The sequence below is a fragment of the Lactuca virosa genome, chromosome 4 (genome assembly GCF_052849685.1).
Source record: "Lactuca virosa cultivar CGN04683 chromosome 4, Lactuca_virosa_CGN04683_v6, whole genome shotgun sequence".
Classification (NCBI taxonomy): Eukaryota; Viridiplantae; Streptophyta; class Magnoliopsida; order Asterales; family Asteraceae; genus Lactuca; species Lactuca virosa.
This window is the reverse complement of record NC_136429.1, coordinates 358,645,035-358,717,123: the sequence shown is the minus strand read 5'-3', so window position 1 is coordinate 358,717,123 and position 72,089 is coordinate 358,645,035.

Here is a 72,089-nt window from a genome sequence, read left to right as displayed (position 1 = left end):
AGATGAAGGCGAACGGCCTTCTCGCGACACAAAATTTCGGCATGATGGGGGCTCAACCAGTCCATGCCGATAATCACATCAAAACTCCTAATAGTTACAGGCATCAAGTTTATTTGAAAGGTATGCTGATTTAAAGTTAGGGTACATCCTACATAGATTTCCCCGGCTGATTCTGTTTTCCCATTAGCCATTTCCACCGTAAAGTTTTCATTAAGCTTTTGGGGTTGTTGTTTTAGCAAGTGTTTGAATTTGTTACTCACAAAGCTTCGCTCTGCCCCGGTATAAAAAAGGAATCATGCATATGAGTGGTTAAGGAGAAACGTACCGGTGACGACAGCGGGATCCTGAACCGCTTCTCCTTGCCCCATAGTCAGCACTCTTCCTGCTGCTCCTGACGCCTGGGTGTTCGCATTGGGACAATTTCGTCTGAAATGTCCAGTTTTCCCGCACCCATAACATGTATAACTGGCTCCGTCCTTGGTGTTGTTGTTGTTGTTGTTGTGCATCTGGTTTTGTGGAAACTGGGTCCTACAATATTTTGCTGTATGGCCCTTCCGTTTGCATCTTGTGCACATCATCTCTCTGCATTCCCCGAGGTGATGGTAGTTACATTTGTTACACTTGGGAAGATTCCCCGTGTACTGCTTCGGAGTATTTGGCGTGGATGAGGCTGGAGCATGTGGTGCTGGGGTAGCTTGGGTTGCTGCGTGGACACTCACTGTCTGTTGCTTCTTAGATGATTCTGAGTTCTGTTTACCTCTTCTCTTGTTACTCTTTCCTTTCTTATTCTCTTCTTCCTTCTTAACATCCGCTTCCACGATCTTAACACTCTTCTTGTTGCCATGATCATAAAGTTTCTTGGCCAATCTTTTGGAGCTATCAAATGTCTCAGGGTTTGCCGCAATGACATTCCCTTGGATAGGTGCAGTGAATCCCCAGATGAACCTCTCAATATTTTTCCCTTCTAAGGAGATCATACCCGGACACATAAGGGATAGCTCGCTAAACCTGGATATGTATGCTTCGATGTTGGAGTTCTGAACTGTCAAGTTCCATAATTCTTGTTCCATCTTTTGTATCTCGCCTCTAGGGCAGTACTCTGCCAACATCATTTCCTTCAGGTCTTCCCAGGGCATCGCGTTTGCCACTGGAAGGGTCATGGCTTCAATGTGACCATTCCACCATGAAAGAGCTTGATCGACAAAGGTACATGCTGCGAACTTGACCTTGCACCCATCTGGAAACCCACAAATTTCAAAGACGGATTCGATTTTCTCAATCCACCTCTTTTGGGCTATGACGCCTCCCGTTCCATTAAAGGTTCGTGGCTTGGAGTTGGTGAAGTCTTTGTAAGAGCATGTTTTGGTAGGTCCTTGATTTATACTGTTGTTTGAACTTCCAGCTCCCTGCCCGTTTCCTCCGCCATTGTTCCCTTGGTGGATTTGCGCCATGGCTGCTGTGACCGCAGCAGATACAGCAGCTTGAAACGCGGCTGAGTTGACTTCCGGTGGTGTCGGTGGTTGGTTATTTCCGCGGTTTGGTCTCTGAGGCATCTTGCTGTTACGGGACAGAAAGATGTTGAGTATGCATTGTTTTTAAGTTGAGAATTTCGTGAATCGATTTTTGTATCTAATTGTTCCCATAAATTCACACCAAACAATAATAGTATAAAACACATAGCAGGTCACAACATCACCATAAAACACATAATATTTTTCACTAATAATATCCGGACTTTGATACATGAAAATTTGCTCGAAAGAGCATACATAGAGGTACAAAGTTCGACAGCATAACGACTCTATGAGTAGTGTAATCACTTAAACATGGAGTCGGTAGTACATAATAAGAAAACATAGAGAACATAGCACTAGTAGGGAAGTCTGGCCCTCCGTCGTTTTGTGGGGCTGATGATGTGGATGCGCCCTAAAGACGCGCGACCTGTCGTTTTGTGGCTCGTAGTCGATCTTCCCAAATCGCTTGTCGTACATGAAAGTTATGGATTACTTCTTGAGTTTCTCGTTCCGCTCTGGCCACTGCGGCTCGCATCTGATTCAGTTGCTCAGCCGTGTCCTGGGCTAGGTTGCCAGTGTTCCGTAACCGCCTCACCATGACAGGGAGTGCCCGGTCGGCTGGCCCTCCGTCTCTCAGATTATAAAATTCCCTGGCCATCACATATGGGGGTCGCTGCCCCTGCTGCCTACTCCATCTCCAAATATCCACGCCCCATGGAGGCGTGGGGCCATTCGGGCCCATCCGATGAGCGGGCACCCTAATCGGGTAATGAGGGTTGATGACTTCGGACTCTGCATCCGAATCACCATCGTCGTCATCACCGGGTTCTTCCTCGGGCTCCCCTTCGGGGTCTTCTTCGGCTTCTTCTTCTTCTAAGCCTACCACTGGCTCAGCAGGTCCGCCCTCGTCTTCTGCTTCAGGTTCCTCTTCAGACTCCTCTTCAGGGTCTTCTTCAGGTTCCTCTTCCAGCCATCCGTTATTTCCCTGATTGGGGAGATACGGATCTCCATGGAGATGGAACCCAGCCATACTGTCTGCAAGGGGGGGGGGGGTATATTAATAAACTATTATTAATCCTAAAATATTTTTAGTTGTTATAAAAATTAGGTTAATGCATTCTTCTTGATTAACAATAGGGTATGCCTTGGGTTTACTGACCATCGCGATCGTTCCAGGGCATGTGATAGTTGTATTACGAAGAAATGTAGTTGATCAGGCTACATTCATCCCTAATACAACTGTGAACAGTCCTGGCTTAACCGGGATGTCAGGTTCTCCCAATCGTTTTATTCGATTTGTTATTGTGTTCATTTTTCTAAGTCGCACAAATAAGAGTGTTTATTAGTATATTTTATTTGTTTTGTTCAGAGTTATTTAGTCCCTCTATGGGTTTATAGTTGCATATCAATGTGTGGTTAGATATGCTAGTTCACTATAAATAGAGCTCTGATACCAACCTGTCACACCCCTGAACCAGACGGCGGAAACGTCCGGGGGCTGGCGTGACTTAAATTGAAATATCATCACAATGAATATATATGAAACATAACACATGCATCACCAACCATTACATAGTACAACTGGCATTGTTTACATCAAGTACAAGGTTTACATTACATGATTCCAAAATACAAAGTGTTTGGTGATTAGCAACTACAAAAGAAACTTTCAACACACTGGATACTTCTTTGTCTAACGATTACCTGAGAATACCAGTTATTTTGAAAAAGGTCAACATATATAATGTTGGTGAGTTCATAAGTGTGTTTGATGTAAAGTAGTTTATGTCATTCGAAAAACCCAGAAAATCCGATATTTTCTGTATTAAAACTTTTCTTGAAAATGTTGTGATGATCCTGTAAGTATATGCGTGAATGATTTCAACATGATTATAAACGAGTAGTTTTGCATTATAGTTTTTGAAAGTACAAATGAGCAAATTGATTTCCCCGGAAAACCCGATGTTTCCCGATAAAAGTTACGATTGTCTTACATTATTGTATCGTTACATCGAATGAATATGATTTCCCTTGATTAATGATGTCAGATTTCTATGTGAGTCGTTATAACCATGCATGATAATGACTAGTTCGTCTGTCTTGGTATTCTAATGAACACCGAAATTTGATCTTAAGACTTTGTCACCCTAGACTGGCCGAGTCTAACTGTAGCAAACAACTTAGGTGTGAGGGAGTCACCCCCGTATAGATCTATACACAAACTCTCGCTCTCCCTCCAGGAGACTTTGATTACAACTACAGACTACGACCGACACCTATTGGTGTCACCCGTTATTACTCACTCAATCCACATGAATTTGATTAACCTTGATTAATGATCTGATTTTAGTTTACTTGAAGAGAAGGTAAGCCTAACAGACGAGGAGAAGAGGACTACTAGGCCCTACTAATTTCGTATGTTATTTAAGGCTGTCGAGTATACGAAAAGCGCGTTGGCCCATTTCGCATATGATTTATTTGGACCTTACTAGTAATGCTAATGGGCCACTGAGGCCCAATAGCATGTAAAAACCATTGAGGGTCCCTTAAGCATGAAATTGGGTCACAGGAGGCCCAATAACATGTATTATTTATGTTGTGCCCAAAAGCATGTTAATGAGTCACGAAGGCCCATTAAACATGATTAGAATCTCTCAAGCCCAACCATTTGAACGTTTACTTGTTTTGGATAGTATTAATGTTGCGTGTTGTTTAATCGATATGTCGTATAAATCACGAATTTGTTTTTATAACGATTTATAGATTTATAAAATAGTTATTTTTCTATTTACAACCCATAAGTTATAAAGTTTTGCATATTTTGACCCAATTATTATTATTATCAACATAATTGACCAAAAACATTAGTTTGACCTATTCAGCCCCTTATTTTGTAAAGTTGGCAAATTTTGCCCTTTTTATAAAAAAAATGACATTTTAGGTCCTTGAACCATTTTTCTTGACATCTTTGACCCAAACACTTACTTAAATAATGGTTTAAGCCCAAAAGTAAATTTTTGAAAGTTTCAACCCCTTAGTTAAAAGATTTGCATTTTAGTTCACCTTTTTCACAATTTTTACACTTTTTACCGAAAATCCAAAATATTTACATTTTCAATTCTTTTTAACAAATATGATCATTTTTAACCCCGGAAATAGATTTGTTTACCTTTCTACCCACTGTTTTGAGAAATTTACCATTTCAGCCCCTTAACTCCATATTTTTCGCAACTTTGGCCCTATGGGCCGAAAAGCCCAAAATTTAGCCTAATAAGCCACAAATTTCATTTTTGGTCCTTTGAAAAACATAATGTTCATAGAAATTTCCATTTTAACTGTTTTGGCATTTTGAACCTTGTAAAAACCATAAATGACAACTTTTTCCCAAACTTTTGTTTATTTGACAAAAATAATCCAATAATGAGTTTTATGTTGTAGTGTGTTATTTTAAAGCTTGTATATTAGTTTATCTTGACATGTTAAGTGAAATATGAACTAGGTCACATATTTTTCCTTCTTGAACTATAGATCTTGAAATATCTTTCATTTTTAGCACATATATATCACAAAAACACAAGAAATCACACATATCATACAAATACACATAGATCTTCACATTTTACTTGTATTCTCCCCCATAAAACATATGAAAACCGAAAATAGAGGGGTATGAACTCACCTTAGGTTTGTGGGTTCGGTTTTGAAGAAGGAAATGGAAGGGTTTGGTCCTAGCAACTTCCTTGAGTAGATCTCGAACTCAAGAAGATTTCTAAGAGTATAAACACCAAAAACTTTGTGTAAAGGAATGATCTAACAAGAGAGTGAAGTTATGAAGCTTGGATGTGTAAAGAATTACCAAAGATTAACAACACTTGATGAAGACTCTTGAATCCAAGCCAATTTTTCGAGAATTCCTTGAAGGAAGGAAGGAGATGACCTTAGAGAGAAATGGAGATAATTTTTGTGTAGTGTGTGTGTGTTGTGTGTCTTCGGCCGAAACAAGAAGAGGGGAGAGGGGAGAGAGTGAGATGAGTTGACATGCATGGGAACATGAGAATGATGCATGGATACCCCATGGATAATTATGAGGTGACACCATTAAAAGTCAACTCTCATTTATCCATTCTTTCATTTTTTTTGTTTTACTTGGGCCGAAATGGGCTAAGGAAGAAGGAAGAAATCACTTTGGCCCATTCTTGCCTTGGCTCGAGTTTATGAGGCCCATAAGGAAAACTTACGACCCATTGGGCCCTTAGGAGTGGATTACGTCCCAATCGTGCATGAAAGAATGGATTTGTGGCTTTTTAGGGCTTATTGGATTGTTATGGCCCAATAAGGCCCATTAAAGGTAAACTAGTCCATTTTAGACTTATAAAGCCCAAAAAGGTTAAGTCTTATGAGAGTGGGTCCAATTAGAGCCCATTTAAGAGTTCTAAGCCCAAAATAGTCACATTGGAGGTGTATTGGCCCATTAGGCCCAATAAAGAAATCCTAGTCCATAATGGACTTAAACCGGGATTTCTAGGGTTTCCCACCTTTTGTTGACTATTTGGGTGTTTTGAATAGAGTGTTTGATGGAATTTTGTTGTCATTGAATAAGCATCATACATTGCTTTCAAGTTTTAGTTATAATGTCAATGAATATTAAGCTTGAGGGTTGGCCTTGCCGCCACGCCACGCCTCACGCCTTTTAGAACATTACCTAGAACACATAACATTTAAAAACAAACATCGGGCAACATTGTCTAGTAAGTTATCTAGATAAAACATATAAATAATTCACATTATCATAAGCACGTCATATTAACCTTTTAGCTATATGCCAATTAATTCTTCATTAAACATTTACACTTTCTATCCAATTCATTTCATATGCTTATTTATTTATAAATATATAAGTATAATCAAAATCAAATAAACCTTCTGGGCTTTCCCGTATTATATAGATATGAACTATACATGAACCTAAGTTACATACTAATTAATCCTTAAGGTTCATCATAGAATTGAGAACCTATCAAGCCTTACCAAATGAGAAGGAAATTCAATTCATTTAAAGTGTTCTTCAAATTCTACATCACAAAGGATATATAGTCTTGATAGATTCGTTCTTTATCACTCCTTGGAATATCACTAATTCCTTGCCCCCTTGTGAGATATTACAATTTCTCCTATTGTAACAATGTTACACTCATGAGAACCTTTATCAATATTCTCGAAAGAATCACATATCAATATTCCTTTAGGAATCTCATACCAATACTCCCATAGGAATCTCATATCAATATTTTGTAACATCTACGTTCAGGTATTGCTCTTGGAATTTATTTATTTAAAATCCTAAATTTTAGGGCTTTAGGCTGACCCTGGTTATGAAAGTCACCACGAAACGACCACGTCATTTAATGAGACATGTGTTTGTTCCCACCATGGCCTGATCATGTACTGGCCACCGCATGGTGGTGGCTAGGTGCAAAATCCTAGGTCTCGGGCCATGGACCCTATTTAAGAAAGATTATGATTAAGGTTTGCTCTCAACTCCAACCTCCATCCCTTTGAGAGAAACCCTAGTGTGTGTGTTCTTGGTGTGGTAGTGAGTGTCTTGTATTTTCAAGGTTATTTGAAGAGGATGAAGGTAATCCAAGATAGTTAGGGGTGTCTTTGTTGTTGAGGGGTTGCTTTTACTTGCTTCTTAGACTCAAGAAGGTATAAAGTTCATATTATGAGTTGTTTTTGATGTTTTTAAGTCCATTTTTGGTTAAGGAAAGTGAATCTTTGGAGCTTGAAGAAACTCCATGGTCTTAGATGAGAATCATGCTAGTTTTTGGACCTTGGGATCCCATAAAGTTGCAATCTTGCTAAAAAAATCAGCCATGCATATATCTCTTATGTCATTTGGGTCCCTTTTGAGTTAAGGTTTGAGATCTAGGCTCTTAGAGGTTTGGAAACAGATAAAGTTATCCATTCATGGTCTAAATCGATCTAGATATGAGCTTTAGGGCTATAGAAATAAGGGTTAAGAGCTCAATGAGTTAAGCTGCAAAGGACGTTACAACGATGCGGCAATGGCCTTGCCACGACGCAGTAGATAATGAACCTCGTGACTGTTTTTTCCGATAATTTCCATGACGCGGTCGGGGAGGACAACGTCGCGGTGACTAGACAAGTTGAAATTGACCGCTGACTTTTTGACTAAGTTTTACTTTAGGTCAAACTTTAGAGTTTAAATCGTAGATGGATGATTGACCCTTATAAAATGTCTAGGTGGTTGTTGTACCGGTTTCTTTGTGTGTAACGAGCTGTAGGGATATCTGCTTCTATCTATGAGGTAAGTTTTATCACTATACTTTGTAGTACAATATGAATCCTTTGTATGATAGGATGTTGGTATGTTGTAGGGTTCTATTAGGCAGGTAGATTTGTTATAGTTGCTTGTGCTTGTTTGTTTGGTAGTTTGTTGTTATATGAATATGTCAACATATTGGAGATGGGTTGAGGTGGTCCAGTTCTATGTTGAAGGCCAGGATACCCGGGCAGTCCAACTTTATGCTGTAGTCCCAAGGAGAGTGGCCCAATTTTATGTTGTAGGCCCAAGGGGGCGGTCCAGTGTTATGCTGAAGGCCCAGGTGGCAGCCCAGCCATGTGTTGTAGGTCTTGTGTGCATGCATTATATGTGTATTTTTGTGTTTGGTATTTTGGGAAACTCACTAAGATTAGGCTTATAGTTATGGATTTAAATGTTTTAGGTACTTCATAGGATCGGGGCAAAGCAAAGGCATGACTATACACACTATCTCACGATTTCATGATTTTGAGTGATGTTATGTTATTATACCCTAATTGATTTTGTTTTGTGAAACAATTGTTTTTATGGTGTTTTTATTTTGCTAAATGACTTCTATTCCTCTTTTAAAAATTGAAAACTTTTACCATGGTTTTTGGGACGTTACATATTTTAAAGGAATTTCGTAAAAAATTTCTCGTAGGAATCACATATCATTATTTCCATGAGAATCACATATTATTATTACCATAGGAATCACATAACAATATTCCCTTAGGAATCACATATCATTATTCTCTTCGGAATCACATATCATTATTCTACTAGGAATCACATAATGTAACGCCCGCAGATTCGGGCTAGTCAATTTATAGATAATAAGAGTTAAAATTGACTTTTTGATATACGATTATTTAGGATATAGTCTCATACAAAGTTATAGTATATGTCACAAAGATTTTGTACATATAAAGAACGTTGAAACCCGACTTCGAACAAAGAAGTTATGACCCGTCGAAGCTTCACGACTAAACCGACACGACGCCGCTTATCGTAAAAAGTGAATTTTTGATAAACTAATTTTTAGCCTTAAATATCTAAATGAAAGTTGTAGTATACGCAAAACCGAGAGCGTGCATATAGAGAACATCCAAATCTGACTTCGTTTGAGGAAGTTATGATTTTTCTAAGATTTTGCATAGCAGTATACAGCCCGGAAATCGAATTTTAGATCGATCGATTATTAGCCGACACAACCGAAACGATAATTAAGGATCTCGTTAATAGGAGCTCAACGATATAAAGACAGACAAAAACGGACATCGGACGAAAAAGTTATGAATTTTAACGGACTTTAACTGTCTAAGCCTGTTAAAATATAACTTGTAAAAAAAAGTCAAAGTTAGCCGACGGAGTCTAAATGAAAGTTGTAAATCTTGTCAATACCTACGTGTGGATATAAAAAAACAACAAAAACGGAGTTCTTATGCGAAATTTATGATTTTTTTTAAGAATGGTTATTTTATCTACGTCCTATGCCACGTGTCAGCACCAGGCGAAGCCGTGGTGCCAACGCAAGGTCACTACATGAGTGTAAAGTTCACTACGTGAATCACTCCTGGACAACCTATAAATAGAGGCACAAATCTCTCATTTTCTTCACACCTTTCTTAATCTTTCTCTCCAATACCCCCAAACCCTCTATTCCTTTCCCTAGCACTTCCCAAGTGTTAGAGCGAAGCCCGGAGCGCCAGAAGGCTCCGAGAAGAAGAGCTTTCGGCTCAGAAGTTCTTCCCCTGTAGAGCCCGACTCCTAGCTAAACCCCCTTGTAAGTGAGTGATGCTTACCCTACTTTAACTATATCTTATGTTTAAGCTCATGATCGTTATTATGAACCTATAAACAATATATGTGCTAAGTATTATAAATTATACAAAGTGTTCTTATAATACCTTTTAACTGCTCGCGATACGGGGAATCGGGTTTGAAGGGCCGCATAGGGTTGTTGGATTTTAGAACAGCTTAAATGCCAAAATGGTCCTGCCCTCCGGTGTTTCATGTCTGGCCCCTGTTTGTACATAGTAGTTGAAAAGTATTGTTTAACACTTATAAAACAATATAGCTCGTAAATCTAGACTAAAAATTAGTTGCAATAAATATTAGAGTAAAACTTAGCAATAATAATGTTAGGTTTCGTCGAAGGAAAAGACGATTGTTAGAAGCGAAGCGCTACCCGAATTTCGAGTCATCACTGTAACAAGTGAGTGCATAGTCCCTTTCATGAACATGATTTTAATACAAATATTAATTAAAGTATTAAATATATGTTTATGTGTGAAATATTTGATATTGCCTGAAATATGTGTTAAGAGCATATATGATAATATATGATGATTTAGGATACAGAATAAACCTAAATTAATTAAGAAGAATATCAGGTGATATATTCTTATGAGTATGGGTGAGATATACACGGAGGGTAGAACTTTAAAATTTGCCATCAATCCGAGGGCATGGATTAGACATAGTCATTCGTCCCTAGTCCAAGAGTATGGAGTGGGCATAGTCATTTGTCATTGATCCGAGAGCATGGATTAGACATAGTCATTCCGAGCGTATGGAGTGGGCATAGTAATTTGTCATTGATCTGAGAGTATGGATTAGACATACCTGATCCGGGAGTATGGATTAGGTAAAGTTGTTAACTTTAGATCCGAGAGTATGGATCGTGTCGTTGTGAGGATCGACGAGATGGGTTAAAATTGCTTATATGAGGTGAATTGTATATATTATGAGTTCTAAAATATATATATGATATAACATTGTGGGATTGAAAACCCTATGTACTCACCAGGTTTCCCAACCTGACCCACTCAGTTTATTTGAATCACAGATATCGATGCGAAGATACATTACACTGAGAGATTAAAGGATATGTAAATCATTAGTGTAAATGAATGTAAGGTCTGTTTATGCTTATGTTTCTGTATTGATGATGACATCCCGATGTTTTAAATAAAAATATATTTCTTCGGAAATGCTTTGATAACATCATTATCATGTTTTCTGGGAACAAATTCCGCAATACTACTTTTCAAAAAGGATATTCTGATTTTTAAATAAACATAAATAAAATTTTTAAAATGACCGTGAATTTAGGGATGTCACACATAACAATATAATTCATGTAGGAATCACATAATGATATTCCTGTAAGAATCACATAACGATATTCCCCTAACAATCACATAACGATATTACAGTAGGAATCACATAACAATATTCCCGTAGGAATCACATAACAATATTTCAGTAGGAATCACATATCATTATTATCGTAGGAATAACATATCATTACTCCCTTAGGAATAACATATTATTACAGTTCATAATCATTAAGTAACATATCAGAAAGTACATAAGCCATCAATTTATCAAGTAATCACTTAATTTATTAAGTATTACCCATGTATTCCACTATAACAAGCATACCCAACTCATTTCTATCATTTGATTATAGTTCTACTCTTTACTAGAGTTCATATAACTAACCTGAGATATTCTCCCCTTTCATAATCCAGGATCCATTAAGGATTGAATTACACATAAAATATTATGCTTTATAATGAAAGCATAATAAACCATTGAGCAACACTATATAACATCATACTTTTATTATTCAAACAGTCATGTGAGCATAACTAATACTTACTATTAAAAGAGTACTTTAAAGCATTATTTTTAATACATTAAACCACGTATTCATACTTAAAGGTTCGATATGACTCACCTTTCTAGTCGGTGAATACTAAATACCACTTTGGCCTTTAAATATCTAATTGATTCACTTGATCAATATCTTGCCAAAAACCTATTCACATAACATACCAGGCTCCTTAGAACCTGTCTTAAGCCATTAAGAAATTAATTACGATCCTTATTCAAAATGATCACTTAATTGATCATTAACTTAACATGTTAACTTTTTGTGTCAAAACCGCACACTTCACATATTAAGCTTCCACATGGATTAATTCATTAAGCCCTTCACTCGTTTTCAATTTCATGATTTTCATAATTTAGGGTTTGTAATTCCTAATAACCAAATTCATGAATTTCAACATGGAAATATCATATAAAGCATATATTTAGCTTATAAACATTTTCAATAATATCATAATCGAGACATAAGTCAATTAATTTAAGCTTCTAAATAAACTCAAGATTTCACAATTGAATCTCAAAGCTCCATTAAAGAGGAAAATAATACACTTGAGAGCTTCCAAAGAATAAGAATTTCATACTTTGATTCCTAAATCATCAAGATGTTGCAAACCTTTTAATTTCTCCCCAGTAGAGCTCTAAATCGAAGTTGGAAGGGTAAAAGATCGATTATTCTGTTTATACATATTAAAACCCATATGAAGTTGGCATGGTCGAGTTGCGACCATCTATACATCACATTGTATGATAAATATGGACTGAGTATTAACCTGACTTTGACCTTGTTGTGAGGCGTCGCTAATGTACTCGCGCCGTGTCTCTTGTGTTTCAACAAACTACATTGCTGACTCCATTCCAACTTTGCTCATTTTTATTCCAACTTCAAAGATGCATAACTTCCTGATCTTAATTCCCTTTCCATGGTTTTTATATGCACACGAAGGTGGGAATGAGATTTACAACTCTATTAAGTCACTTCTGACTAAGTGCCTATAGATCTTAGTCCATTTGGCCACAAAGTTGGCACCAAAATCATAAAAATTCTCATTTTATCCTTATGGTCCAATTGCACTGTTTTGTGACTTTATTCACTTGAAACAACTTTATACCATATCATACAAATGTCTTAAACTAATACATGAAACTACATCTTTATAATTTTTTTATATTCATAAAAATAACCAAATTGCCCCTTTTGGTAAACTATTTACCTATAGTTAATTCTTTCTAATGTTAGGGATGTCACACGATATTTCAAAAATATGAATTAGTGTCTTTGATATTTTGAACAAGGACATACAATAAATGCCCAAGCTACTCAACACATATTTAATCATAATCAACCTTTCACCCACATACATTATATTCATTTTCCGATTCGCCATGCATTTCTTAAACTTATGAATGATAGTATTCCAGTCTGCAATACAACTCATATTCAACACTGGTAATCCATGGTATGAAAAATGAATACTAGCTGCCAAACAGCCAATAATCACAACCATACATGTTGGGTTATGAGGGACCTAAAAGGCCACAAAGATGCACAACAGAAGCAACAAAAACAATAACATCATAAACCATATATAGATCCATGTTCAACCAATCAATTGCAACTTAAAATTAAAGAGAAGGAAACTAGAATACATACCTTTGTAGTCATTTCAAACCTTCATTGATCTTGATCGAATGATGAGTGCTAAGAGCCCAACGAAGAGCTTATCTTTCATAGTCGCACCCAAGGAATAAACCAACAACATTTGACTTCACCCTACGGAAGAACTGTTAGAAAGAGTGTCCAAGGTCATTAAATATTGGTAATATTTCTAATAATATTATGTTCCTCTTGGGTTACCCTCAAGACTCAAATTAAGTAGAATAAATAAAAGAGAAATTAGTTTATTAATTATTATGGTTTAATAATTAATTAGAAACTAATTGGAAAATAGTTTGAGAATTAATTAAATAGTTTAATTAATTAAAAATATTGAATATTAATTAATCAATAGTTGGTGGATTGGAATATTCCAGAACCCTTATAGAATTATGGTTTGGACGAAATCACCTCATCCCACATGGGATGAGGAGTGAATTTCAAAAATGCCTGCTATCCCACATGGGATGGAGGAAAAATACAAGGAAGGGCTTTAAGGATATAAATTAGGCCTTAGGGATCCCATCATTCCTTGCAACTTGGCTTGACAAATTCAATATCCTTCTTCCTCCCTCTATAGTGGACAAATTCCTTACGAGTTTGACCATTCTCCTAGTTGTTTTTATTCTGCTCTTTTGAGTTAATTGAGTGTGAAATAAGAGAGGGATTTTTGTTTGGATCCTTACATCTCAACATGGTGGCATAGATAATATCTCAAGCTCGAAGGTTACTAGCTACAAGAGAGGTATGTAGTTCTTTATTCTTTATGCTTTTACAGGGTAGTAGTAATAGCATGCAACTTAGAACCTTAGGTTGCATAAACACATATGATTTTGTTTTGCTTCCGCTGCCATGATCATGTGTTTAGATGCTTCGAAAACCCAACACAAACATCTTGAAAGCCACAAACCAGAAACCCAATCTAACGCGAACGCAACGTGTATGTTACACTTTGATTCATGGTATGTTATTTATTGGCCTTTTATTTTGAAAATGTTGCATTTTTAACCCTTGGAGTAGTACACGGGGGGTACCACATAGTACGCTTAGCATACTAGCTGAAAAGCTAGTACGCGGGGCATACCACATTGTATGCTTAGCGTACTAAGTGAGTGGGTAGACGGGATTGCGAGGCCTCGTACGTTGGGCGTACGAGGGTTACGCTTAGCGTACTCGGTAATTATGAAACCCTAATTTTAGGATGTTGTACCCTATTTAAGGACCTTAAGTCCCTAGGGTTGGCCTCTTTCCCAGCCCCCAAACCTCCTAAAACCCTAAATCGACCCTTAAGCCTTCTTTGTGGTATTCTTGAGCTCTTAAGAGGATTTTAGTGCTTATTTTGCCCTTTGTGAAGGAAGTCAAGAATATTGAAGGTGCTTTGCTTGGTGAGGAGTCTTTAGATCTAAAATCATCACCCTTTTTGCATGAATTTGGAGGTATCAAGTTCATACCTTGGCTTGTAAATGCCTAGATCTCTTTATGGCTTGATTTGTTATGATTTTGGTTCCTTTTTGGGGTAGTGGATGAGTTAAGTTGTTTGAAAGACTTATTCTTTTAACTATGATCTTATTAAGAGTCCCTTAGGCATAAAGGTGCCAACTTCATGGGGTATTGGGTCTTATGCATGCATTAAGTCATCTATTAAGTCCTTCTTAAGCTTAAGAGCTTCATTTAGCCATGCATGAACGTAAAGTTAGCAACTTTACGTGATAATCCAGCTCAGGGAAGTCCAATCTACGTTTTGGAAGCAATGTCTTAATGAATTATGGGTCAAAATCGAGTTTTGGCTGAATGGGTGAGTACGTGCTGAGTACGTCCCGCGTACTCAGTCTGATGGGCTTCAAATTTTGGGCTTTGGATTTGGGCCCTTCTTTTAGGCCTTGATGCTTGGGATTTTGTTGGGCCATCTGAGTGCAAGCGTTTTGGGCTAGGAAAATTTTTTGGTCCTTGGGTAAGGCCCATGTAAGGGTTTGGGCCCAATTTTCCATGTATGGCCTTGGATGATTAATTAGTTTTGGGCCTTTTAGATTGTAGGTTTGGGCCTTAGTCTTGGACTAAACTAGGTAAGGGGTAAAATGGTATTTTTACCCTATGTATGGATTGATAGTTATAGATTGGAATCCAATTGTTAATTGGATGTTATTTGATATTGATAGCTCGAGGATTTGTCGGATCAACAGCGAGGGATTATTAGTGTGATTCAACATTGCAAGGTGAGTTTCCTCACTGTGTTCAGCGGGTCGAAGGCACCAATATTGACCCATGATCTGTTATGATAGAATATTCGTTGTCTGTCTGACACTGGTATGTGTATGTGCTTGTATGCTTACTGGGCGGGGCCCGATGGTTAGTCTGTATGCTATTAACTGTTATGCTTATATAAACTGTATGTAGGTGGGGGCCGTGTAACACCCGTGAGTTAGGGCTATATTAATAATAAATATTTTAAAAAAATCCTTGAATATGTTAATTGTTCTTCGTACACGTTACAGACTATATATTGTATGCCCGTATTATGAGTATATAATATATGTAGAAAAACTGGTTATTAATTTATCGTTGAGCAATAAAATAACGTTAGAAATAAAAAGATTATTTAGGATAAATAATTTTAACGAAAGTTATAATAAACCTAAAATCTCAAATTATATGTTATAAGATATATTTGGTCTAAATACATCTAAGGGTGAACCCAAATAGTAAAAATGTAATGTTTTTGTGTTACACCTGTTTTTCGATGATAGTTACCAATTATATTTTACAACGTTACTTATCGATTGTTAAATTTTGATAATCATAAAATAATAATAATAATAATAATAATAATAATAATAATAATAAAATCATTATATACTAATAAAACTAGTCAAATATATTGAAATTTATTTGATATTGTTTTCTTTTGAGAAAAGAAAAAGATACCTACATTAAAATATATGAGTTTTATAATCCTTACCTATGCATGGATACGAATTAAGGATTTAGTCAAAAGAAGAAACAACAAATAGATATCTATATGTTTTTAAGGGACTATATATGTAAATTATTTGGATAAGAATACAATTTGGAGACGTGTTGATCATACAAGAGAAGTTTCCTACAATTTAAATTGGTGTCAAAACTTAGAGTTAACATGTTAGCCTGTAAGGAAACTTCAAGAGATAACGATTAAATTTTGTTGTGCAGAAAATTTAATTGAAACCTTTAGTTCAAGTATAAATAGACGATGTAAGCTGAAAAAACTTTTGTATCTAACATCAATTACATAAGAAGATTCAAATTATTTTGTATTCGTGGGCACGTCGACGCGTATCACAGTTAAAACGAGATAAGGTTTCGGCAAGATAATAAGGTGGCAAGCAGTGTTAAGGTTGGAGCCATGAAAATAGTTAGTCTTCACTAACTAGCCAAGTGAGTGCATAGTTACTTTCAGCTTACACATAGATACAAGTATTTAACTGTTTAAATGTTATATGTGTTTATTACTTGTATTTACAATACTTGCATTCTACTTGGTTTTTTTTGGCTGAATCCGGTTTTTGATAAAATATTAAATTATTTATTTTATCATATCTTAAACATATTGGATAGTGTTGGGTTATAAAAGATGAAATAATAAAATAGTAAGGGCGTTTAGGTACTATCGTACCAATGGTGAATTGTCATCTAGCTGAGTATAGATGACGACCACATACTATTCTAGACAGTCCAGTGGGAACACTAGCAGGTTCACAACCTGTAGGTGTTAATGAACGGTATGTTCATTCGGTGTACTCTATCCCCCCATGGTTGCCTTATTGACATATATTACTAAGGAATCCCCGAGGCAAACAATGTCTATCGTTGCTCACAGGTGGTCTCGTAAGATCATAATTATAGAACAGGAGAGTAAGAGTAACGGGAATGGGTAACTATGTTATTTGTTTATGGTGAAATGTATAATTAAAACAAATTAATTATATTATTGTGGGTTGAAAATCCTATGTGCTCACCAGGCTTTCCCAAGCCTAACCCACTTAGTTTCTTTGTATCACAGATAGCGGCGTAAGAGCACATGTGTGATGAGTTTAAATCTGGAGTGAGATTTAAAGAAGAATAGGCCATTAGAATAATAAACTACTGTAAGGCCTGTAATATTACGTTTATGCTTATGTTGTTGTATTAACCATGACATCCCAAGGATTTTAAATATAAATGAAATACATTTCCTCGGAAATGCTTTTATAATAATATTGTCATGTTTTTGGGAACAAATTCCGCCTTATTACTCTTTTAAAAAGGATACTCTGATTTAAATAAGCATAAACAAATCGGTCTTTTCTGGCCGTGAAATTTGGGATGTCACAGCCTGTTATGAGAGTTAGGGTGGGGCCCGTTATACTCATTGGGAGGGGTCCATTATAGGAGTTAGGGTGGGGCCCGTTATACTCATTTGGCAGGGTCCGTTATGCGAGTTAGGACGAGGCCCGTTGTATACATTGGGTGAGGCCCGTTATGTGTTATATATATGTATGGTATGTGGTAGTTTGGGGAACTCACTAAGCTTTGTGCTTACTGTTTTCAGTTTTTGTTTCAGGTAAACATAACGATATTCCACTAACAATCACATAACGATATTACAGTAGGAACCACATAACAATATTCCCGTAGGAATCACATAACAATATTTCAGTAGGAATCACATATCATTATTCTCGTAGGAATCACATATCATTATTCCCTTAGGAATCACATATTATTACACTTCATACTCGTTAAGTAACATATCATATAAGTACATAAGCCATCAATTTATCAAGTAAGCACTTAATTTATTAAGTATTACCCATGTATTCCACTATAATAATATGTGATTCATAAGGGAATAATGATATTTGATTCCTACGAGAATAATGATATGTGATTCCTATAGAAATATTGTTATGTGATTCCTACGGGAATATTGTTATGTGATTCCTACTGTAATATCGTTATGTGATTGTTAGGGGAATATCGTTATGTCATTCTTAGAGGAATATCATTATGTGATTCCTACATGAATTATATTTTTATATGTGACATCCCCAATATCGTTATGGAAGGTTTATGGGGGCAATAACCCTCTACACCCGACGTACTCAGGATTACACCCAGCGTAATCACATGAGTTCCAAACTTTAAACTAAGATCGTAATGCTTTAAGACTTACCGTCCAAACATCAGATCTAAGCCTAATAAACGTCTAAATTCATAAAGTCGTAACCTTTATACCTTTGCATGGCTAAGGTAAGCTCAAAACCAAAACCCTTACTTATATCACCAACTAAAACTCCATAACTCTTGCATGGAAGAAAACTAAGGAGCAAGCTATCATTTTTATGACATTAAACACTCTAAAATACTTGAAAGGACAACTCAAATGACGTGGAATGAACAATACTCAAGATACCAAGGTTTTTGGGATAAAAAGGTCATAACTTGCATCCTAACAAAATCTAGCATGGAAAGCACCAAGGTTTGAAATTTATACCTCCTGAAGATGCACAAAGATGAGATGAATATGGATCTAAGAGCTTGAGAACAACACCACAAATTCCAAGGTCTTCCTTCACCACCAAGAACACCAAAATGTCACTCAAATAGCTTCGAAACTCACAAACAAGAACTAAGGTTTCGATATAGGGGATGAGAGGAGTGGAGGTTGGTTTTAAGAAGCTCCAAGGGGAGTTAATGACCTTAAATAGGGGTCACACCTCAAATTTTAGGGCTTGGGACAACCTGTACGCCCGACGCACACCACACATACGCCCAGCGTACGGACCAGATTTGCAAGAAAAAATGGATTTTGGGGGTTGAAAATGAAAATACCTGGAAACGGGTATTACATAACCTCGATCACCTCTAAAGTGACGTTGATAATACCCTAGCTTCCTTTCAAGTGTTTGAGCTCATTTTTGGTGTCGTTGTGATCTTGGAAGGAAGAAGACAGAGTTTCTAGTCAAATAATCCAACAAGCAAATCATATCCATTCTTGGTGCATCTTCTAGACTCTTTCTAAGTCCCCAAGTTTCCATCTTTTATATTCATTCCTTGTAGATTTAAGTTATGTAGCTTATTCTGGTCCATGGTTGAAGTTTGGATGAATGGTTGAGATAAAGTTAGCAACTTTACGGTTCATCAAGCCCCCCTGAGTGTTATACCTTCTGGATCTAGGAGTTTTAGTGTTTTGAATGCCATGCATGATATTTAGGCTAATTTCTTCCTTTTTGACCTAATTTTAGTGGAGGACAAGAATGGGCCATGCATGTCCATAAAGGTTGGATTATTATGGACCTTTAGGGTCCCAAATATGGTTAGATGTTCCAGATCTAAAGTGTTATAATGATTTGAGTCCATTATGGGATTGTGACCTTATTTCTCCCATTTTGACCTTGATGAATGAATGACATGCATTAGACATGCACGTCCACAAAGCAAGGATTTTTTTGGTGTTTTTTCCATTATAGGAAATGATGGCTAGGGTTTCCTACACCCCCAGCCTCCATCACCTCTAAAGTAAATTTGATAAAACCATAGCCTCCTTGTAAGCTTTTGAGCTCATTTTTGGTGTCATTGTGATATTGGAAGGAAGAAGGAGTTTCTAGTGAAAGAATCCATCAAGCAAATCATCTCCATTATTGGTGCATCTTCTGGACTTTTTGTAGGTCCTCAAGTTTCTTTCTTTTGGATTCCTTCGTTGTAGATCTAAGTTATGTAACTTATTTTGGTGCATCTTCTGAACTTTTTGTAAGTCGTCGAGCTGTAGTCTATTCGACTTTGAGTGTGAGGTGAGTCTTCTTACTATACTATGTAGGATGATAGTCGCCTTTGTGACTCTGACATATATGTTGGGCGGGGCCTGTTATGTAAAATGGGGTGGGGGCCTATTATGTATGATGGACGGGGCCCGATATGTCAGTTGGACGGAGCCCATTATGCCAATTGGGCGGGGCCTGTATGGTTATGTGGTATTTTGGAGAGCTCACTAAGTTTTATGCTTATCATTTCAGGTATTTCTGGTTCCAAAGGGAAGAGTCCGACATGATCACACTGCATCCCCTGGAGTTTTATTTTCACATTATTGATTTATGATTTGACTATGATATTTGAGAATACATTACACTTTGATTGTCTTTTGAACAAATGAATGGATGGTTTTAGTTGTTGGAAAATAAATTTTTTACTTAGTATTTTTGGGATGTTACACTAATTCTATTTCCTGACACATAGCTAAAATTATTTTCTTTGTCTCAAAGTCTTTCTATATGTCATGTTTAATATCATAAATAAGTTGGCATATATGTTGGATTCTTCATGTCATGGCTTGCTTTTAACGAAAGCAAGGTTATTTCAATGGATTTTTGTATAAATATCGTTCTTTATATTCACTTAGTTTGTTTATAAAGAGAATCATAAAAACCCTATTATTTCAATGACACCAAAAAGTCCTTTTGATGGCCAAAAGATTTTTTGGTGGTATCTTTGTTAATGAGAGGAGTTAAGCATAACTTAGGGGAGAAGGGTAGTACTAATATGTATTAAAATGTTATAAATATGTTTATATTCACTTATACTAGTATATATATATATATATATATATATATATATATATATATATATATATATATAATTGTTAAAATAATAACTTACAAATTCCCTACATTTTGATCTCTTTTTCATCGTGTAGGTGAACCTTCAACATGAATAAGCCCAATATAACCTTGAAGAGTACACCACACAGATTGTGATGTATTCTACGAGGGGATTTCAAAATTTAATCAAATAAAATCATATTTTAATTATGAAAAGGCTTTAATTAGTGCAAATCAAGAAGCAAGTGTCAAACAGTTACAAGCTTTGCAGCAGGCTCCGATGAGCGGGTGCAATAAAGAAATTGGTAATGATTTATATTGTAAAAGAAAATAAGGGAGAGAATGATGTGAATACCACCATTTATGATGTATTTTTAAGGTTTGAAAAAAGTCTCATGAGTCTTATATTGCAAACCATAAACCATCATGAATTTATGTTATTGAGTACTTTAGTTTTGGTTGTATTGGTGTTTGTTTTTAGATTGTTGGTTTGGAAAACTTTTGATGACAACTTTAGTTTGAATGTTATGTATTCCATGAAAATGTACTTTATGAAATGATAATGTATTTTGTTTATTATTTTTAAATAGTAATCTACTTTATCGTTAATGATGTTATGTTTATTATGTCTGAAATGGTAATGTACTTTGTTTGTAGTCGATGTTATGGTAATGTAACTTTTTTTTATAATGTATGAAACGGTAATGTGAGAAAATATTTTTTAAAAGTATAAAATATATTTATATATCTTTAAACATGTTTTTGTACCTTTAAATTGTAGTTGATGTCATGGTAATGTACTTTGTGTAAAATACGTTTGTATTCCTTTAAGCATATACGTTTTTAAATATGCATTTTCTCATTTCTCATATACATATATATAATACATAAAAATATGTAATATTTGTTATATATATATATATATATATATATATATATATATATATATATATATATATATATATATATATATATATATATATATATATATAGTAGGTGTATGCCAGCGCAATGCGGCGGGTGACAAATAGTCTTATTTCGGCAAATATTTCTTCCAAATGAATAATTCTTTCACCGATTAGTTTTGATCCCTATTGTATTATAATGATTGATGTGTAAGCCTCGTCATCATTATAATTTTGTGAAATGATTTCTTTAAACTTTATTAGTTATAATAACAATGCTTAATCATATAGGAAACTGTTTTTCCCTCATTTTACATATTCTTTTTTGAAAATATCTTTCAACCTAGCAATCTATTTTCAACTATGGAATTTCTTTGCATTGCAAAATTGGTTTTTGATGATCCGCATAAAGCAAAAAATGTAAAACTTTCTATCAATTTTGCGTTGCAAAATAGTAATCTGATATTATTAAATTGATAAATACTCATAAGAAAATCCTTTTTCTTTTGAGTTTATTGTGGGTGGAACCAATAAAACAAAATGAAACTTTGTAATCGTCTATAAGATGAGAATCTAGTATCATTATGATGAAAATTAGTGTATATGTATAAACTTCGAAACGGGTGATTGTATATTTACATAAAGAAATGTAACATAAGACTATAAGTTGTGTCTTTATTGACTTCTTACCATAAAGAGGCGTATTTGCAACTCTTCACTTCAATTAAATAAATAGAAATTACAACTATTACATTATATATTTGAAGGGTCGAGAAATATATCCAATTTAACAGACATGTTTCAAATAAAAATAGTTTCCAACAAACCATATAAAAATGAAATAAAAAAATATGGGAAAGTAATGCAACTGGTATTGAAATATCTCATTAAAATTCAATGAAAACATGATCTAAAACCCAACTTCCAACTAAATATTCCCAACAACTAATACCTGGTATCAAAAATATGATCCTTAACCCAAACATGTATTCTTCAGATGCATTACATCACCAAGGTACAATGATGAACCGATGAAGTTCGAACCATTAAAAGCGTAAAATAATGATCAAAATGTGTGCAGACCATAAAAAAACATAAAATAATGATCAAAGTGGAAAACCTTTGGACACCAAAGATTTTTTGCACCTATATAGAAATCTTTCAAAGTCTTCGGACACCATCAACACCAGCTTTTAACTTGTTGCTTTAGGATTTCCTTCAAGAATCTAATAGAAAAACCAATTCCACCCGATGTTCAGTTACCAAGGAAACTATTTCTTACATACAAATTCTATGGTGTATGTTTAACTTGAAAAGTCAAAATGATTATTAAAATTAAGCAGAAGATTTCAAATTCATAAACATGAACTTCCAATTCTTATTAGAAGGCAGTGCTAGAAAAACATAGCAAGCTCCCTGTAATTTCATTAACATGCAAAAAACATGTAAGATATCAATCAAAAATACAGAAAAAATTACATCAAATTAAGCAATTTCGAAAAAAAAACATTGTAAAAGAAATACAAGAACAGGGCCATTGACCATTGCTAAATCTTTCATATCCACAATTTGAAGCGAGATAAATTATAATTACAAGGAAACAAATAAATCAATCAATTTAATAATGAAAATAAGACACCGGTTAGAACCAATAGTGTTTAGTGAGTATGATCGCAATCTAGAGCTATAAATTCATTGGCGTTAGTCTTGATAAGTTGCTTTCAATACAAACATGAATAAACTTCATATATTCTACTTCTTCAGACTTGTAACTTGAACCCTCACTCCACCTAAATTGATTACAAATAATAAAGGGGTTTTAAGAGCACAAGATTTCCCGAATTACCCGGTCATAATCCTTCCGAATCACCAATCAACTCAAGGCTAAAGCTTTTTTATATGGTATGCTCCAACACCAAGGTTAAGTTTTAGTTTATGCCATATACAACATAAGATGACTTTAATATAATGTAGTTTTATAACATACCAAATTCAACAAGAAGGGCATTATACATATAGATTGTTGCAATAAACAGGCCACCTGTAGTCAAATCAAAATTTGTCCTTGTGTAATACTATAAAAAAAGTTTTGTATGATATTATCGTAATTGACAAAATATCCATAACTTAGAATAAATTTAGCTGATCTAGAAGAAACTATGCCTCCAAATTTAGTGAACCTACATTTTGTTTAAAATAAATCAGATAACAAAATAGCAAAAGAAGAACAAAATAATATCCTTTAGATGATGAAGCTACTTCTTATAACTGAAATTGACATAGGGAGATGGATGTTGGGACATACCACTTATAGTAAGGTAGATATAGACCATCATATCCTTGAGTATCATCTTCCCCTTTTGCAAGTCCACAATCTGTTCCTTTATCGTATAGCTTGGATCTTATCTGAAAGTCCAGTTAACAAAAATTTCGAAAGAAAAATATATTAGAAAAACTGAAATGAATGTAAGAACACCATATAAGCACTAAGATAAATTGTATACTCGGTTAGGGTTTGACCAAGATTTTTCCTGAGTATTCTTCTTCACTTGATGTTTCCTATTTCATGGTCATCTGGATTAAGGCATTAAAAAAAGTGGTGGTGAAGCAACAATCGTGTGGGTGGTTGAAGGCAGAAGGAGGCGGGCTGAGTATGGTTTGGGAAAAGGGTGGACATGGATAACTTAACATCAATTAGTGGTGGAGAAGGCAGAAAAAGGTTGTGACTATGTAGAGATGAAACTTTTTGAATATTTTGGTTAACAAAGTGGAAGGTAAATGTTATGGGAGAATGAGCCATCATAAACTATAAAATAAAAGTTGAAAAAAGCTAATAATGTAAATTTAACATGCGAAATGGTTAAGCCAGAAGAAAAACATACCTTGTAGCTCTTGACCAAAGAGAAATTAAGAGATAAAGACATGAAGCTGATGAACAAAATCTTTATACCGTGAAAACCAAAAACAAAAAAACAAGCACACGTAGATCAGTAAAACCTAAATCGGTCAAACAAGGGCCCTAAATGTTGGATAAGGTGTCTAAGTCCATAACTATATTTGAGATGTACTTGACCCGACCCGACATAGTCCATTTGGGTTGCACTTCACCCGAACAATTTATATGGATAATCTTTTGAGAATAGTATAAGTTATGATTTGTTAATATATTATAAGTTCTAATATATTAATATGAAATCATATTATTTAATTAGTATTGATCTAAAATTAATTTAGAATTAATTTGGTGATCAAAAGTGTGACTAATTAAATATGGACTCTTGTATTTATATAGTGTGGGTTAATGCTTATTTAGAATGGGATAGGCTTGCATGGTAAGTCCATGGATAGTCCATGGAGCTTTAACCCATGGATCTCATGGAAATGAAAAGTCATGGGTATTAGGGTTTACATGGATGTAACCCTAATCCACCACACTACATAAAGGAGTCATTGGCACTTGATTTTGCACTAGTTGTGTGTGGGAACTAAGAGTGGCAATTTCTAGAAGTGTTCTAATATTCTCTCAAGTATCCAAGGTTTGTGGTGATTTGTGACTTCCATTTGAGGCATCCACATTATTGGTGCTAGGCTCTCAAACTCCAAGTAATCAACCACTACTAAAAGGTATGTAACTCTACTAGCTTATTATGTTTTAAAGTTCCCCATGCCATGCTAGTTAGGTTAAGAACCTTGGAAACACAAATTTGCATGTATCTTAGAAAAACATAGATCCAAGGTTTCTAGGGTTGCATGTACACCATAGGAGTGTTAGAATGCTCAAAACTCATCAGTGGTATCAAAGACTAGGCTTGTTTTCTTGATACTTGATGCAAATTGTTGAAAAAAGTCGAAAAATATGCAATCTGCTAAAGGAAATCGCCGAGTCCATGGGGGGACTCGACGAGTCCATGCCTAAAATCATCCTACTCGTTGAGTAGGTTCATGCACTCGACGAGTAGAATGCCCAGATTGCAGTTTTTCGAGTTTTGCTGCTGGAAATGGACTAGAAACATTACCATAAACTGTTTTGGTCTTATAAAACTTGTTTTAGATGGTGTAATGGTTATACTAATCCATTTTCAATGGCTTGTATCAAAATTTCAAGTCTTATATGTGTTTTTTTATGATTCTTGAAATTGTTGATATGAACATTCATACACTTATGAATTTAGAAGATCATAGGAATTATTTGCAACTTGCTTGGTAGTTTAATTCTTGATCATTATGTGTTTTAATGGAATCCATAATTTGTCCTCAAGTTATGGATTACAAAAAGTCACTCTTTTAAAGTCCATTAATAAACACATAGGTTATATAAAATGAAAAGTCTCTCATTTTAATAAACCATTAACTCATAAATTATGAAAGATGAAAAGTTTTGAAAGTTACAAAACTTGCCCTCAAGTTTTGGAACATGTAAAGTCTCACACATTTTAGTAAACTTTAGTTCCAACCCCTAGAATTTTAAAATTTAAAATTCAACCCTTATACTTTATACTATTATAAGTCAATAATATATATATATATACATATATATATATATATAAGAACAAGTCATTTTACTGTTAGTAGGCCTCATTCACGAAGCCGGTCTATAAGGGGGGTATAAGGTTGTTGCCTATAAAATGGCAGCTTAATGGGTGTCCACTCTCACCCACCGCTTCCTTGACTGGTGGAGGGTCGTTAGCCGAACGGGTAGGACAATGACTTTAATCCTCATTAAAAGTATGATGATTATAAAGTAACTAAATGTTTTATAAATTCCCAATCTTAGTTACTTTAGGAAAATGTGAATAAGGTGCTAACCCATGAAATTACACTTTTCACTTTGATTAAGTCGTTAGTGGAGTGTCTGTGGTTAACCGACACACTAAGCTGGAGTTAACAAGGTAGGCAAAAGGTGGCTTAAGGTTTATCATAGGTCGGTGGAGTGCGTGTGGTTAACCGGCACATCGATTGAGTGATAAACATTAAGAGTACCAAGTAATTTGCATGATTACTTTACACCTTGTTTTGTGATCCTAGGCATCCCAGTCACAAAACTTGAAGGGCACACTCAAGATTTAAACATGCCATTGAAAAGTTCAATGAATCTAAAAGAATCTAGGATTTTCAAAACCAATTAAAACCTAATAATTTATTTCGTTTTTCATGGTGGAAATTGGTGAATCGTCATTCACCTACCTTCAAATATTTATAGCTTGGATTACGGCATCCCTCTTCTAAGTTATAAAATATTGTGTTGGGTCCTAGCCTTAATATTACATTTGGGTGTCTTATTAGGGACTATCTTTATATCTAATCTAAACTTGTCTTTCTTCTTTTCAGATGTCTTCCAACAATGCTGCTTCTGGCTCAAACCCTACCGGCTCATTCTATCTCATGAACCTTTGTGGGAGAGTCTGTTGGATTAATGTCTAAGTCCATAACTATATTTGGTATGTACTTGACCCGACCCGGCATGGTCCATTTGGGTTGCACTTCACCGGCACAATTTATATGGATAGTCTTTTGAGAATAGTATATTTATGATTTATATTAATATATTATAAGTTCTAATATATTAATATGGAATCATATTATTTAATTAGTATTGATGAAGAATTAATTTAGAATTAATTAAGTGATCAAAAAGAACTAATTAAATATGGACTCTTATATATATGGAATGCGCCAAGTTCATTTAGGCTGGGCTAAGCTTTCATGGATGGTCCATGGAGCTTTTAACCCATGGATCCTATGTAAATGAAAGGTCATGGGTATTAGGGTTTACATGGATGTAACCCTAATCCTCCATAATATATAAAGGGGTCCTTGGCTCACAAAATTGGCACAAGTGTGTGAAAATAAGAGTGGGCCGATTTTAGTGTGCATACATATTCTCTCAAGTTCTTCCAAGGTGTTTTGGTGATTTGTGATTCCATCTGAGGCTTCCACACTATTGGGGCTAAGCTCTTAAAGCTTGAAGACATCAAGCTACATCAAAAGGTATGTCATCTAACTAGAACTTTGTAGTATAGGTGCTTCATAATATGCTAGTTAGGATGAAACCTTGGAATAGTTAATATTTGCATGTATAATAGAGAAAACATAGATCCAAGGTTTATAAGGTTGCATGTACACCATAGGAGTGTTAGAATGCTCAAAACCCAACAGTGGTATCAGAGCCATGTGTTGTTTTCTGTTATATTGATGCAAATGTTTTATTTTCAAGTTGAAAAAAAAGAAAAAAAACATGACGTTTGTCAAATTTTAAGATAATTACTTGTTTTGTGAAAAACGAATTATTTGTAAAATTTGAATCATTTGTTATATGAGTTGAATTAGGTCAAATTTAGTAAAAGATAAAATGATATGATTATTTTATTAGTTTTAAAAGTTTGATCTAAATGTTTTAACGAGTTACATATTTTGTCATAAAATTTTGGAGCTCAAAAGTTTTTTTTAAAGTTGTGATCTTAAGGGTTTTTGAAACTTCCATAAGTTATGGATATGAAAGGTTTTAAAAAAAAAAAAATTTGATTTAAAGTTTTTATGGAGTTACAAAATTTGGTGTTAATGTTTTAAAGAATTCCATAACTTGTTCTTAAGTTATGGAACATGGAAAGTTTCATCATAAAACACCATTAATTCCATAAGTTATGGAATCCAAAGGTTTTCAAGAATTACAAAACTTTCCCTCAAGTTTTGGAATTTGAGAAAAGTTTTTTATGAAAAAAAAAAGAATTGAATTCTAAAACTCTTGGGTTCATAACTTAAACAATTAATTAAATGGTTTTAATTTTGAGTTTAATAATTGGAATTATGATGTTTTGTTGAATAGTTCAAATTAACTCTTATGGACTTTATTAATAGTTAATTAAAGCGTTTAATTAAAAGAGTATTATTAAATCCATAAATATATGGTTTGAGTTTAATTAAATTAAAAGTCTAGTTTAATTAATAGATTAAACCATCAAGAATTTTAAATGTCTAAAATACACCCTTATACTATTATAATATTAAAAGTTTAATATATTATATGTATAAGAGCAAGTCGTCTTACCATTAGTAGGCTTCATTCACGAAGCCGGTCTATAAGGGGGTATAAGGTCGTTGCCTATAAAATGGCAGCTTAATGGGTGTCCACTCTCACCCACCGCTTCCTTGACTGGTGGAGGGTCGTTAGCTGAACAGGTAGGACAAGGACTATAATTCTCCCTTCATTAAAAGTATTAATGATAAATACTAAGTAACTAAACCTTTTATTAATTCCCAATCTTAGTTACTTAGGAAAATGTGAATAAGGTGCTAATCCATGAAATTACACTTTGCACTTTGTTTAAACCGTTAGTGGAGCGTGTGTGGTTAACCGCCACACTAACCTGGATTTAACAAAGTAGGCAAAGGGTAACTTAATATTTATCATAGTATCGGTGGAGCTCGTGTGGTTAACCGGCACATCGATTGAGGGGTAAATATTAAGGGTACCAAGTATATTTGCATGGTTACTTCACACCTTGTTTTGTGATCCTTGGCATCTCAGTCACAAAACCTGAAGGGCACACTCGAGATTGAAACATGCCATTGAAAAGTTCAATGAATCTCAAAAGAATCTAGGAGTTTCAAAACCAATTAAAACCTAATAATACATTTCGTTTATCTTGGTGGAAATTGGTGAATCGTCATTCACCTACCTTCAAATATTTTATAGCTTGGATTACGGTATCCCTCTTCCAAGTTATAAAATAGTTTGTTGGGTCCTAGCCTTAATATATCATATTGGGTGTTATATTAAGGACTTAAATCAACTTTACGTGAATTTCTCCCATTGTTGATGTCTGGTTTAGACAACAATGATCTTCCCAAACCAAGCTTTCCTAATGAATATGACTTCCCGAGTTTGGCTCATGGAAGTCATACTTCTCTTCCTCCACCTCCTCCAATTATTCTCCCTAACCCACAAGTTCAAGGTCACTCAAGCCCTAATGGCAAGCAAGGTCTATGTGTGATCACATCTTAGAGATGAAGTCACATATTGACAAGCCGGGAGAGTTGGGTGTCAAAGTCTTGAGAAAGTTGGATGTTCAATCACTTTCTAAGTCACATAGTGAGTTCCTTTGGGACTACTATGAAACAGACTATGACATGAACCTTAATGATCATATCTATTTGCTTGGTGCTGCTGAATTAGCAATGATTTGGAAAGATAGTAAAGCAAATTTGATTAGAAGATCAACTTCCCAAAAACTTTATGGACAGTGACAATGGTGACACTGGAAATCCAGAAAAAGCATTCTCTTCCCAATGGAAAGGGATTGGCCATAGTTAACCCGGTTGACCAAATGGTAAAGAGAAAGGCTAAGTCTGAGATAGTCCCATTACCAAAGGGTCCATATGTTTATTTTGCCAAAGGAAGGGGCGTTGATTGCAAAGCTGCCAAATTTACCTAAGGATGTTAAAGTCAATAAGTTTGACTCTACATCAGGTAGAGCCCATTATCTAACCCTGTTAAGTTCTATTCTGAGATCCTCATTACATGATGTGACTGGGTCACATGTTGATGTTTTAAGAATCAAAGAATAGAGAGAAATCTTAAAGGAAGTATATGCTGATTCTGATCGCGAAGGTGGATTTCGATCGCATCAGAATTTTGAGCAGTTGCTTAAGAAGTTATGATATATTGCTAAGGAATAGATAACAACAATTTTCCATGTGGATTGTAAGGATAAGTTTTTCCGCAAAGTTTTAAAATAAAAGAAAATTGTTTAATTTTATTTATTTGAAGTATCCTTACAATGGCATTTGTGGAAAATTGTTGCTTATATGATTCCACTGACAGCAATATTGGAAAATGGATTTGATTCTTTCATTTGTGGTAATGTCTAAATTTACCAAATCAGGAAAGTTCCTCATCACCCAAGTTTCAATTGGACCGAAACTTGGAATCATGCAAGTTGAATAGTATGATGAATGAGAACTTTCAAGCATTGGAAAATCAAGACTAATTACTTGTTCACATGGATGTGTGAGTCAAGTGAAGGACTAAAGGGATCGAGTACACATTCTTGTGCACTGGTCATGTCCACCACAAAGCTCGTTAAGACTATTTGATTTACTAAAGTTTAGTAAATATGGTTATACTTACAAGTTTAAGTATAATTCTGAAACATTGGAAAAGTCTCAATGTATGGCAGAACGAATGGGAAGAATCAAATTAGGCAGAAAGATAAAAGTTTCTCAAATCTGAAAAGATGGGAGAGTACTTTAGTATCATGTTTGTGATCATCTTAATGATTTAGAAATCATATCACAATTAGTCCTCTAAAGGTCATCTTAGTGCCTTCTTATGACTAAGAAGAGGAGTCATGAATTGTTGAAATGGTTAGATCAGGAAGATGAGTCATACTTCGTTCCAAAACAATTCTTAGAGTCATACTCCAAGATTGTAACTTGAGTGACATATCTTAAAGAAAGGTTTAAAACACTTGTCAAATGTAAGAGTAAAAGTGTCCTACTCTTGTACATTTGAAATTGGTAAGTTGTGATGTTTTGGATAAAACAAAGACCAACTAAGGCCAATTGTGTGAAGTGTTTGTCTTGATAAAGAATCCGCACTATCTCTTGAATATTTGGCAAGATAGTCTTATATGTCAAGAGGATAGTGGGAGTCTTAAAGATCCTAAAAAGAATTTCAAGAACTAATCAAGAATAAAACCTGAGGTTCTTCACTAGCACACGACTTGAGGTTTATAACCTATCGTGTTGACATATTCTGTGCCCATTCCAGTTAAAGTTGGCTTTGCATAGGAGTTCTGAAAGTTCTCAGTTGGTTGCATAACAACTTGGAAGCAATGGCAGGCCCTGTACTGCCAGGTGGCAAGAAGTTAAGATTGCATAAGTTCAGTCCATATGAGTTTGGATTTGTCATTATCCTTGTCTTGTGACTATGGTTTTGACGATTCACATGGATAAGAACACATACACCATAAAATCTAAGGGTCATAAGGTTTCTCTCCGATTCATGAAAATGATGGTGAGGAAACACTTCCACCAAGTAGATTTGAAGCAGATGGCAAAAGGTCTAAACAATTGAGACTATGATTACGGCATCCCTTTTCATAGTTCTGAAATTGTTTAGACACACATGCATGCTATCTAAGGAAAGGTGTATGATTTTGATAAAGTTTTATCAAAGTATCTCGTATCAGAAATCTGAACTTTGGTAAGAAAGTCAATAAAGTATTGATTTCTAGAAGTCCAGCTGATTTCTGAGTACATGTCAAAGCTAGTGGGAGCATAAGTGTTATGCTAATAATCATCATGTTAGTGGGAGCATGGTAATTATTGTTAGTGTTGCAAGTTAGCAATGTTAATTATAGAAAACAAAAGTTTCAATTCGTGAGGCTGCAGGGATTGAAAAAATTCTTTTGCTATAATTAAGGGAGAGGATATACTTCATTTCAGTTCTAAAGGCTTAGATTGAGACCTTAATCATCTTTAGTCAAGAATATATATATATGAATTTCATGTTGGATTGGTTCAACTTAAGGAAATTCTATATATTGCGTTCTCAAAATTCGATTATGATTACGGCATCCCTCTTCATAGTCAATTTTTGAAAACATGGCAAATAAAAATATTGTAGCAAAAGACTGGTCTAGAATCATGTCTTTATGTGAGACATCATGAATCGTGTACCATTTGCTTTGGGTACAGGATCGATTGCATGTGCTATAATATTTGTCATTTCTAAATTTTTCCAAATGCCCAGAGGCATTAAGAAGGGAAAAGGTCTCGAATTGGATATGACTAAAATGATTAAGCAATTGTCGAGGACAATCTGAGGTTTACCAAAGATTGGTTGCTCAGGGACAGTTGGAAGTATAGTGCTAATTTTGGAAGGACCATATTGACATATTCTGAAAAGAGGCATCTCTTGTTCAGAAGTGATAGTCAAAATGAGAATATGGAGTTGTCTCCATAGGTGGAAGTTATCTGTGTAAGATTAGAAAACTTAATGCAAGAAGCATGTCCAAAGCAATGTACTTTGAATATGAGACTTAGTTTCAATGGAGTTGATCTCCATTGGAATACCTTATAATGACTGTTGACAAATCTTTGTGACTTTGTACATATTCATTACAGGAGGGTCAGTGCATATAAGTTTAAAATCTAAACAGATTTCGATAAATGATAGGAATTTGAAATTCTCACATTTTTCGATAAGGATTTGGGAGTGTGAAATTAGAATCATTGAAATTATGTTCAATTAGTTTATTTCACAAAGTAAGGATCATAGACAAACATAGAGTGCATACTTGGTGTATGGCAAAGCTATTGTTTAAGAAAAACATAGTGTACATGCTTGGAGCATGGGACAACTAGTGTTTTTAATTCAAGTATAAAGTTGATAAAACCGAAACAATGAATAATGAGTAATCAGTATGGTGATAAATAAAAGTGTTTATTTATATTCATAGGGTTTGATACCATATTTGATTCATTTATTCTTGTGTTTCACTTTGCATGTTTTGACTTCCAGAATAACTAAGTCGCTCTTCCTGAATGATTAAGTTATTCAAACCATCCACAGTCGGTCATATGTTGGAAGTAGATATGAATCAAGACTGTCATGGGTTGGTTTGTAGAGGTCCAAGTTGGTGGACAAAGTGGTGCTACAACACTCATGAGTGCTCATAAGTTCTGAGTATTGGATTCAACCCGCGCTCATTTGAATCACTTCATGGATTTTATCACGAGTGATCATGAGATGATAATATCTTATATTCTTCAAACCTAGAGATATGAGTTGTTACTATGAGTTGGTTATACATTGATTGCACGAAAACACATTGGTAACTCGATGTTATAAAACGTGCCTTTGTGTATGATTCAACAAGTAGTAGAACAAGCCATATGAGTCGAAGTTTATCCATTCCTTTTACCTTCGGGATAAAAGCGATATCTGTGGGCCCCTCGATGATTTAGCGATAACACATGTGAGTGCTTGGCCAAGCCAGGACTGATTTGATTTGTTCAATTAGTCAGTCGTCATAAATCGGAAATCGGGAAACAACAAATGGACAGAGAGAATGATTATAATCCATGTCTCAGTCCATATGATATGTAGAATGGAGGAATATATGATCCCTTATCTAATGGACAAGTCATTGACAAGGTCAGAGTTCGACAGCGGCTTTAAGAGCTACGATTGCCAGTTCGGTTTTGAAGTCATACTCAATAATAGTTTTAGACTTATCCAAGTGGGAGACTGTTGGATTAATGTCTAAGTCCATAACTATATTTGGTATGTACTTGACCCGACCCGGCATGGTCCATTTGGGTTGCACTTCACCGGCACAATTTATATGGATAGTCTTTTGAGAATAGTATATTTATGATTTATATTAATATATTATAAGTTCTAATATATTAATATGGAATCATATTATTTTATTAGTATTGATCAAGAATTAATTTAGAATTAATTAAGTGATCAAAAAGAACTAATTAAATATGGACTCTTATATATATATGGAATGGGCCAAGTTCATTTAGGTTGGGCTAAGCTTTCATGGATGGTCCATGGAGCTTTTAACCCATGGATCCTATGTAAATGAAAGGTCATGGGTATTAGGGTTTACATGGATGTAACCCTAATCCTCCATAATATATAAAGGGGTCCTTGGCTCACAAAATTGGCACAAGTGTGTGAAAATAAGAGTGGGCCGATTTTAGTGTGCATACATATTCTCTCAAGTTCTTCCAAGGTGTTTTGGTGATTTGTGATTCCATTTGAGGCTTCCACACTGTTGGGGCTAAGCTCTTAAAGCTTGAAGACATCAAGCTACATCAAAAGGTATGTCATCTAACTAGAACTTTGTAGTATAGGTGCTTCATAATATGCTAGTTAGGATGAAACCTTGGAATAGTTAATATTTGCATGTATAATAGAGAAAACATAGATCCAAGGTTTATAGGGTTGCATGTACACCATAGGAGTGTTAGAATGCTCAAAACCCAACAGAGTCATATTCGATGGTTCCAACTTTATGGATTGGATCCGGAACATCAGGATGGTCACTCGTTACAAGGACAAGGAATATGTCCTCGAGAAGGAGCTTAAGGAACTTAATGAGTCGACTGCTACTCCTGAGGAGATCGCTGAATACCAGGCACATGAGAGAGATGCCACCAAAGTGGCATGTATCATGTTGGCCACAATAACAACTGAGGTCCAAAAGTCCTATGAGGACTATTACCCTTTTAAGATGCACCAGGACTTGATGGACCGCTACCATCAAAGTGCTCGTCAAGAGCGGTATGAAATCATCTCCTCCAAGATAAGAACCCGGATGAAGGATGGTGAACCCATCACGGGCCACATGCAGAAAATGAAAAGGTATGTGGACTGTCTGTTGAAACTGAATGTGAACTTCCCAGAGGAGTTGGCAATTGATATCATTTTGCACTGCCTACCTTCGTGTTATGATCAATTCCGAATAACATACCACATGAACAAGGAGGAAGTTACACTCAACAAACTTCAAGGACTTCTGAAGACCGCAAAAAGTGGTCTTAAAGGTAAGTCGGTTGTTACTCCTACTCCTACCGCGGCCCCTGTCTTGGCAATCGGGCAAGAAAAAGGAAAGAAGAGGAAGAGCCCTTTGAAGGGTACCAAGGGAAAGTCCCTTGATGGATCCTCTTCAAGTGGAACCAAGAAAGGTTTTGTCACTCCTTCTGCTAACCCTAAAGAGGTTGAATGCTTCTATTGCCATGAAAAGTCGCACTGGAAGCGAAACTGCCCAAAGTACTTGCAAGATGTTAAGGATGGGAAAGTGAAACCCAACCATGCAGGTATTTAGACTATATTGTCTAATAACTTACCCTATTCTAACTCTTGGGTCCTTGATACAGGTTGTGGTATTCACATATGTTCTGATTTGCAGGGACTAAGAAGAAGTGAGAATGTGGAGAATGGGAAGATAAACTTGATCATGGGGAATAGGAAAGGTACACCTATCACCAAGATTGGAGTTTATTCTTTATTGCTAAGTAGTGGGTTAACATTAGATTTGAATAAATGTTGTTACTCGCCTGAAATGGCAAGAAATGTTATTTTCTTTCATGGTTTGTACAAACAAGGTTTTACCTTTTCGTTTGATAATGAATGTGGTGGTATCAATGCTTTCTTTAATAATGTTCTTTATTTTAAAGCATTACCTTGTGATGGTGTGTATCAAACTGTGTCGGTTATAGATAACCTAGGAAATAATGTGTTGTGTATCGATTCTTCCACTAACTTGGATAAAGCATCATTATGGCATTGTCGTCTTGGACATGTAAGAAAGAAACGCATAGGCCAACTCCAAAAGGATGGAGTCTTGGAGTCATTTGACCTAAAGTCAGATGATAGTTGTGAATCTTGTTTGCTTGGGAAAATGACAAAGTTACCCTTCACTGGTACTTGTGCTAGGGGTGAAGGTTTATTGGATCTTGTACACACAGATGTGTGTGGACCCTTTAGAATCTCCACAAGGGATGCTAACCGCTTCTATGTGACTTTTACTGATGACTTTTGTAGATATGGATATGTCTACTTAATCAAGCATAAGTCAGAAACCTTTGAAAAGTTCAAGGAGTTTAAACAGGAAGTGGAGAATCAGTTGGGCAGGAACATTAAGATGCTTCGATCCGATCGAGGTGGTGAGTATCTTAGTACTGAGATCCTTGACTATCTTAAGGAATGTGGGATTGTCTCACAATTGACACCTCCCAGGACACCGCAGTTGAATGATGTGGCTGAGAGGCGCAATCGGACCTTGTTGGACATGGTTCGTTCCATGATGAGTCGAGCTTCGCTACCAATCTCATTTTGGGGGTATGCCTTAGAGACTGCCTCCCATATCCTTAATCTACTCCCTACAAAGAAGGTTGCCAAAACACCTTACGAGATGTGGACTGGAAAAGTTCCAAATCTAGACCACATCAAGATCTGGACTGGAAAAGTTCCAAATCTAGACCACACAAGGGAGTGTTCTAGCCTCAAATCCAAGCCTTAGGAAGAGTTTAAGGCTCAAATGGCACCTTTATAGGGGTTTACGACAAAGGAAGATGCTCTTGGCCGTAAACTCCTTTTGTTCTTGAGAATTAGATGATTTCAAAGTGTAGATTTAGTGTTTCTAGCATACAACTTAGTTAGGGGAAGAGTACTCACACTTTGGAGGCTTTTGAAGAAGATCGGGAGTGAAATCTCGATGATACTTGAGTGAGAATGGGAGATTTCGGCCAAGGAAAGGAAAAGAATGAAGAAATGGCTAAGTCTTACATATATAGGGTTGAGTTTACGGCCAGGCCATAAACTCTATGTTCTTTGGCCGTGAACTCCATTTTGGTGGTGTTAAGGCTTGAATGCTGCACAGTGTCTCTAGCAGGTACATTCTAACACTCATTCCTTAAGTGTACTAGGCTTAAAACTCCTTAGAATGACCTTTTTCAAGGCTAGAACTCATTAGAAATGAGTCTGACACTCAGTTGAGTTGAATGACTGGACCTTACAAGGCAAAATTAAGGGAGAGAATATTATACTTCGTTTCAAAATTTAAAAGCTTGGATTGAGAAATTTTAGTCAAATTTAGTCAAATATATATGAATGTTATGTTGAAATGGTTCAGCGTAAGGAAATTCTATATATGGAAAGGATAATTGCGTTCTCAAAATTTGGTTATGATTACAGCATCCCTCTTCATAATCAAATGTATGAGAATATGGCAACTAGAAATATTATAGCAGGCGACTGATTAAGTATCACGTCTTTATGTATGACATTATGAATGGCGTCCCATGCGCTTTGGGTATAGGATCGATTGCATATGTTGTAATATCCGATCGTTCTAATTTTCCAAATGCTTAGGGCATTAAGAGGGAAAAGGATCAAAACCGAATTTGACTAAATTGATTAAACAACTGTCAAGGGCAATCTGAGGTTCGCTAAGGATTGGTCGCTTGTGCGCAGTTGGAAGTAAAGTATTGAATGGAACATATTGACGTTATTATAAATAGATAAGACTCTATTTAGAATGATTCGTCATATGTCAAATATGGAAATGTTTCCATATTGGGAGTTGAACGTTAAGAATTTATGTCTAGATTAGAAAATTTTATGCAAGAAGGATGTTTAAAGGAATGTACTTTGAATGTGAGACTTCATAATAGAGCACTTTGCAATTCCATTGGCCGAGTCTTGGTGACTTTGTGTTGTGGCATTACGAAAGGATCATTGCATAAAATGTTAGAATCTAACATATTCTAGTAGTGGCGAGAATTTTGTGTTCTTACACAAACGGTATGTGAAATGAGCATCATTGGAAATGTTTTTCAATTGATCTATTTCACAAAGTATGGACCATAGGTAAACAGAGTGTGTATGCTTGGTGCATGGGACCACTGTTGTTATAATTCAAGTAATAAGTTGATTATCCGAAACATTATACAATGAATAATGTGTAATCAATGTGGTGACTAAATAAAAGGAGTTTTATTTATACTCAAAAGTTTGGGGTCATATTAGATTCGATTATTATTGTGTTTCACTTTGCATGTTTTGACTTCCCGAATAATAAGATTATTCAAACCATCCACAGTCGCTCATACTTTGGAAGTAGGTATGAAAGAAGACTGTCATGAATTGGCTTGTAGATTGTCTAAAGTGTATTAGACATAGCAAAAGTTTACTACAACGTTCATAAGTGCTTATGAATTAAGATTTGAGCATTGGATTAAACGCACGCTCACTTGGATCGCTTCATGGATTTTATCACGAGTGATTGGTGAGACGATAATATCTTATATTCTTGAAACGGAGACGTGTGAGTTGTAATTTACAAATCGGTTGCACATTGATAATATGTAAACGCACCAGTAACTCGGTGTTATAAAACATATTGTTGTGTGTGATTTGATGAGTAGGTACAAACGAGCATTTGAGTCGAATTTTATCCATTCCTTTTACCCAATGTGGGATAAAAGCGATATATGTTTGCCCCTCGATGATTTAGTGATGACACCCTAAGCGCTTGGCCAAGTCGGGACTAAGTTGATGTGTTCAATTGTAGTCTGTTGTCAGTCGTCATAAATCGGAAATCGGGAAACAACACATGAACAAAGAGTATGATTAAAATCCATGTCTCAGTTCATACGATATCTATAATGGAGGAATATATGATCCCTTATCTAAAGGACACGTCACTAACTAGGACAGAATTCGACAACGACTTTTGGTAGCTAAAATTTGCTAGTAAATTTTTGAAGCTATACCTGCAACTATAGTTATTAGACTTATCCAAGTTGGAGACTGTTGGATTAGGTGTCTAAGCCCATAACTATAATTGGTATGTACTTGAATTGATAATAGCAATGTCCTTTTGAGTTGCCTTCAAACCTGGCAATTGAATAAGATAACTCTTAGAGAGAGAAGAATGATTTATTAATTTATTACTTGGTTAATAAATTAATTTGAAATCAAGATAAATGATTTATTAATGTATTATGGATATAATATATTAATTAGAAATCATATTGTTTAATTAATATTTAATCAGAAATTAATATGGAATTAATTTTGGGATTAAAGGAATTAATTAAAACTGTAGGGACTAAAAATGACAATGTTCAAAAATTGAGCATTGAGAATTCTAGAACTTCCCTTAGAGGTGGGGAACGAAATCTAGAGTGTCCTAGGGTTTCCTTGGGCTCTAAGGGTGCCTTGGAAGCCTTAGGGAGGAGGTTAAGGGATTTGGGTTATCTAAGATACACCTGCCTTATCCTAAACCTTCCTTATCACCTATATAAACCCCTATAGGGTTGGATTTCGTCCCATGCACTCCAAGAAAGGCTTAGAGCCGAATTTTCCACTTCCCTTCTCTCTCCATAGTAATCCTTGGTTGCTAGGTTTGTTTGTGAGCCATTAGAGGCGCGACACTTGTGGCGCTTGCTACCAAAGTTCAAGATCTTCAAGGATTTGTTCGTTATTACAATATAACAATAAAGGTATGTATCCTAACCCTAATTATATGTTAATTTCGAAAATTACATGTGCTTCCTAGGGTTTCTAGTTTTTGTGTTCAATGCTTGTATGTCTAATAGTGAAAACATAGATCCTCAAATTAGGGTTGCATGCACACATAGGATTGTTTGCTATGTATAAAACCCATCACATTTAGCATCATATTTTACGCATTTGCATGTGCATTAGTTTAAATAATGTTCAGCTCATGTCTATCGTTAGAATTCTCGTACTACTCGCGTTTTTTTGTCTGTTTCAGGTATTTCGAGCAGAGCGGTGATTTGGAAGTAGCTTGGATGCATTATAAGAGGTTAATGAAGCTAAAACACCTGGTGGAGCTGGAAGTTGGGTCAGATTTGTTGAAGCTGAAGAGTTTGCGTCCAAAACGCGCGTTTTTGACTTTACACGACCGTGTTTGTCACCATGCAATAATGCTTTTGATCGTGTTTCATTTTCGCAACTTTTCCAAGCCAGAAATCAAGTCTCGGGACCTCGAAGGACTTACACGATCATGTATCTCCATAAAAAATGATCGTGTTTTTGAGTTTCATGTCAAAAATTGATGGGTTGTGAGCATTACAAACAATCTTATGTGTGCATGCAACCCTAAATAATTTGTGCCATGTTTTCTCTAATTGAACATACAAATTTAACATACAAATTGAACAACAAAGTATAAACCTTAGAACACTAGTATATAATCAAAATACACAATTAGGGTTAAGAAAATTCATACTTTGATTGTTATATTGTAATAACAATACAAATCCTTGTGTTTTTAAAGCCTTGAGAGCAAGCGCCACAAATTTCGCACCTCTAATGGTTCACACCCAACACTAGCAACTAAGAATGATTGAGAAAGAGGTGAGGAGATGGAATTTTTGGCTGGCTTTCTCTAGGAAGAAGTGGTCGAAAATGCTAGGGTTATATCCCTATTTATGGTGCAGATAGGAAACCCTAGTGTAACGACCCCAAAATCAAGGGTAAAAATTTCATTTTTAATATAGTCAAAAAATAGATATCATTTATTCCAAACATCCAAAACATCGTTAATTAAAAGATTTATCATAGTTCATCCGAAAATCATTCAATGCGGAAAACATGGGTGTGTGCACTGCGATCAATCCGGGCCCTTCCTTTCCAAACTGATGATACCTGAAGTTTTTAAACAAAACTGTAAGCACGAAGCTTAGTGAGTTCCCCAGAGCATACCCCACACAATCTACATAACCACATAATCCATATTAGCTATATCAGCTACATAAACCATATCAATCACATAAGCATATAAGGATGGCGTGGGCTCCTCCCAGGGTCTTACTCCAGGATGCCATGGGCTCCCACACATGGTCTTACACCTTAGTGTCATGGGCTCCCCCCATGGTCTTTAATTGGAAAGTCATGGGCTCCCCCACATGGTCTGACATCCACGCACCATGGGCTCCCCCATGGTCTTTCATGCAAGTATCACAAAGAAAACTAGCATATCCCACATCACATAAACAGCTAGTATACCACATATCACATAAACAATGCATATGAATATATAAGGATGTCGTGGGCTCCTCCCAAGGTCTTACTCCAGGATGCCATGGGCTCTCTCACATGGTCTTACACCTAAGTGTCATGGGCTCCCCCATGGTCTTTACTTGGAAAGCCATGGGCTCCCCCTTATGGTCTGACATCCACGCGACATGGGCTCCCCCATGGTCTTCCCTACAAGTATCATATAAGTAACTAGCATACCACTTAGCATATAGCTAACTATCATACCACATATCTCTACATCAGCTAGTGTACCACATATCACAAAATGGGTCGGCCTTGGTGCCTTAGACCCATTGGTGTGGTGAGGAGACTCATCTTGAATGCAGAAGCTTCCCGAATGACATCCTTAGCTGCTGCCCTGCCGAATTCCCGAGCTATCAATACCAATCATAAACACCCAATTAGCAAATTGGGTTCCATACTATAATCCCTAATTCATACATGGGGTAAAATGACCATTCTACCCTTGGCCCAGTATGATCCAAGACTGAGGTCCAAGCTAAAACAAAAGCCAATCACTATAATGTCCATAAATCCATCAATGGATCTAATCCGTGAAGGCCTAATACCAAAAAGGCCTAAAATACTAAATGGTCAACCCTAGTCAACTCCTGGTCAAAGTCAAAGTCAACAGTCAATGTCAACAGTCCATGTTGACCCAACTCATCGAGTGCATCTAGCAACGCGTCGAATTCCTTCAGTGTTTATAAAACTGGGCAAAACCCTAGCCAACTCGCCGAGTTTGTTCAGTATCTAGAAAACGGGAAAACCCGACCCAACTCGTCGAGTTTCTAGGGCAAATCGTCGAGTTTCCCCTGTCTCAACATATTCAGCCCCTTTTTAGTCGAATCTAAAGCCCCAAACTACATATCCAACCCCCTAGGGTTGAGATACCACATAAAGTTGCTAACTTTACATCCATGCAAGGTATTAAAGGTTAAAAACACTTAATCAAAGCTTGTCAAGGGACTTAGAGCATGAAAGAGGGCCAATACTTGATAAAGTTGGCAACATTAACTCCCCAAAGGCCCTGAGATGTCCAGATCTAAAGCCATATCTTCATATCATGCTCAAAACCAAGAATGGTACCAAACTAGGCTAATAATGGCCATAAACTTTCATAGAAGGAGATGTAAGCAATGGAAGGTCAAGGTTTCAAATTTATACCTTAAAATGGTTGCCACACTGGAGGAAATCTCGAATCTACTGCCTTCCACTCAATCCAACCTCTTCAAGCTTCAAGTTCCTTCCAAAAGAGCACCAAGAATCACTTTCCAAGCTCACATACACACAAAATGGGAGATAAGACACGATTTAGGGTTTCTCTGGACAAAGGGGGTGATAAGGGAGGCTACAAGTCAGGCTTAAGGCCTTTAAATAGGGCACAAACCCTGAAAATTAGGGTTTTCTTTCCCAGTGTCTACTCGTCGAGTTGGGGCCTTCCAACTCGTCGAGTAGATCCTTCCTCCCGCGTCCAAAATGATCTCTACTCGACGAGTTGGAGCTCCCCAACTCGTCGAGTCCCAACCCGAAACTCTAAGAATGTTGAAAACTGACCAATACCTAAACCAAGCGTTATAAGGGGTGTGGATACCTTCCTTGTCATAACGCGTTTTAAAGCCGTGAGGGCAGCAGATCACATACGAACTCTGTAGTTAAGCATGTCGGGCGAGAGTAGTACCGAGATGGGTGACCCCCTGGGAAGTCCTTGTGCCAAGTGGCCCAAAGTGGACAATATTGTGATATGTTCCAGAGGGGGATGTTACACCTAGATAACCCCAAATCCAAGATAATCTTAAACCAGGTAATTATCCACTTTCCTGATTATCCATTTAGGGATTATTATAGAACCCTTAGGCTCCAAGAAACCACCCCCACCTTATGGATGGTTCTAGATTGTCTCTTGTTGAACTATTGAACAATTACAATTCAATCCCTACACTTTTAATTAATTCTCTTAATCCCGAAATTAATTCTAGTTAATTTCTGATTAAATATTAATTAAATATTATGATTTCTAATTAATATATTATTTCCATAATACATTAATAAATCATTTATTTCAATTTATTAATCAAATAATAAATTAACCTCATTCTCCAAAATCATATGTCCTGTTTGCTAGTTTTGAGGGCAACCCAAAAGGACTGTGCTACTATCAATTTAAGTATATACCAATTATAGTTATGTGCTTAGACACCTAATCTAACAGTCTCCCACTTGGATAAGTCTAATAACTATAGTTTCCATTATAACTTCAAATTTTGATTAGCAAATTGTAGCTCTCAAAGCTGCTGTCGAACTATGACCCAGTCAGTTACGTGTCCTAAGATAAGTGATCAAATATTCCTCCGTTCTACAAGATATTGTATAGACATGAGATATGGATTATAATTAATCTCTCTATCCAATATTTGTTTCCCGATTTGTGATTTATGACGACTGACTCAGACTACCAATTGAACACATCAATTCAGTCCAGGCTTGGCCAAGCACTTTAGATGCCATCATCAAATCATCGAGGGGACCACATATATCACTTTTTCCGTTAGGGCAAAAGGAACGGATAAACTCCGACTTATATGCTTGTACTATTCACTCATCAAATCACGAACAACAATATGTTTTATAGCATCAAGTTACTAATGCGTTTACGTACTATCAATGCACAACTGACTTGTAAACAACAACTCATATATCTCCGTTTCAAGAATATAAGATATTATCGTCTCAAAATTACTCATGATAAAATCCATGAAGTAACTCTCTGAGCGTGGGTTAATCCAATACTCAAAATCCCTATTTTCCAAGTACTCGTGAACGTTGTAGCAAAACTATTGCTATGTCTAGAACTCTTCAGACAATCTACAATCCAGTTCATGACAGTCTTAATTTGCTACTTTCTTCCAAAAGTACGAGTGATTGTGGATGTTTAAATAATCCAATTATTCAGGAAGTAAAACATGCTAAGTAAAACACAATAATAACCTAATTAACTATGGTCTCAAACCCATTGAATATAATTAAAACTCTTATTATTTAATCACCATATTATTTAGACTTTATTCATTGTATAACTATGTCTCTATATGGTCCTTCCTTTGTGAACAGATCGATTGGACACTATTCCAATGATGATAATTCACAATTTCAAACTCTTGTTACTACTAGAATGTGTTAGAGTTCAACCTTAAATGCATTGTCCTTCTGTGATGTCAGAGCTTTAAAGTCACAAAGACTCAGCCAATGATATTATAGAATGTTCCATTGGAGCGTTGTTACCAAAAATAATTCCAAAGTAATGAAGTTTCAAATTCAAGGCATATTCCTTAAACACCTTCCTTGCATTAAAGCTTCTAACTCACATGCAGATTATAATCATCAACTCCCATTATGGAAACATTTCCATATTCCCATATGACTATCAATTCTGAACAAGAGTCACATCCAATCAGAATTATGTCAATATGGTCCGTCCAAATTAATACTATACTTCCAACTGTGCACAATCAACCAATCTTTAGTAAACTTCAGAGTGTTCTTGATAGTTGTTTAACAACTTCAGTCACACCAAGTTCTAGTCCTTTTTCCCTCTTAATGCCCTAGGTATTTGAAAAATCAGAACAAGTAAATATTATAGCATATGTAATCAATCCTATATTCGAAGCATATGTGACTTGATTCATAATGTATTACATACAGACCTAATATCTATTCAGTCTCTATTGGTATAATATTTCCATATATCGAATTTCATATGTTGAACCAATTCAACACGATATTCATATATGTCCACGACTAAGTTCTTTTAAACCCTTCAATCTGAACTTTTAGATCTGAAACGAAGTATGAGTTCCCTCTCCCCTAAATCCTTTTATAGAGAAACAATTCCCAAACTTTGCAATTTGGAAATTTGAAATCTTTGTATCCTACAATTAGTATTGCTAACTTAAAACACTTAGCATAACAATTATGCTCCCTCTAGCATAACAATTATGCTCCCACTAGCTTTGACATTTATCCAAAAATCAAATGGACTTTTAGAAATCAATACTTTTTGACTTCCTTACTAAAGTGTAGATTTCTGATATGTGTTGCTTTGACAAGTCTTCATCTAGACTTATCAAGCTTATACACCTTCATTAGATAACATATATGTGTGTGTTTAAACCCTTTCAGAACTTATAGCTATAAGTCTTGAACGTTAAAATTGTTCCTTGCCATTTCTCACAATTCGAACTATGAAAAGGGATGCCATAATCATATTGTGAATTTGAGAATGCAATTATCACAACCACTAAACATAAAGATATTTATCAAATCTTTAAAATCTACTAGCGAGAGTATTTCCTCATAATCATTTTCATGAATTAGAGCAAAACCTTTTTCCACCTAGATTTCATGGTGTATGTGTTCCCATCCATGTGATTCTATCATTACAAACCTACAATCATAAGATAAGTTTTATGACAAAACCAAACTAAAATTTAGCTTTCATGGACTGAAATTTGCTCGTTCTTAATTTCTTGCCTTCTGGTAGCACAAGGGCCTACCAGTGCTTCCATGTTGTTTAAGCAGCTCACTTCCATTGACCAATGTACCATCACTGACCAACGCGCTCTGCCTTCTGTAGTCAAATGAGAACCATAAAACTCATAATCATTTCCAAACCAACGGGAAGATGCACAGAAACAAGAATGTGTCAACTTAACACGATAGGTTATCCACCTCAGGTCGTGTGCTGGTGATAACTAAAAGTTTTATTCTTGATGAATCCTGAAACTCTTCAAGATCATTAAGCTCCCACTGACTTCTTGACATATAAGTTTCTCTCTCAAGGAACATTCCTTGACGAGTAAAAACAAATATTCAAAAGTTAGTGTGGATTTTCGACAAGAAACACTTATGAAATTGGTCTTAGTTTATCCTTTGTTTTTAACCAAAAACATCACAACTACCAATTCCAAATGTGCTAGGGTAAGAAAACATTATTACTCCACATTTCATGAGGTGTTATAAACCTAATTAGCAAGAAACAAGATTCAAGATACGATTTGTATTTATTAGAGTATGACTCTAAAATTTGATTGGATCCGAAGTATGACTCATCTCATGGTTTAACCATTTCAACAATATTTGATTCCTCTTCTTAGTCAAAAAATTGCACTGGGATTTTCTTCGAGGATCAATTGTGACATGGTTCCACAATCATTAAGATGATCACAAAACACGATGCTAAAGTACTCTCTTTTCCTTTCAGATTGGAGAACCCCTTATCTTTCTGCCTAACATATTCTTCTTATTCATTCTACCACACTTTGAAACTTTTTCAAAGTATTAGAATTATGTCTAATCTTATAAACATAACTATGCTTATTGAAATATCAGTAAAACATGACGAATAAAGTTATCATCCTTTGTGGTGGATTTGAATAGTCCACATCAATGTGTACTAGATCTATTAGTCCTTCACTTTGACTCACATAAACATATGATCAATGAACCAGTCATAATATTCCAACGATCAAGATTCTCATACATCACACTATTCAAATTGCATGACTCCAAGTTTCTATACAATTGAAAGTTGGGTGATGAGAATTCCTATTCACTTGGCTATTTATGACAATACCACAAGCGATATAACAAGAATTAAATCCATAATTAATATTCCTCATAATAGAAATGTAACCAACACTTTCATAAATGCCATTGCAAGGAAATATAAAGTAAACTAAACATAATTTCACTTTTATTAATAATAAATGAAAAATTGGAACTTGTCCTTACAATGCAGAAATGAAACACGATGTTTCTAGACATTTCCTAAGCAATCTATCAAATTATCATAACTCCTATGTAGTAGCTTCAAAAATCTGATCATCGAACCATATGACAGAAATCTATCTCTCACGATCAAATTCAACTTACTTTTCTTAAGCTTCCTTCTTTCTCTTAGATCCTGCAAAACATCAAAATGTGATCATCACATCATGTATTAAGAATCTATGAATGGGAACTTATTAAAAATATGGAGTTAGATAATGGATGTACCTGAAGTGGAGTCATACGACTTGACTTCACTATCTTTGAGATCTTTCAGGTAATCATGGAAGCTTCACAACCAATGTCCCTTCAATTGACAATAGAAACATATGGACTCCTTGGGTTGGCACATGGAACTATCTCAGAACTAGCCTTTCTATTTACCACATGGTCAAACGGTTTGACCTTGGCCGATCCCTTTTCCATTGGGAAGAGAAACCTTTTCCGGACTACCATTGTTGCCATCGTCAATGTCCATTGAAATTTCGGAGACAGATCCTTCAAACACTTTTGCTTTACTTGTGCTCATAAGCATTTCTGCTTCAACAACAATCAACATATGTGTCAGATCAATTAGGGTCACGTCGTGGTCCCTCATATAGTTAGGGGTGGCAATTTATGACACGACACGACAAAAATACACGACATGAAACGAAATTGGGACGAAACTAAAATTTGAATTGATGTTTGTGTCGTGTTCGTGTTAACTGTAAAAAACACGATGTTGTGTCGTGTTCGTGTTCAAAATTTGACACTAATTAGCAGTTCTTTATCGTGTTTGTCGTGTATGTCGTGTTATATTTGATAAAGTATTCATTAAATAAACTAGTTTTTAGTATATGTTATATTTTTCGTGTCGTGTCGTGTTTGTCGTTTTTTAATTCGTTCGTTTTCGTGTTAGTTAAAAAAAACGATATCAGGTCGTGTTTGTTTTACATAAAACTTTGTCGTGTCGTGCCGTATCAGACAGAAACACGAAACGATAGCACGATTTTCCACCCCTACATATAGTAGTCTTTGATGAACTGACTATATGATTCAGGAAGCGAAAGTAAAACCGAGTCAATGGCTAGCTCCCTTGGGAAAACGACACCCGACATTCCCAATCCATCAATGTACGATTTCATTTTCAGAACATGCATACACACAAACTTTCCATCTTGATGTGTGCATGCCAACATGGCTTGAGTAACTTGGTATTTTTCAACTTGAAGAAAACATGACTTGGGGATAGTCACTGGAGGAGGAGGAGAAGAGTTGAAGAAGCATGATCTCGAGTTCCACCATTGCTCGAAGAAGGGAACATTCTTTCACCTTGATCAATATATGGAAGATCATCTTTAGATGGAGAAGGAAAAATATTTCCAGAAGGACGAGGAAGACCATTGTTGTCTGAACTTGACATCTATAATAGGAAAAAAAGGAATTCAAGTTAGTTGATTTTAATCCTTAATTATTAACCCAAAAATTTAAATTAAGGCTAGGATCCATATTTTCGATTCGATCTTTGAAGAGGGATGCCGTAATCAAATTCAAATCTATTTTAGGTAGGTAAAGAATTTACCAATTTCAATCTTATGAAACTCCTAGATCTTTTGAGATTCATTGAACTATTCAATCATATGTTTAATCTCGATTATGCTCTCACTTTGTGACTGGGATGTCGAGGATCACAAACGAGATGTGAATAACCATGCAAATTAGCTTGGTAATCTCGATATCATTTATCATCTAATCAATGTGCTGATTAGCCACACGCGCTCCATTAATCAATGATAATTTATGAGACACCCATTGTCACTCTTTATTAGTCCATATTAGTATGTCGGTTAACCAGACACGCTCCACTAACGACTTATATAAAGTGCAATGGACAATTTCATGGATTAGCATCAAATTTCATATTTTTCCTAAAGTAACTAAGAGTGGATTTTAGAAACTAGTTTAGTTACTTTTCATCATTATACTTTTAATGAGTTTATGTCCTATCAAACTCGTTCGGCTAATGACCCTCCACCAATCAAGGGAGCGGTGGGTAAGAATGGATACCCAATGGAGGTCATTTTATAGGCCACTTCCTTAAACTCCCCTTATAGTTCGACTTCGAGAATGAGGCGTACTAGCGGTTTGACTAGCTTTTCTTATACATATATAGTAATATTAAACTTTAAATGTTACATATAATATATAAGGGTGTATTTTAAAACATTTTAAAATAGCAATAGTTTAATCTTTTAATAAATTAAACTTTTAATTTAATTAAATTTAAACCAATTATGGATTTATTAATTATCTTTTAATTAATCATATAACTAATTATTAATAACATCCATAAGGATGTATTTTAAACTTTTTAAAATACTAGGGTTATATTTTAAAATTTCAAAATTAATATTCAATTAATTTAAATTAAAAATATAACCAATTATCAATGTTAGATAAGGATATCAAATTACAATTTAAAATATTCAGATTTACACAATTAAACAGTATTATAAAAGGTAATTATCCTAATCAATTTTAAACCAAATCAAAAATCAAATTTTTAGGATCTGACAGCTCAACACGCTGTGGTGAGCAATCACCACGCCGTGTTGGGTCGATTTCGCAGGCCAACGCGCCGTGTTGGAAGAACTCCACGGCATGTTTGATGAACATAATGACGATTCTGTTTTCTCCTCCTTGTTCAAGTTCATATTAATATCAATTCAATAGAAAACTAAACATACTCTCTGATACCACTGATGGGTTATGAGCATAACAAACAATCCTATGTGTGCATGCAACCCTAAATAATTTGATTAACGTTTTCTCTAATTGAACATACAAATTGAACAACAAAGTAGAAACCCTAGAACACTAGTATATAATCAAAATACACAATTAGGGTTAAGAAAATTCATACTTTGATTGTTATATTGTAATAAAAATCCAAATCCTTGTGTTGTTGAAGCCTTGAGAGCAAGCACCATAAATGCCGCGCCTCTAATGGTTCACACCCAACACTAGCAAGTAATAATGATTGACAAAGAGGTGAGGAGATCGAATTTTCGGTTGGCTTTCTCTAGGAAAAAGTGGCCGAAAATTCTAGGGTTATATCCTTATTTATAGTGCAGATAGGAAACCCTAGATAACCCCAAATCCATGATATCTTACACCGGGTAATTATCCACTTTCTGTTGGGTATTTAGTGTTGCGTCATGGGATTTATTTTGTATATCCGGATTGGGCCTGTCCATCCATGATTATTAATTAGGGTTAAGCTATAAATAGTGCATGCATGTATGCCTTAGTTATGTTCGAGATTATTATTGTTATTGCTTTGTAACCCTAAACACCTCTACAGTCAAAGTTCTTAATCGAGCTCTTCTGAGGTGTTAAAGTTTAATCATTCGACATCAGTTAAACCATTCATGTGTTCTTCATTACGTTGTTTATTGCTTTTCTGCTTAGACTTAATCGATCCTACTAGAACTTTGTTCTAACAATTGATATCAGAGCAGGAGACTGTGTAATCAATACACATTCCTTCTGTTTGAAGAATTCTTAAGGATTTCTGCTTTTATCGAATATAAAGAAGTCGTCTTCTTCCTGTCGACGGTAACTCTTGTGTTTAATAAAACCCTAATCTCAAGTTTACAGGTCTGATTCTAGCAGTTTCAAGAAAAGGCGCATCATGTCTCACGACGATACTCAAACTAATCCCATCAACATCTCCAATAGCATTGGATCCATTACAAGGGTTCCCATTCTTTACACACAAGACTATGAAGTATGGGTGCATCACTTTGAAGATTACGTAGTTGGATCTGAAGATAATGGTTATCTCATCTGGGAAGCTATCACGCTTGGGCCGTTTCTTCACTCTGGAACGAACAGGACAGTGAAGACTCAAAAAGAATATAATCAGCTGGTGGCGGACGTAGATAAGATGCCACAGGATGAAAAGGACAAGGTGCTATGTAACGTGAAAGCCATGAGAATGATCAGATTCGCATTATAATCTGACACTTTTCGTTTAGTCGGTTCATGCACGACGGCTAAAAAAATATGGGATAGGTTAAAAGAACTCTACTCAACCGATGAGGATCTAGAACACTCAATCCAAACCTTGTTACTCTCAGAATTTGGAGTTTTCGAACAGAAACCTGAAGAGAAACTGATACAAACCTTCGATCGCTTCAATAATCTCCTGAGCAAGATGATCAAGCATGGTATTGAAAGAAAATTGATTGAGCAAAAGGTGACTTTCATGAATGGTTTAAGACCAGAATGGATGGTTGTGGTCTCAACAGTGAAAGCTCATGAACAGTTTAAATCATACTCACTCGTGAAACTGGTGGGTATCCTTAAATCCCATGAAAGCATGGTAACCAAGGAGGTGAAGGTAGTTTCTGGTGTGAGATCGTTGGCCCTTGTCTCAAAAGGCAAAAGTGTTGCAGAAGAAGAGGAGGATTCAGATATGTCTGAGTGTGACCTTACAGGCGAAGAATATGCAATGATGGTCACCAACCCAAAGAAGTTTTCACGAAAGAAGTTCCCTATCAATAATAACCGAAACTGGCAAGGAAGTTACAGCTCTGAGAAGGCGAAAGAAGAAACGAAAAACACCTTTCAAAAGGATGGCGACAAGAAATAAAGCAAGCTTGCAGGAGACTCTGGATTCGACTGCAATTACTGTCATGGCAAGAACCACTTTGCCAAAGATTGCATGTTGAGGAAGATGGCTGAGAAAAGGGACGGTGAAGATGATGAGGCGTATTACATCCGAAAGTTGGAAGAAATAAAGAAAAAGAAGGCAACTAATAGTTCAATGAATTCTTTGATTGTGCAGGAAAATGTGGATGAAGATGAGTTCGGTGGCGTTGAAGTCTGGTCAACCGATTCTGAGGATGAAGAAGTAAAAAAACCCACACATGGAAAAGCTTACGTGGCAAGAGCTACTGGTTCGGCTGGAAAATGTTTGATGGTTACTGCTGGAAGACCAACCGAAGGTGAGCTTAAGGAGCCGAACCTGAATGAGGACAAGTGCTTTGCAGCCAAGCCCGTGAGTGAGAAGCTCAACGACTGTGATCGGCTGATCAAAAAGGTACAATCCATCCTTGAATCACTTAAAGTTCCTGTAACAAATTATGAAGAAGAATTAAATGAACTAAAATTTAAATTTTCTAACTTAAGTGGTAGTCTCATGCAAACTCGCTTAGCGAACTCTAACCTAACTGACCAACTCAGCAGGGTGTCTTCGAAGAGTGAGGAGAGAAGGATGTGGATTGAGCTGAAGGAGACAGAGTTAAATAGGGCTAAGGATGAGATTATTTATTTGCAACGAGACAATTTAAAGTTTTTGAAACAACGCAATGTTTTTTGCTTGATTTCTAAACGCTTATATACAAATATTACTCAGTTGCACTTAAATTGTGAAATAGGGAAAAAGATTCACAAGATGATCTTACCCTTCCTTGAATTTAAGGAGGATGAGGTCATCGATGAGTGTGAATCAATAATGTCCTCAGAAGAGACTTCCATCGCCTATAAAATCGGACTGGACAAGATAGAGACCTTTATTGACTCTAAGGAACATAAATGTATGCTCAAAAATCTTTTAGATGAAAATGATAGGTTGAAAATTAAGTCCGAGACCATTCAATCTTTCGACTCGTTTAACGTCAAATTAATTTCAGAACAAAAAATGAATATAGAAAACACGTCTGAATTTGATGAGGAAAGTGAGATGAGCGAAATCTTGGTGGAAGATGTGGTTGATTGCTCTGAATTTACGAAAAGCGAAACCGAGAATGAAAAACCACTCATATCTGAGAACTCGGTTGAGTATGCTCGCATGTCAAAGGACAAGCCGCAGAAACTCAAAGAGAAAGCAATGGTCTATCAGAAGGTTCAAACAGTGCCAAATCAAGTATATGCTGTTACAGGGGTCTCTGAAAAACAAACAGCAGAACTAAAAATTTTGGTCGACAAAGACAATGCTGAAGGGTGCGACGATTATTTCTGGTCTGCCCCTATCGATAATGCAGACGAAACCATCGGCTTATTTGAGCAAACCTCGTGGACGGTAAGAGGTAGATATGTTGCAGAACCCATCAACAAACCCTCAAGTTTTGACAAACCAAGCACGAGTGGAACAAAAGAGATACGAGAAGAACCAAAGAAAGCATCCAATGTATCTTCCAAGACAACCGAAACTCAAAAGGAGAAGCCAAAATCAAGCTTCAATATTCATAAATCTCAAAAGCAGCTGGTTGAACAGAAATGCCAAAGAAATCAGAGGTACATGAAGAATCTGAATGAGCGAAAACGGTATTGGCAGTCTCAAAACCCTAACTACGTTCCTTCCAAGAAAGAGTCAAACGTCAAGAAAAATGAAAAGCCAAACCGAAAGGAAAGTTTTAGTCCAAGCTCCTATTATTCCAATACTAAGAACCGAACATCCAGTTTCGGTTCCAACACCAGAGCCGTGAACCGAACATCCAGTTTCGGTCACACCGTCAAGGCTAACAACCGAAAGTCGAGCTTCGGTCATTCTTGTAACCAACAAAAGCCGAATTCAGTAAAGGACATCAAAGGAAAGGGAAAGCTTGATTCGGATTCTAATATCAATAATAAGAAACAGTCAGTTAACCCTAGGACTCACAAGTATATTCCAAAACCATTTAACAACAAACCATCTGAAACACCAAAATTTAAACAAGATAAAAACAAAATCAAGGTGTATACAATCTGTAAGGGTCGAATTGTTGTAATTAGTCGAAGTATGTTTTGTACTCTTCGAATATTTTGTAATGTATTTTACTAGGGCACTTTTATTCGAAGCTTTAGTGTCTATGCCTTAGTATATTTTTTGTACGCTTTCAGTTCCCTATAAATAGGGTTATTTACTAGAGTTAAAAAAAAAACTTTGACATATTTGTCTCTTGTACTCTGTAAATAATTCGAAAGCGTAATAGAGCATAACAGATCATATTTACATTCTGTGTTCAAATCTCGCACTCTTACTTGAATTCATACTCTGATTAATTCATTACTCGATTCTTTGATTCATCAATTGGTATCAGAGCAGAAATCATATCTCTGATCTGATTTTCACGTTGTTCAAAAAGTTTTTGAATCAACTCTTTGATTCAAAAGTTTCCGCACTTTTTGAAAGTGAAAAATTGTCAAGATCTTAGTCTGTGATTCGATTCTGCGTTTGAATTGTTGAATCGAGTGTTATTCTCATCAATTCGATTTGATTCATCTAGTTTGTTTTCAAATTCTCAAATCTTTTCAAACTTCTCAAAATCTTCTTCCGTACAACAATGGCGAGTTTCAATCTTAATTCGATGACCTCGTTTTCTCATCTGCTAGGTTCATCAACCAAAATTCCAATGCTAATCCCTGAATACTATGATCAGTGGGTTGATCGGATGCAGGATTATCTGAATGGTCTTGATGAAGAATTATGGACATGTATCACTGGAAGTATCAATGTTCCAGTGAATGTTCAACCAATCAGATCTTCTTCCACAAATTCTGGTGTTGATAATCAAGGTGATCGTCTGAAGAAATTTGAGAAAAGGTGTATGAGGGAATTACGAGGTGCTTTACCTCCCGTTGTGTACAATTATGTTAGGATTTGTACAACTGCAAAGGAAATCTGGAACAATCTGAAAGATAAATTTCAAGGAAGTGAGAAGACAAAAATCAATTCAGTTAAACAGTGTTTGGTTGAGCTGAAAGACTTCAAACAAAAAGAAGGAGAAACAATTGAAGTTTACTATGATCGTCTGAATGAGCTAATCTATCGATGCAATCGCTATGGAATTACCAGGACTTCAATGGAATTCAATCTCATCTTTGTAATGGGGCTTCGAAAAGAATGGAGAAGTGTGAGTATGATGGTGAAGAATCAGCAAAGTTTTGATACATCAACGCTCAATGATTTGTACAATCAGTTGAAAACACACGAAGTTGAAGTAAATGAAATTGCTGAGGAATCGAAGTTGAATTTGGGAGGTCCATTAGCTCTTGTGTCAAAGATTTCGGAGAAAGAAGCTGAGAATGGTGATTCTGAGGAAGAAGAAGGATTCATCATGAATTCGGATGATGAAGCAATATCATTTTACTCGAATAATCGTGTCAAGAAATTTTTCAAAAAGCCGTTCAATTCGAAGACTAAGCTTGCTGAGGTGAAAGGAATTTCTGTGAGTAAAAATGTTGTTGAGGAGAAAAAGAAAGTTGAGAAGCAAGATTCGAAGATAGCTGAAGGAAAGGGTGAGAAGAAGTTGAAAGGTGATGCTGGAATAGATTGTCATTATTGCAACGGTGCGAATCATCTTGCAAATGACTGTATGCTTCGAAAGAAGGATGAGAGGAAGAATAAAGTCAAGGATGAGGCATACTATGCAGAGAAGCTTGAGGTGGTTCGTGCTAAAGCCAAGAATTTATCATTGGTTGCAAAGGGTGAGCATGAGGATGAAGAAGGAACATATCAAATCTGGTCATTTGGATCAGATGATGAAGAAATGCGAAATCCGACACATGGGGCATTATATGCGAAAATGGAGGAAAACTCAGAGGATAAGGAATTCGAAGTGAGGGGACGATGCTTCGTATCCAAAGCTGCTGACAAATCTCCAATGACTACAAAGGTACGTAAAATTCTCGAATCTTTTAATATTCCTACTCATTCTTATGATTCTGAACTAATATCTTTTGATGAGACGGTTACTTATTTTGATTCAATTGTTGTGTATGCTAGTAATGAGGCCAACAAATTGTCCATGGAGTTGTTAGAGACCAAAAAGAGATTAGACTCGAAAATAATCAAAATTGAATGTATGGAATTACAAATAACAAACATTATGTGTGATAGAGATTCTTTAACGAGTGAAGTTAAACTTTTACTAGCACAAAGAAACATTTACTGTAATTCTGCGAAAAGACTATATGGCAAATTAACTGATTTACATCATTCAAGTGACATAAGTAAAGAGCAACATAGAAAATTATTACCTTTTCTAGCATTCGAAAGAGCTAAGGTAGATAATATTTCGTATGATTGTGAGCAGATAATAGCTGATTTTGACAAAGTTCCTGATGTTAGATATAAATATGGAATTGTCAAAATTGATGAATGTCTTGATACGAAAGAATTAGTTAACATAGTGAATGATACTTTGACTAAATCTGAACAAATTCAAATTTTCAAAAAGACTGAGAATTCAACATCTGATTCTCAATCTAATTTTGCTGATATTGAAGATAATTCTGACAATATTAGTGAAATTAGTGAACTAGAAGATGTTGATTGTTCTCAGTTGTCTGTTGTTAATGTTGCTTTAACATCTAAAGGGAAAGAAAAAGTTAAGGATTTGATGGTTGAAAATGAAACTGATATACCCTCAACTTCGAAAGTTTGTGATATGAACTTCGTAGATCTCAAAGACAGCCAAACTGATGATAGTGATGATGACGATGAAGAGAAAATTTCGAAGGAAAAGAAATCTACAAAAGAAGAAGAAACTCCTCGAATGGTGGCTGATCAAGTGTATGGTGATACACAAAAGTTCGAAAAAGTTATGAATGAAAAAGGAGAACACTATCTTGAAACGAATACAGTGGTTTATCCAAATTTCAAATGTACAGATGATGTCATTTTTCCAAATCAAGTTTTCGTAACTACTGGAAATGTTGAGAATATAAAACCAGAATTAAAGAAGTTAGTTGAGGAGGATAATTCAAAAACAACTGAAGAAGGTTTTTTCTCAAATCAAAGCACAGCTGAAAACAACTTAACTAAGAATTCGTATGAATTCCAACGTCAAAAACCAAAAAGACAATGGGTTGAAAAATCAAAAATAGAAAAAGTGTTTTCAAATCAAGTTGAAAAGGAAAATGAAAAGGTTGTCAAACTCAATTCTAAGGAATTTAAAGATCACATTGAAAAATTTTCGAAGGAACACAACATTTCAAAAATACAAGCAAGAAAGAAAATATTTTGGCAAAATGTTGAGTCTCAAAAGATGTCTGAATCACAATCAACCAAAAGTGTTTTCAAAGCTAAAAATTCCTCTTTTTCAGCAAAACCTCAACAATCATCTCATACAAATCATTCAAGCTCTGAAGTGAATAAACACACAAGGTTTTCGAAAGTTACAGCAACTAATAAATCAAGAGCATTTTCAAATAAATCTAAATCAAATCAACAATTCTTTCAACGTCAACATTTTAAATCAACTGTTGATTTATCATACGCCAATCATTTTTATCAAATCCAAAAGTTGATTTTGTTCCTCAAAAGCCAGATTTTCCTAATCATACGAAGAAAGAAACAATGAAAACTTCACGGGAAAAAGGAATGACTTCAAGGAAAAACATTGATCATTGGCTTGAAGGCAAAGGAAAGATGTATCAATCAAATAAATATTCAAAGGAGCAAATTCACGATGCATATGAAAAATATGTGAATACTTCATCAAATGGCAGTTTATCTTCTAAGGATTCGAACATTTCAGTCAAAGCTTGGAAACCAGTAATAAAAGCAAAGAATGTTCATTCACAAACTCAGAATTCGAAGGGTAATGTCAGTGAACATTCGAAACCATCAAACACTTTTGTTTCGGTTCCTTTAAATGAAGAAGTAAACTTAATTGATAGTCTCAAAACCAAAGTTTGTGATTGGGTTAAAAGTTCTTCATTACATTCGAAATTGAAATCTAATTTCCAAGGACCCAAAAAGCCTTGGGTACCTAAATTTTTCAATTGAATGTAGGTACTATGTGATGACCAATATGATAACAAATGGTACATCGATAGTGGTTGCTCTCGTCACATGACTGGGAAGAAGGAGAATTTACGAGATTTTCGAAGTCTCAAAAATGCTGGAGTAGTGAAGTTTGGGAACAATAAAAAATGCCAAGTCAAAGGATATGGGAAGATCACAAATGGACAATTCACAGTGAATCGTGTTGCATATGTTGAAGGTCTTCAACATAACTTGATAAGTGTTTCTCAACTTGTTGTGGGCACTGGCAATCAAGTTCTTTTTAACGAAGAAGGAAGTGTAATTTCGAATGTCAACACAAAAGAAGTATTACTGAAATCCAAAAGGAAAGGTGACATGTTCACTTTGGATATCAATCCGATAGTAGGGAAACCTGCTATATGTCTTCTTTCGAAAGCAACGGCAGACTTAAGTTGGTTATGGCATCGAAGATTTTCTCATCTCAATTTTCGAAACATCAATAAACTTGTGGTACAAGATCTGGTAAGAGGTTTACCTGTACTTAAATTTCACAATGATTCTTTATGTGCAGCTTGTGAAGTTGGCAAGCAAAATAAACAAGGTCATCCAATTACAATAGATTCGAAAATTGTTGCACCACTGGAGCTTTTACATATTGATTTGTGTGGACCTTCGACTGTTTCAACTCTCAACAAGAAACGGTACATTTTAGTTATTGTTGATGATTTTTCCAGATTTACGTGGGTTTATTTTCTCAGGCTTAAATCCGAAGTTGCACAAATCATGATCAATTTTATCAAAAAGATGGAGACAACATTGAAGAAAATTGTTCGAAAAATTAAGAGTGATCATGGAACTGAATTTAAGAACAATGTTCTTGATTCGTTTTTGGTAGACAAAGGAATTTCGCATAATTTTTCATCTCCATACACACCACAACAAAATGGTGTTGTTGAACGAAGAAATAGGTCTCTATGCGAAGCGGCAAGGACTATGTTGGCATATGCGAAACTTCCACAATACCTTTGGGCTGAAGCTGTATCAACTGCATGTTTCACTCAAAACAGATCGTTCATTCATCGTCGTTTTAACATTACACCATATGAAATTCTCAACAATCGAAAACCTAACGTCAAATTTTTCCATGTTTTCGGATGCAGATGCTTCATTATGAATCTCAAGGATCATCTTACAAAATTTCAAGCTAAAGCAGATGAAGGGATTTTCTTGTGATATTCGCATAATTCAGTCGCATATCGTGTGTTGAATAAAAGAACACGAAAAGTTGAAGAAACTTTTAATCTTACATTTGATGATTACTACATTAAACAAGCAACATCATAGTTTGAAAATCATCCTATTCTGAAAGACATACAAGATGAATCTGAATCCTCACGAACCTTAGATATTGATTATGATTTAATTTTTGGAATTTCAGATCATGCTGTTGATGCTAAAATAAATGCAAATGATAATCATCTCTCTGAACAAACAAAGCTTATTGATGATTCAACATCCAATTCTTCAGAGAAAGGTGAAAGTATGCAAAATAATCCAATAGAAGGGGAACACTTAGATTCGAATACATTCAATAACTGAGAACATTCTTTCGAGGGGGAGAAAGAAAGATTGAATTATGATGTTGAGGGGGAGCATAATGTTGAGGGGGAGCATTTAGAGAATATTGAAAATAATATTGATTTAGATGATGCTTGTTCGATTGCAGGTTCAGAGAATGATGATATGTACGAAGATACACCATTGGAATTTGATTCAGCATATCCACTAATGGAAAAATGGACAAGAGATCATCCGAAGGATCAAGTAATTGGGAATCCACAAGAGGGAGTCTTAACAAGAGCTCAAATTCGTGCAAAGAATGCGGTATTGAATACTCATCAAGAATTTTGCATGTTCAATGTTTTCATCTCTAAAATTGAACCAAAAACAGTTAAGATTGCAATGGAACACTCAGATTGGGTTGTTGCAATGCAATCTGAATTGTCTGAATTCGAACGAAACAAGGTTTGGAGATTAATTCCTAAACCTGAAAATGTTTCGATTGTCGGGTTAAAATGGATTTACAAAAATAAAACCGACAAAGATGGAAATATTGTTCGAAACAAAGCCAGACTTGTTGTCAAAGGATATTCACAACAAGAAGGAATCGACTATGAAGAAACTTTTGCCCCTGTCGCAAGACTCGAGGCGGTTCGTATATTTCTGGCTTATGCAGCTCACAAGGATTTTGATGTTTATCAAATGGACGTGAAGTGTGCATTTCTAAATGGAGAGCTTGAAGAAACAGTATACGTGGAACAACCCCCAGGTTTTATTAACGAAGAATTTCCAAATCATGTTTACATTTTAGATAAGGCAGTTTATGGTTTGAAACAAGCACCACGAGCATGGTATGCAACTCTTACTTCATTTTTGAAACAATCTAAATTTAAACAAGGATCAGTTGATCCTACATTATTTCGAAAGAAAATGGGGAATCATCTAATGCTTGTTCAAATTTATGTTGATGATATTATTTTTGGCTCAACTGACCCTGGTTTGTCTAGAGAATTCGAAGATTTGATGAAGAGTAAGTTCGAAATGAGCATGATGGGAAAAATCAATAATTTTCTTGGTTTGAATATTCGTCAAAACAGAGAAGGAATTTTTATCAATCAAGAAAAATATACGAAGAATCTGCTGGAAAAGTTTGGATTGACGAATAGCACGAAGTTACGAGTTCCAATGGCAACTGGAATAAAATTAACACCTTCGTTAGATAAACCTGCACTTGACCTAACTCTTTACAGAAGCATGATTGGTTCATTACTTTATCTTACTGCAAGTAGACCTGATATCATGTTTTCTGTGTGTAATTGTGCAAGGTATCAGTCAAATCCACGAGAACCACATCTCACTGCTGTGAAGAATATATTTCGTTATCTTACAGGAACAATTTCGTTAGGATTGTGGTATCCTTCGAACACTGGGTTCTTTGTACAAGCATATTCGGATGTAGACTTGGGTGGTTGTAATTTTGATCGAAAAAGCACAAGTGGTGGATGTCAATTTCTCGATGGCAAATTGGTGAGCTGGCAGTCGAAAAAGCAAACATGCGTATCAATCTCAACAGCCGAAGCAGAATGTGTGGCTACTGCTGCTTGCACTTCACAAATAATATGGATCCAAAGTCAATTGCGTGATTATGCAATAAATATGAAAAAGATTCCATTATATTGTGATTCTCAAAGTGCTATAAGAATTTGTCATAATCCTGTGCAACATTCGAAGACTAAACATATAGCTCTTCGTTATCATTTTATCAAGGATCACGTGGAGGATGGAAATATTGAAGTACATTTCGTGAAAACAACTGATCAGCTAGCTGATATTTTCACGAAACCTTTAGATGAAAAATCCCTTGTAAGAATTTTAGAGGGACTTGGAATGATCGATGGAAATTCTGTTCCATGCGAAAAAGAAGAATGATGCACGATAAGGAATGAATCAGAGGCGCTTAATAAAAGACAAGGCAAAGTCATTAAGCATTCAGTTGTTACTGTTCATAGTCAACGCTTCGACCTCTTCGAATTCGCACATTTGTTACCTATTTTAAGGGTTGATTCAGTTGTTACTGTTCATAGTCAACGCTTCGACCTCTTCGAATTCGTACATTTGTTACTTAAAAGAGGATGATAAAATTTCGCATCTTTACAACAGGTATTGTTTATTTTCGAAAATTTAAAAATCCAAAAAGATTTTAGTTTGTTTTGTCTTTGTTTTCGAAAAATCAAAAATCCAAAAAGATTTTATTTAGTTTTGTAATTCAATTTTCGAAAATTCAAAAATCCAAAAAGATTTTACTTTGTTTTGTCTCAATTTTCGAAAATTCAAAAATTCAAAAAGATTTTAATTTGTTTTGTCTTTATTTTCGAAAAATCAAAACTCCAAAAAGATTTTATTTAGTTTTGTAATTCAATTTTCGAAAATTCAAAAATCCAAAAAGATTTTAGTTTGTTTTGTCTTTATTTTCGAAAAATCAAAACAACAAAAATATTTTGATTCTTATTTCTTTTTAGTACGTTGTTGTAGATTATCATGCAGATTCAGAGGGAATTACGATTGCAGTACTAGGGTAAGGTACATTTTTCGTATGAATTGATAAATTTTTCATCATTCGAACTAGTTAGGTTGTCCCTAGAAGCATGTTGTTGCATGTTGACCAAAGCCTCCATGACTCAATGTGTGTGTACGAAAGCCTTAATGAAATTATTCATACGAAGATTTCTTCCCAATCAGGCTTATATTCACATTAGTCTCTGAGCTACCTTACTCTTCTCAAAATGAGTTAAGAGTTTACTGTTTGGTCCAAACATAACAGAGGTACTTTTCGTGTCTTAAATCAATATTTTTCATCCATAAAGTTCTTACACGATCACACACGAAGACATATGTCCGAGAGGTCTCTGATCAAACCCATCGAGACTTAGATATATCAAAACTCTGTGTTTATGATCTGACATCATGAGACCGTGATGAAAGTGAAACCCAATTTTCATTATCTTTTTTAAGGAATTGACGGTGAACTAAGTTCCAGATTTTCATGTAACTTTTGTTTCTGTACCAAAATTCGAAACTTCAAATCATATTCATTTCGAATGCGTGGTCTTGATCAAACATTCGAAACCAACGATGTTTGTTACCCAACAAGATCCAGAACACAAATTTTTTTTGAATATGATTTCCGTGTGAGTTTCATTTGAGTGTCCTAGTTATTTCAAAAAATTTCAACGCCAACTTGTCACTGACTACACTGGTCAAACAAGTAATTTATGTTACAATTTCTCACCTTATGTTTAGGTTGACATGTAACGAAATTTTTTGAACTACCCACGAAGCATTATAAAAGAAGCCCTTCGATACTTATCAACAAGTATTCGATTCTAATTCACGGGAACCCACACAAGCTATTGATCATTTCTTTTAATGATTAATGAAGTAATCTTTACCCGGGATTGAATTTGCTTTTGTGTCAATAATTTGACATCACACTATCCCATATTTTTCTTATATTTGTTTCACGTCTCTATTCTTTGGAACACAGCACTCACGAAATCCTTGAGGTTCTGAGTAATACCAACTCAGGCTGATGATTTCGAACTTCTGGCGTATGACTTCGCTTTTCATCCCAAAAGTGAAAGAGCCTTGCTTCCATTCGAAGGGTTTTGACGGTTACAATACTCTTGGTGATCACAAGACAGGCTGTTTTTAAATGACGTATGGTATTCTGTCCGGTTTTCAAGGTGATGTGACAACTACTTTTTGACGCATGGCTACTTTTCAACAGTAATGGTCCGACTTTCAAGGTGCCACGTCCGACTTTCAAGGTGCCGCTTCAAATTCAAACTTCAAGGTTACATATAAAAGGGGATTCAAGGGTTCATTGTCTGTTTACGCGATCAAAAAGCAAATTTCCCAAAATTCTCTGTTCATCATCTTCTTTAAACCCTAACAATGGCGACTTCTGCTCATGTTGATTCTCATACAACTGAAGATGCCTCTTCATTACCAATAATGAAGATTCAAGCAACAAACTACTACTTGGAGGGTGAAGTTTCTTAGTATCCAGAAGAATTGAAGATGCTCATAGTTGCTTTGAAGAACTCGGTTTTGGCTAAAGCGATGTTCAACTCTTTCTCTGTTCCATTGTCCTGGCTTTCTCAAGCAGGATCGACTGCAACATACAACAAAGCATATGATACGATTACATTTCATCTGGTGAACGATAAAAAGGTCAGGCTAACCAAGAAACTATTTTGTCAAATTCTTGATATTCCGAATTCGCCTCCATATGTTTCATTTACTTTTCCACAAATCGTTCACATGTTCAATGAGATGGGATATCAGCCACCATTGTCCAAGATTAGTGATTTTAAGAAATCTGGACTTCCAAGAATCTGGAATTTCTTATTTGGAATTTTTCTAAGATGTTTGACTGGGCGATCCGCTGGTCTTGATAAAGGAAGGATGGAAGTTTATGCCATGGTTGCTGGCATATATTATGATATTCAAGTGGACTATTCTACTCAATTATGGAAGGAATGTCAAAAGGGTGTAGAACATACGAATGCCATTCATGGCATTTCGTGTGCAAGATACTGGAGCTTGATCTTGCAACATTTCTACAATAAGGAAGGTATTTTAGTACCAAATGATGAAGAAATAGCAGTTTTTCAACCTTACCACTATCCGAAGGATGTCATAGACAGTGCTGAAAATTTTCCATCAGTGGCTCGTATTCCAGATGCTATGCTTAAAAGAGTTGATCCGTCGAACTCTGTCTTGGTGGCTTATTTACAGACTATCAATACTACAATTGAAACTGGCGTACTATTGGATAGAGAAGATACGAAATCCAAGAAGACGAAGAAGAATGAAACAGAATCAAAATCTTCGAAATCTCCCAAGAAGAAGCCTGAAACTGTTGAAGTATCTGTTGCTGAGACTCAAGTGGTTGAGTCTATTCTTGAGGAAACACAAGAAAATGTTATTATTCCTTCGAAGACTGGAATGTTTCGAAGAATTAAAATGAAGTCTTCCCATAAACGCAAGTCTCCCACACAACAAATGATTCGAAAGCCTCAAATCACTCATCAAGGCGTTTCAATTAGGGAAGTGCCAGCACCTGTTTCTCCTGTGTCAAAGAAACGAAGGGCTGAAGATATGGCAAAACGTTTGTCGAAGAAGAAGAAGAAGAAGACTCGCAAACTTGTGATTTCTACTGAGTCAACCGAAGATGAAGGTGAAAGGATTCCAGAAACTCTAGAGTTTACTCTTATCACAGAAAGTTCTACTCCTGAGAAGACAGTCGTCATACCACCCGAAGTTTCGATTGCCAAATCAGTTCCTGAGGAGGTTCGAACTTCAGGCATCCCTGCACACGTATCTGATACGGATGCAAATGTCAATATGGGTGAAGGAGGTTCGAAAAATGAAGCTAAAGGTCCATCTACTTTTGCTCCTTTTACAAGTATTGTTTCCTTACCATTATCTTCTACTCCTCTTACTTCAACAACAGATTCCCCTACATTTGAACACATTCTTGATCAACCCTTTACTTCTATTTTTTCTTCTCAATCTACTGAGCCACCCAAACCAAATTCACCTGTTGAAGAAACTGTTTGTATGGAGACAGAGACTGATAATGAGGGGTTTGGTGGAATGTTTGAAGATTTGGAGTTTCATGACGAATAAGAGTAGTTTCCAGATCACATGTTGATGACCATGAAGCAGTTTAAGATTTTAAATCAAAAGTTGAATTCTGTCATTCAATCTCAACCAGATCTCGGGGTTGGTTCGTCTGTTTCAAGTATTGAAGTTGATTCGTTGCTGAAGGTGTTTGAATCCAGAATCATAAGTAAAGTATCGGGGATGATTAAAGATTCTGAATCTCGAGTCTTGGAGAAGATTGATCATAATGATCAAAACAATGAACTTCGGATCAATTCTTAAAATTCAAAATTTACTGGTGATCTGAGAGAGTTGAAGAATGTTGCAAAGGAAAGACACGTTCTTTTTATTCAAGATGTGAAGAAAGTATGAGAGGATGTCAACTTGCAAATTCACGAACTTCGTGAAGATATGAAAAGAGAAATAGCAACTGTTCAACATGTCTATGCATCATTGCATCAAAAGGTTGACATCATTTGTGACGCAGTCACTCGATTTGTTAAGTTGTATGAAAATTTGAGTCCTCAAATTACTCAACTTTCAACATCCGAAAGTGCAAGCTTTGAGAAGGTGCTTAAGTTGCTCAATGAGTTAAAGGAGATTTCTGATAGGCCAATGTCTTCTTCATTGATTACTCCTGAATTTTTATCTCAGAAGTTTATACAATTCGAAGCCATTCTCAACATACAACTCGCTCCTTTATTTCTCATATCAAGCCTTCTTCCAACAACAAATGCCCCGCCTGTTTTCACAGGGGTGCAAGGGGGAGAAAGAAAAACTACTGAGTCGAAGGCTAGTGGTGAGGATGCGAAAGTTGTGGGAAAAGTTTTTTCTTCAAAAATCCCAACAACAAAACCAATAATTGTTTCTGCTGAAATGGTTACTTCAACAGTCGTAACAACAATACCAATTGCAAGACCAATTTCGAAAGGAATTGTGATTGGTAAATCTTCGGAGACTGGTGGGATTGGTTCTAATACAAAAGAAACAATTGATAATCCAGCCTTGAAAGATAAAGGGAAATCAATTCTTGTGGAAAAATCGAAAGAAGAAAAGAAGGCTGAAGCAGAAGCTGAAATTGAAAAACTGAGGATTATCCAAAGCATTATGACTCAACGAGCTAGTGATCCGAAGGGAATGGATAAAGGTGATCCAGCCAAACATTATAATTACGAAACAATCGAGGCCAAGGCTGCGTTCAATCACATGTATACATTCGAAAAGAAACCAAAGCAGAGTTATTTGGTCACAAACACTGATGCAAGCCAGCTGGATTTTCCCATAAACAAAATGATGTTTATCATGCCTCAGTTCAAAGCAGAAGGGAATTTTAAAAATAAAGATGAAGGTACACACATGAAAATTCGTTTTCATGCTGTTCTTGGAAAAGCCCCTGAGGAAGTATGGTCATTGATTAAAATCAAGAAAGTGATCAGTATGAAGAAGGATGTGATTTTCGAAAACACAGTCCAGAATGTTAAGTATGTGGTTGCCAGGGCAAATGGAAAGATTTGCGAATTTACGATTGCTGATTTTCCTTTGATGAACTTGTATGATCTCATACAAGTTGCATTGCTCTTAAAAGACAAATCATTTTCATTCCTTCAAAACACTGAACCGGATGAATTCAAGCTTAGAGTTGCTCACATCAAGATTTTTATCGAAAATTATTATGAGTGCTTGGCACTAACAGATGTGGAGTTAGCTACTGCCAAGGGAATGGAAATAAAAGCACCTATGGCTCCTACGAAGACTCAGGTTGAATTGAAAAAGTATGCTGATGGTGAAATTTGCCTGACGCCTTTTGGAATGGTCTTCGCAGGAAAAGACAAAGCTGGAAAAGCTAAAAGGTTTTTATTCCAGGCAAGTGAAGTGGAGAGGTATTCAACGTCACAGTATACGAACTTAATTGTTCGTATGAATCATTGCAAGAAGAACAATGAAGGTGACAAGAAAGAGCCGAAGAAGATTATCTCCTGGTACACGGAGATTCGAAGAGTATTACTATATTCCATCACGCTTCTTACAAATTGAAGACTTCGACTATGATTACAAAGGGGGAGATTGTAAGGGTCGAATTGTTGTAATTACTCGAAGTATGTTTTGTACTCTTCGAATATTTTGTAATGTATTTTACTAGGGCACTTTTATTCGAAGCTTTAGTGTCTATGCCTTAGTATATTTTTTGTACGCTTTCAGTTCCCTATAAATAGGGTTATTTACTAGAGTTAAAAAAAAAAACTTTGACAGACTTGTCTCTTGTACTCTGTAAAGAATTCGAAAGTGTAATAGAGCATAACATATCACATTTACATTCTGTGTTCAAATCTCGCACTCTTACTTGAATCCATACTCTGATTAATTCATTACTCGATTCTTTGATTCATCACAATCAAAAGAAAAGACAAAACCACTCTAATAAAAAGAACTTATTTGGTTGATATTTCTACTGCTATTCCTTTTTCTGTAAAAGACTCACCAGGGCCCAAGAGACTTTGGGTTCCTAAATCTGCTTGAACTTGCATGTTATAAGTGACGAGCAGTTCGATGACGAATGATACATAGACAGTGGCTGCTCGCGTCACATGACAGGAAGGAGGGAAGAGCTGAGGGAGTTTCGGTCCCTTAAGGATGGTGGATGTGTGAAGTATGGAAATAATTCTTTTGGCACAATCAAAGGATATGGAATGATAACCAACGGAGAATTCACGATTAGGAAAGTGGCTTACGTAGAAGGATTGCAGCACAACCTCATCAGTGTATCTCAATTGGTTGTAGGAACCGGTTTGAAAGTTTCTTTCGATGATGAGGGAACAGAAATAATTGAAAAGCAATCCAAAAGAGTTCTGTTGAAGTCTGAATGCAAGGGAGAGATGTATCCATTAAATATCAACCCAATTCGAGGAAAACCAGCAATATGCCTGTTGTCAAAGGCGAACTCTGATGAAAGTTGGTTATGGCATCGACGATTATCACACCTGAACTTCAAAGACATTAATAAGTTGGTACTTGGTGATCATGTTCGGGGCCATCCTCTTCTCAAGTTTGATAAGGAACACCTGTGTGCAGCGTGTGAGCTGGGCAAACAAAGCAGAAAGAGCCATCCTACACGTATCAATACAAAGATTGTTGAAGCTCTTGAACTTCTGGATATTGACTTATGTGGACCTTCGGCTATCGAAAGCTTCGGTGGTAGTAAGTTCATTCTTGTCATAGTCGATGATTTTTCACGCTTCACCTGGGTTTTCTTTCTTAAACAGAAATCAGAAGCAACTCCCAAGTTGAAGACGTTTATCAAGCAAGTGGAACTGCAGCTGCGAAAGCTGGTGAGGAATATTAGAAGCGACAATGGGCTTGAATTCAAGAATAAAGATTTTGAAGACTTTCTGGCAATTTTCGGCCCCCTATACACCACAACAGAATGGAATTGTTGAAATACGAAACCGTTCCTTGTGTGAGGCAGCCTGAACCATGCTAAACTTCGCTTCTCTTCCGCTATACTTCTGGGCCGATGCAGTTGCAACTGCGTGCTATACTCAGAACCGATCCTTACTTAACAAACGATTCTCCATCACTCCGTACGAAATTCTGAACAATCGGAAGCCCAATGTTAAGTTTTTTCACGTATTTGGTTCAAGATGCTTCATTTTCAACTCAAAAGAGAACCGAAACAAGTTCGACGTCAAAGCCGATGAGGGAATTTTTCTTGGTTATTCACTCACATCAAAGGCATATAGGGTTTTGAATAAACACTCCAATCGTATTGAAGAAACCTACTATGTAACCTTTGATGACAACTACATGAAGAAAGTTCAAACAAGCGAAAGTACCTTGGGGGAAATATTTCCAGCATCAGGACAAGTCTCGGTTCCCATTTCCAACCTGTTTGAAGAATACATAAGGATATTTGATGAACCAGAAAAGGCTATACACTCAGAGGCGAAAGCAGCAGACAACAAAATTGACAATCTGAAAAAGATCATCGATGAAGCTGCAAAAGAGATGGAAAATGAACCTCCTAAACAACCGACTGGTGGTCAACCCTCAACTGACTCGCCAAAAAACAGCTCAACGTTTAAGGGGGAGGGTTCATTTGTACCAAAAACAACCCCTGATAGTCCAATTGAGGGGGAGAACACCACACCAATCCCAACCCATAATAGTCCAATCGAGGGGGAGAATCCAACTCCAACCAAGGGGGAGAATCCTGAACCTGACATGGGATTCGGTTCGCCATTTGAGGGGGATAATGAGAATACAAATGACGAAGGAGATCAATCGGAACTTAAAGAAGAGGTAAATGCAGAATTGGATCCTGCCTATGACCCTAATTACCCTCCGCTAATGAAATGGACTAAGGATCATCCCAAAACACAAATAATTGGTGAATCATCTGAACAAGTTCTCACACGTTCTCAATTGAAAGCGAAACAAACTGCCTTATTCTCTCATGTTGAATTCTGCATGTTTAATTCGTTTGTCTCCAAAATCGAACCGAAAACGGTTAATACTACACTTGATCATGCTGATTGGGTACAAGCTATGCAAGATGAACTCCATGAGTTTGAACGTAATCGAGTTTGGAGGCTGATTCCCACTCCAAAGGATGCTTCTGTGGTCGGCTTAAAATGGGTCTTCAGGAATAAATTGGATAAAGAGGGCAACGTAATTCACAATAAGGCTCGCTTGGTGGTGAAGGGATATTGCCAAGAAGAAGGGATAGACTATGAGGAGACCTTCGCTCCTGTAGCAAGGTTGGAATCAGTTAGAATCTTTCTGGCATATGCTGCACATAAAAACTTCGAAGTTTTCCAGATGGATGTGAAATGTGCTTTCTTAAATGGAGAACTAGAAGAAACAGTGTATGTGGAGCAACCATCTGGGTTCGTAAACGAGAAATACCCTGATCACTGCTATGTGTTGGACAAAGCTATATATGGTTTGAAGCAAGCACTGATGGCCTGGTATGAAACAGTAACTCTCTTTCTTAAAATGTCGAAATTTAAGCAAGGTTCGGTTGACCCAACCTTCTTCCGAAAGAAAGAAGGCAAACATCTAATGATAGTTCAGATTTATGTCAATGACATCATCTTCGGCTCCACGAATCCTAGCTTAACGGCTGAATTCAGTAAGTTGATGGAGACTAAATTTGAAATGAGCGCAATGGGTCCAATTAACGTTTTCCTTGGATTGAATATAAGACAGGGATCAGAAGGCATTTTTATCAATCAGGAGGCCTACACGAAGAACTTGCTGACGAAGTTTGGTATGACGGGTGATTCAAAGGTGAAGGTTCTCATGGCGTTTGGCACAAAGTTAACACCTTCTCTAGAAAAAACATGCTGTTGACGTAACACTCTATCGTCAAATGATAGGGTCTCTTATGTATCTAACGGCTAGTAGACCAGACATCATGTTCTCTGTTTGTTATTGTGCCGGGTTTCAAGCAAATCCAAGAGAACCTCACATGGTGGCAGTGAAAAATATTTTTCGTTATCTAAAGTGAACATCTTCTCTCGGTCTTTGGTACCCTGCTAGATCCGGATTCTTTGTTCAAGCTTTTTCTGACGCCGATCTTGGAGGATGCGGTCTGGACCGAAAGAGCACAACTGGAGGATGCCAATTCCTTGATGGTAAACTAGTTAGCTGGCAGTCCAAGAAGCAAACCTGTGTGTCTCTTTCAACAGCCGAAGCTGAGTACATAGCTGCAGCATCCTGTACCTAGTGATATGGATACAAAGCCAACTAAGAGACTACGGACTGAGTATGAAGAAAATACCCCTCTATTGTGACTCTGAAAGCGCGATAAGAATATGTCACAATCCTGTGCAACACTCAAAGACAAAGCATATTGCACTAAGATACCATTTCATCAAGGACCATGTTGAAGATGGAAACGTGGAAGTATATTTCGTTCGGTCCTCTGATCAACTGGCTGACATCTTCACTAAAGCCTTACCAGAAGCAAGCTTCAATAAAATTCTACAAGGTTTGGGAATGATGGAAGCAGAGTCGGTACCGAACCCTCAAACCTCTCTCTAAAAATTAGACAAGCGAAATAGAGCGAACGCTCGGTCTATTTCGGTTCCGGATTTATCGGGAACTGAAATGAACCGAACGCTCGGTCTATTTCGGCTCCATAATTTTCGGGAACCGAAATGAACCGAAGGATCGGTCTATTTCGGCTCCGGAATTTTAGGGAACCGAAATGAACCGAACGCTCGACTTATTTCGCTTCTTTACTTTATGGTTTGGTTTCGGCTGTATACCTTGTAAACTTTCTTTTAACTATTTTTCCTGCTATGTTTTAACATTAATTTCGTTTTGTTTCTTTTTCTGTTTTTATTATTTTTCAGAAACTTCAAAAATCCAAAAATATTTTCTGTTTTTATAATTTTTCAGAAACTTCAAAAATCCAAAAATATTTTCTGTTTTTATCATTTTTCAGAAACTTCAAAAATCCAAAAATATTTTGTCTTCATTATTTTTCAGAAAATTCAAAATTCCAAAAGTTTTTTTTTCTTGATTATTTTCTGTTTTTTTGTTTTGGTTTGTTTTGTTTTGTTTGTGTGGTTTGTTTGTCTATGTTTATTCTCTTTACCAGGTACCAAGTGTATCGTAATACATAAATTGGAGCTAGGGCAGGTATGAACATTTTAAGCTGAACTAGTTAAGTGTCCCTAGAAGCATGCTGTTGCATGTAGACCGAAGCCTCTATGACTATGAGTAAGGCCTTAATGATTCGATCGATACCTATCGTTTCTTCCCCATTAGGCTGCTAAATTCCACTCACGTCATGAGCTACTTTACTCTTCTCAAATGAGTTAAGAGTTTTCTGCTTTGTCACTTTTATATAGCAGGGGTACTTCGGTTCCTTAACCACCTACTCTACATTCTCCATCAACTTTCGTTTCACCAAGGTAACCCTTGAGACTCTCAGATATTACCACTGAGGTTTATGGTTACACTCAATCTGTGTTTATGATCTTAGATGCGTACACCACGTGCT